Source organism: Pelophylax lessonae (assembly GCF_965119305.1).
Source record: "Pelophylax lessonae genome assembly, chromosome: 6".
Taxonomy (NCBI): domain Eukaryota; kingdom Metazoa; phylum Chordata; class Amphibia; order Anura; family Ranidae; genus Pelophylax; species Pelophylax lessonae.
The window spans coordinates 26679573-26751661 of record NC_138773.1 but is presented as its reverse complement, the minus strand read 5'-3'; the positions used below and the strand labels follow the sequence as shown (position 1 = coordinate 26751661).

At 46.3% G+C, this 72089-nt stretch overlaps 1 protein-coding gene across 1 annotated transcript; it reads left to right on the top strand.

The window, feature by feature from the left end:
- Positions 1-16199: 16199 nt before the first annotated feature.
- Positions 16200-61100, top strand: FBXL19 (F-box and leucine rich repeat protein 19). Its single transcript, XM_082260802.1, has 12 exons — positions 16200-16230; positions 18855-18998; positions 29124-29331; positions 30705-30848; positions 31025-31111; positions 31621-31788; positions 36120-36152; positions 38482-39110; positions 49986-50149; positions 50231-50395; positions 55595-55813; positions 60000-61100. Exons 3-12 carry the CDS (start codon positions 29164-29166, stop codon positions 60188-60190), a joined length of 1968 nt encoding a protein of 655 aa, XP_082116928.1. The 5' UTR covers positions 16200-16230; positions 18855-18998; positions 29124-29163; the 3' UTR covers positions 60191-61100.
- Positions 61101-72089: the final 10989 nt, after the last annotated feature.

Here is a 72089-nt window from a genome sequence, read left to right as displayed (position 1 = left end):
CTGTTTTATGAATTTAAAAAAAAAAAACAAAACACTAAAGTTAACCCAATTTTTTTGTTTATAATGTGAAAGATGAAGTTACGCTGAGTAAACGGATACCCAACATCTCACGCTTTAAAATTGCGCCAAACTTCGGTACTTAAAAATCGCTATAGGCAACGCTTTAGAAATGTTTACATGTTACCAGTTTAGAGTTACAGTGGAGGTCTTGTTGCTCTCGCTCTAACGTTCACGACGATATCTCACATGTATGGATTGAATGCCGTTTACATATGTGGCCGCGACGAACACATGCATTCGCTTCCACGTGCAAGCACGCAGGGAAGGGGGCACTTTAATTTTTTTTTTTTATTATTGTTTATTTATTTATTTGTTTTTTTTTATACTTTCCTTTTAAATTTTTTTTTTATAACTTTTATTCCTAATATAAGGAATGTAAACATCCCTTGTAATAGGAAAATAGTGAATGACAGGTCCTCTTTATGGAGAGATGTGGAGAACTCAGATCTCTCCTACAGGCTGAAAAGCCTAAAATCCCCCCAAAAAAAACGATCTCGGCCATTCACCTGAGATCAGTGCAGTATTGAAAACTGCCAGGCTGGGCGTGACGTCATCACGTCGTGCCCGGGCCTCCGAGAGTCATTTAGACTGGGGACCATCTGGTCCGATTCCTTCCCTGGCACGCCGATCGCAGGGACGAGACGGTAGAAGCACCAGAGGGTGGCGGGAGGAGGGCGGGGGGTGATGTCCCCCTCCCGCCGCCTGTAAGAACAATCAAGCGGCTGAACAGCCGCTATGATTGTTCTTATGGCGAAGGGAATCGCCAGCTGAAAAAATTGATATGTGAATGATGCCTGCAGCTGCACCCATCATCAGATATCCCCACTTAAAGCCCAGGAGGACGTCATATGACGTTCAGCGGTAAGGAAGTGGTGTTAAAGTGATACTAAAGTCTCTTTTTTTTTCCGTTAAAAATACCAAACATGTTATACTTACCTCCTCTGTGCAGTTAGTTTTACACAGAGCAGCCCAGATCCTCCTCTTCTCGGGTCTCTCTTCTGTGCTCCTGGCCCCTCTCTCCTGTTCTGTGCACCCACAGTAAGCAGCTTGCTATGGGGGCACCAGTGCTGTATCTTGGCCTAGGCCAACAAGGCCTAGGCCTAGGGCAGCACTTTGCAGGGGGCAGCAAAAAAGCTGCACCCCACATGGGAAAAAAAAACAGCCTCCTCCTGGCTCTCGCACGAAAATGGTCCCCACCGGCTTGCGCTACACTTTTAGTATAGTGCCAGTCCTATGGGGCAAATCAGTCTGGCACCCCCACTGCTACCTGTTGGTACTGATGGGCACTAATAGGCTTCACTGATGGCCTCTGATGAGGCTTCACTGATGGCTACTGATGAATCGGCACTGATAAGCTGTACTAATGGGCACTGATAGGCTGCACTGATGGCCACTGATGAGGCCGCACTGATATACTGCACTGATGAGGCTGAACTTATGGGAACTGAAAGACTGGTTGTGGTCTGTGGTTTACAGATGACAGGGCGGGTCATAAACAGAAAGGGGTGTGGCCTTTACAGGAAGAGATGGGTCATATTTAAATTGGGGGGTGCAGAAGCTTAGTCAGGCCTAGGGCAGCACCAAACCTAAATACACCACTGGGGGGCACCCATGATGAGTCACAACTCCCTGTGTCCATTCAGACACAGAGCTGCGGCCTGGCTCCCTCCCTTTCCCTTCTCATTTGCTCACTCACTTTGATTTACAGCAGCGATAGCCAATGACACTGTGCTGCTGTCTCAGCCAATGAGGAGGGAGAGCCCCGGACAGCTGAGTTTCCCGTGCAACAACGCTGGATCTAGATGGGGCTCAGGTAAGTATTAGGGGGGTTGCTGCACACAGAAGTTTTTTTAACTTTATGCATAGAATGTATTAACCACTTTAGGACCAGAAGGATTTGCCCCCTTAATGACCAGGCCCTATTTTGCGATTCGGCACTGCGTTATTTTAACTGACAATTGCGCGGTCGTGCGACGCTGTACCTACACAAAATTGACGTCCTTTTTTTCCCCACAAACAGAGTTTTCTTTTGGTGGTATTTGATCACCTGTGCGATTTTTTTATTTTTTGCGCTATAAACAAAAAAAAATCGACAATTTTGAAAAAATAACAATATTTTTCACATTTTTTTATATGAAATTCTCAAAAAAAATGTAAAAATCGAAATTATTTTACATTTTTAGGCCAATTTGTTTTCTGCTACATATTTTTGGTAAAAAAAAATGCAATAAGCGTATTTTGATTGGTTTGCGCAAAAGTTATCGCGTCGACTAACTACGGGAAAGGTTTATGTCATTTTTATTGTTTTTTTGCTAGTAATGGCGGCGATCTGCGATTTTTTTTTTTGCGGGACTGCCACATTGCGGCGGACAGATCGGACCCCTGACTGAATATTTTTGACACTTTTGGGGTTACCAGTGACATTACTACAGTAATCAGTGCTATAAATATGCACTGTTACTGTAAAAATGACACTGGCAGGGAAGGGGTTAACATTACTGGAGATCAGTGGGTTAAGTGTGTCCCTAGGGGCGTGATTCTAACTGTCAGGGGGCGTGGCTAGTGAAGTAATCACAGAGGCATACAATCCTATATAGCAAGATCACATAATCTCTGTGATCACTTCAGGGAGAATGACAGACGGTTGTGTTTACATCAGCCCTCTGTCTTTCTCCCTCAGATGCAGGAGATCGCGAGTGAGAGCCGCTGGTAACACGCACTAACTCCCCGGCTAACGAGTAGGGGCGGGAGCGCGCCGGCGGTGGTGCGCGCTCGCCCCCTACAGCCTCCTGAGCGAGCGATGTCACTTTGCCCAGGAGCGGCTGCCTGCCGCAGTAAAACTGCGGTGGGTGGGGTTAAAGTGGTTAAGGATGAAGTCAGGAAAAAGATACATTATGGAGACAGTTTCTGTGATGGACCCCCCCATAGAGCAATGTAGTTAGTGATACGGGTGTAACCAGGGGTATGCCGCCAATCAGGCCTAGTGTAGACAATTGTATCGGGCCACAATGTGTGCGTGTGTGGGGACGGGGGATGGGTGGGGGGCGCACTAAGACCAGGGTGTTCATACTTTCCTCACTGTGGCTCAATAACGCCGCCCTGTGTACACAGAGCATTACTGAGCTGGTTTCTAGGACAAGGTCCCACCTGCACCATAACAACCAATGATGCTGTGTGACCCAGCTGCCTGCATCCTAACAACCAATGATGCTGTGTGACCCAGCCGCCTGCATCCTAACAACCAATGACGTTGTGTGACGCAGCCGCCTGCATCCTAACAACCAATGACGCTGTGTGACCCAGCCGCCTGCATCCTAACAACCAATGATGCTGTGTGACCCAGCCGCCTGCATCCTAACAACCAATGACGCTGTGTGACCCAGCCGCCTGCATCCTAACAACCAATGATGCTGTGTGACCCAGCCGCCTGCATCCTAACAACCAATGATGCTGTGTGACCCAGCCGCCTGCATCCTAACAACCAATGACACTGTGTGACGCAGCCGCCTGCATCCTAACAACCAATGACGCTGTGTGACCCAGCCGCCTGCATCCTAACAACCAATGATGCTGTGTGACCCAGCCGCCTGCATCCTAACAACCAATGATGCTGTGTGACCCAGCCGCCTGCATCCTAACAACCAATGACGCTGTGTTACCCAGCCGCCTGCATCCTAACAACCAATGACGCTTTGTGACCCAGCCGCCTACATCCTAACAACCAATGACTCTGTGTGACCCAGCCGCCTGCATCCTAACAACCAATGACGCTTTGTGACCCAGCCGCCTGCATCCTAACAACCAATGATGCTGTGTGACCCAGCCGCCTGCATCCTAACAACCAATGACGCTGTGTGACCCAGCCGCCTGCATCCTAGCAACCAATGATGCTGTGTGACCCAGCCGCCTGCATCCTAACAACCAATGACGCTGTGTGACCCAGCCGTCTGCATCCTAACAACCAATGACGCTGTGTGACCCAGCCGTCTGCATCCTAACAACCAATGATGCTGTATGACCCAGCCACCTGCATCCTAACAACCAATGACGCTGTGTCACCCAGCCGCCTGCATCCTAACAACCAACAGACATGTGTAGTTTGCTTTGTTTACTGAATCAAAATTTGGACACATTTTTCATTTTTCGGACATTCAGATGTATCCAAATTCTCAAATTACAAATGTGATGAACTTAAACGAATCCGAAATAACGAAAAAAAATTCTGCCAAAATTCTATTCGAATTTGAAAACAAGAATAGAATCAAATGGAAAAGAAAAATAAAGGAATAGAAAAGAATAGAAAAGAACAGACTAGAAAAAAATAAAAGAAAAGAATAGAGTAAAACAGATTATAAACAAAAGAATAGAATAAAAAAGAATAGAATAGATTAGAACAAAAAATTTAATGATATAATGGAATAGAATAGAATAGTATGGAAAAGAATAGAATAGAAAAAACAATAGAATAGAAACAAATATATAGAGAATAACTGTCTTCCGAAATTCGAATTTCAAATAGAATAAAATTAAATAGAAATGAATAGAATAGAATATAATAGGAAAAACAATAGAATAGAATAAAAGAATAGAATAGAAAATAAAATAATAGAATAAGATTGAAAAAAATATAGAATAGAACAGAGTAGAAAGAATATAACCCGTCATCCGAAAATGGAATTTCAAATAGAATAAATTTGAATTTGAATAGAATAGAATGGAAACGAATAGCATAGAACAATAGAATAGAATAAAATATAAAGAGAATAACTGTCTTCCGAAATTCAAATTTCAAATAGAATAAAAATAAATAGAAATGAATAGAATATAATAGGAAAAACAATGGAATAGAATAGAATAAAAGAATAGAATAGAAAAGGAATTAATAGAATAAGATTGAAAAAATATAGAATAGAACAGAGTAGAAAGAATATAACCGTCGTCCGAAAATTGGAATTTCAAATAGAATAAATTTAAATTTGAATAGAATAGAATGGAAACGAATAGCATAGAAAAAAACAATAGAATAGAATAAAATATAAAGAGAATAACTGTCTTCCGAAATTAGAATTTCAAATAGAATAAAATTAAATAGAAATGAATAGAATAGAATATAATAGGAAAAACAATGGAATAGAATAGAAAAAAAGAATAGAATAGAAAAGAAAATAATAGAATAAATTTAAAAAAAATATAGAATAGAACAGAGTAGAAAGAATATAACCGTCGTCCGAAAATGGAATTTCAAATAGAATAAATTTGAATTTGAATAGAATAGAATGGAAACGAATAGCATAGAACAATAGAATAGAATAAAATAGAAAGAATATAACTGGCTTTCGAAATTCAAATTTCAAAAAGAATAAATTCAAATAGAAGTGAATAGAATAGAAAAAAACAATGGAAGAGAATAGAATAAAGTAGAAAGAATATAACCGTCTTCCGAAATTAAAATTTTGAACGCAGGTTTGAATTTTCCGAATTCATTTGTATTGAATTCAATTCGACTGAATTTGGAAACTTTCAATCAAAGTTGAGCGACTTTCCCGCTTTGGCATTGTGAACTGAGCCTAAAACCCGCACCCCCCACGCTGCATGTGACGGGGGAGGGGTTCATTATTGTAGTGTAACTGCAGCTTTTCTCGATCCCAGAACAACTGCATTTGTAAACGAGATCTATGTCCCCGGTTCACACTAAATGCGGCTTTGAAATTGTGCGACTTCACTTGAAATCACACAATTTCAAAGCCACGTGTCAGTGCGACTTCATGCGGGAATGCCTATGCAAGTCGCACCCGAAATCACCAAAAATAGTGCAAGGACTTCTTTTTTAAACTGGTGCGGCACCGCAAAGTCACAAAGAGTTTAACTGCTTTAAAACCGCCCGCCGCACATTTACTGCAGCAGGCTGTCTCTCCTGCGTGAACTTATCGCGCGCTTGGTGCTGGGTGGCGCCGCTGCACGGGGCAGGCGGCTCCGATTGCCGCCTGACACCCACGATCGCTCCCCACTGAGAGAGAAGGACAGTCGGCTGTTGGAAACACAGCCGACCGTTCTTCTCCCTGGAATGATCACAGAGTGCCTGTGATCCTTCTATAAAGGAACACAGGTCTCTATGGTCATTTCACAAGCCACACCCCCCCCCCCCACACAGTTAGAATCACTCCCCTAGGCTCACATTTAACCCTTTGATCGCCCACAGTGTTAACCCCTTCCCTGCCAGTGTCATTATTACAGTAACAGTGCATATTTTTAGCAGTGATTACTGTAGTATTGTCACTGGTCCCTCCAAAAGTGTCAAAAATATTAGTTAGGGGTCCAATCTGTCCGCCGCAATGTCGCAGTGCCGCTAAAAATCGCAGATCGCCGCCATTACTAGTAAAAAATTAATAAATAAAAAAAAAAAAATGACATCAAAATACGCTTATTGGAATTTTTTTTTAACCAAAAATATGTAGCAGAAAACAAATTGGGCTAAAATTATGAAAAAATTTGATTTTTTTATATTTTATTTGGAATGTTAAATAGCAGAAAGTGAAAAATAAATAAATAAAAATGACATAAATCTTTCCCCTAGTTTGTTGACGCAGTAACTTTTGCGAAAACCAATCAGAATACGCCTATTGCGATTTTTTTTTTATCAAAAATATGTAGCAGAAAACAAATTGGGCTAAAATTATGAAAAAAATTCGATTTTTACATTTTTTTATTGGGAATGTCATATAGCAGAAAGTGAAAAATATATATATTTTTTTTCAGAATTGTCGCTCTTTTTTTATTTATATCACGAAAAATAAAAATCGCACAGGTGATCAAATATCACCAAAAGAAAGCTCTAATTGTGCGGAAAAAAGGACGTAAATTTTATTTGGGTACAGCGTCGCACGACTGCGCAATTGTCTTTTAAAGTAACGCAGTGCCGAATCGCAAAAAACGGCCTCGTCATTAAGGGGGGAAATCCTTCCGGTGTAGAAGTGGTTAATTGCCGATAATAGGGTGCGATATTTATTGCGATTTGGACCTGTCAAATCAACCGACGCAACAAAACCCAGACCTCACCAAACGTTTCCTGCAACGCACTGCGATGTCTTCCTATGTCCTGGTGTGTCTTACGGTCTGTGTGTGTTCAAAGTTCACCTTTACCAAACAACTGCCTATGCAGATAAGGGGGGTCTGTAGATAAGGGGGGGTCTGTAGATAAGGGGGGTCTGTAGATAAGGGGGGTCTGTAGATAAGGGGGGGGTCTGTAGATAAGGGGGGTCTGTAGATAAGAACAATCTGTGCTGCTCTGACTACAGGTGAATAAAGTCCTTGCTATAGGTGGAGGTCATTCATGTACCTCCTGAAGCCTAACCTGAAAAACTCCCAGAGATTGCATGTCCCTATCCTGCCTTGTTGCTAGGACATTGCTAAGACGCACCCAGCTGTTACTGCTCACCCCACCACCATCACAGGAGTGCAATCTTTCTCCGATTGAAACCCCCCACATTTACTTTCTCTCCCCAGTGATGCGATAGTTCTAAACTCAGATTTTGAGAACTCGCTCCTGTGATGGTGGGGAGGGGGGGTGAGCAGTAAGAGCCGGGAGAGTCTTAGCAACGTCCTAGCAACAAGGCAGGACTGGATGATGCCATCTCTGGGTGGTTTCCAGGTAGTACATAAATGGTGCACACTTTTAAGGACATTATTCAACTTTGGGCAAAGCTTCCAAGTTTGTTTATGGGTTGGTTCACACCACAAAAACGCACTCCAGATCTCTTCCAGGTGCGTTTCTGCATGCATGTTTTTTTAATGCGTTTTTGACACGTTACGGTGCGTTTTTGATGTGTTTCCGGATGCATTCCAGATGTTTTTTCTTGTTTTTTTTTTTTACTTTTTACTGTACTGGGGTCCAGTGCGTTTTTGATGCATTCCAGTGCATTTTTGATGCATTCCTGTGCCTTTTTGATGCGTTTTACCCAGTTCCAGTATAGTCCAGTACAGTAAAAATGCAGCACATTCTACTTTTTTTTTATGGAACTGACCGCACTGGTATGAACTATGCCATTGGAAACCATCTAACCAACTTTCCATGCATTTTTGATGCAGAAAAAAAAAAAAACGCATGTGGTGTGAGCTGACCCTTAACTACTTGCCCCCCGCCCGCCTCAGATATACTGCGACAGGCTGGCTCAGCTGCGCGAACCGCCGTACCTGTATGGCTGAAGCACTCCTGGGAGGCGCGCGCCCGCCCCCATTTGGCAGCAGGTGGAGCTGATTCACAGGGCCGGCGGCCGCAATTGCCGCCAGGCACCCGCGATCGCTCCCCGCGGATAGCGATGTTGTAAGCACAGCAGACCGTTCTCTCTGGAATGAGCACAGAGTGCCTGTCTTCCTCCTATATAGGATCACAGGTCTCTGTATTGATTCCACAAGCCCCTCCCCCTCACAGTTAGAAAACTCCCCCTAGGCATACATTTAACCCCTTGATCACCCCTAGGGTTAACCCCTTTCCCTGCCAGTGTCATTATTACAGTAGCAGTGCATATTTTTAGCACTGATTACTGTAGTAATGTCACTGGTCCCCCCAAATGTGTCAAAAATGTCAGTTAGGGGTCCGATCTGTCTGCCGCAATGTCGCAGTCCCGCTAAAAATCGCAGATCGCCGCCATTACTCGTTAAAAAAAAAAATTTAAATAAAAATGACATAAATCTTTCCCCATAGTTAGTAGACATAATATCGTTTGCGCAAACCAATCAAAATACGCTTTTTGGGATTTTTTTTACCAAAAAAAATGTAACAGAATACAAATTGGCCTAAAATGATGAAAAAATTTGGTTTTTAGATTTTTTTTATTGGGAATATTTTATAGCAGAAAGTAAAAAATATTGTTTTTTATCAGAATTGTCGCTCTTTTTTTGTTTATAGCGCAAAAAATAAAAATCACAGAGGTGATCAAATACCACCAAAAGAAATCTCTGTTTATGGGGAAAAAAGGACATTGATTTTATCTGGGTACAGCGTCACACGACCGCGCAATTGTCCGTTAAAGTAACGCAGTGCCGAATCGCAAAAAATAGCCTGGTCATTAAGGGGGGCAAATCCTTCCATGGATGAAGTGGTTAATCTACAGACCCCCCCCCCCCCTTTACCTGCATAGACAGTATAGGGGTCAGTTCACACCACATGCAGTCCTATGCGTTTTTTTTTTCTGCATCAAAAACGTATAGAAAGTAGGTTATATGGTTTCCAATGGCATAGTTTACACAAGTGTTGTCAGTTCCAGTGTGTTCCAGTTCCAGAAAAAAAATGTAAAAAAAAAACTTGCTGCATTTTTCCTGCACTGGACTGTACTGGCATGCGGTAAAACGCATCAAAAACACACCGGAATGTACTGGAAAGCACCAAAAACACACCAGAATCTACTGGAAAGCACCAACACACCGGAATGTACTGGAAAGCACCAAAAACACACCGGAATGTACTGGAAAGCACCAAAAACACACCGGAATGTACTGGAAAGCACCAAAAACACACCGGAATCTACTGGAAAGCACCAAAAACCACACCGGAATATACTGGAAAGCACCAAAGCCACACCGGAATGTACTGGAAAGCACCAAAACCACACCGGAATGTACTGGAAAGCACCAAAGCCACACCGGAATATACTGGAAAGCACCAAAACCACACCGGAATGTACTGGAAAGCACCAAAAACACACCGGAATCTACTGGAAAGCACCAAAACCACACTGGAATGTACTGGAAAGCACCATAACCACACCGGAATATACTGGAAAGCACCAAAAATGCACCGGAATATACTGGAAAGCACCAAAAACGCACCGAACCCCAGTACAGGAAGAGAGAAGAAAAAAGCATCTGGAACATGTCAAAAACGCAATAAAAAAAACGTGCATGCAGAAACGCATCGGAAGCGGATCTGGAGTAGGTTTTTGTGTTGTGAACTGGCCCCTATGGTCAAGGTGAACTATGCTTTTAGGGCCGCACTGTGCATACCTGTGCAATTCACTTGTGATTCTGCTGCTGTTTCATTTCAGTCCATTTATTTAAAAAGACTGAAATGATGCCAGACCACACCAAAAGTAGCGCATGCATTACTTTTAAACACGCACAGCATCCGGATCGCATAGTACTGCTGTGCCATGCGATCCGGTGCAGGCAAACGCACTGTGCTTGGGATCTGCATTTGGGGTTTCGTTGACACCCGCTGCAGCGCATTCTGGGGTCAGCTGGTCCTTAGGGGCTGATTCACATCTGCGTACGGGGGGTGCGTTCACAATGTGTTGAAGTGCTATTTAACCACTTGCCGACCGCCAGCAGTACATATACTCTGTCCCGCGAAACAACGTAACTGTACTTCATTTCACGGGGACCGCTAGTGGAGGCGCGCCAATCAGCGGGTCCAGCGGCCGTGATGTCCGCCGGGCACCTGCGATTGCTCCCCAGGGAGACAGAATGGAGCTCTCCTGATGTAAACACGGCACACCCTTGTTCTGTCAGCAATGAACACTGGGATCCGGTGTTCCTCCTTTTTAGAAACACAGATCTCTGTGTTCATCCAGCAAGCCCATCCCCCACACAGTTAGAAAGCACTCCCTAGGGATACATCTAACCCTTTGATCGACCTTGTTGTTAACCCCAGTGTCATTAGTACAGTGACAGTGCATATTTTTAGCACTGATTACTGTAGTAATGTCACTGGTCCCCCCAAAAGTGTCAAAAATGTCAGTTAGGGGTCCGATCTGTCCTCCGCAATGTCGCAGTCCCGCTAAAAATCGCAGATCGCCTCCATTACTAGTAAATGAATAAATAAATATAAACAACATAAACCTTTCCCCTAGTTTGTAGACACGATCATTTTTGTGCAAACCAATCAAAATACACTTGTTGGGATTTATTTTACCAAAAATATGTAGCAGAATACAAATTGGCCTAAAATGATGAAGAAATTTGGTTTTTAGATTTTTTATTGCTAATGTTTTATAGCAGAAAGTAAAAAATATTGTTTTTTTCTTTCATCTACCTGGGGGTTGCTAGGACGTTGCTAAGAGAGGCCTAGCTGTTACTGCCCACCTTCACCGTCACAGCAGCGAGCTCTGAACCACTGAGCTTGAAGATACTGCATCCGAAAGAAAGAGCATGTGAGGGAGTCTGACCAGACAAAGAGCTCACCTCCTACAATGGTGAAGAGGAACATTAACCGCTAGACTTCTCTTAGAAATGTCCTAGGGAAATGACATCCTGGGGGTCGCTAGGACGTTGCTAAGAGAGGCCTAGCCATTACTGCCCACCGTCAGTCACAGCAGCAAGCTCTGAAGCACTGAGCTTGGAGATACTGTATAAGGGAAAAAAGAGCATGTGAGGGAGTCTGACCAGACAAAGAGCTCACCTCCTAAAATGGAGAATAGCAACGGTAACAGCTAGGCCTCTCTTAGAAACATACTAGAAACATCCTGGAGGTTGCTAGGACGTTGCTAAGAGAGGCCTAGCTGTTACTGCTCACCTTCACAGTCACAGCAACAAGCTCTGAACCACTGAGCTTGGAGATACTGTATCAGAGAAAAAAAAGCATGTGAGGGAGTCTGATCAGACAAAAAGCGCACACTCTATAATGGTGAAGGGGAACAGTAACCGCTAGGCCTCTCTTAGAAATGTCCTAGCAACATCCTGGGGGTTGCTAAGAGAGGCCTAGCCATTACTGCTCACCTTCACAGTCACAGCAGCAAGCTCTGAACTACTGAGCTTGGAGATACTGTATCAGGAAAAACAGAGCATGTGAGGGAGTCTGATCAGACAATGAGCTCACCCCTACAATGGAGAAGGGGAACAGTACCAGCTGGGTTTCTCTTAGCAACGTCCTAGCAACATCCTGGGGGTTGCTAGGACGTTGCTAAGAGACACCTATTTGTTACTGCTCACCTTCACTGTCACAGCAACAAGCTTTGGAACACTGAACTCAGAGCTATTGCATCAAGGGAGAGAAAACTCACATGAGGGGATCTGTTTAGATAAAGAGCTCACTCCTACAATGGTGAGGGGGAACAGTACCAGCTGGGTTTCTCTTAGCAACGTCCTGGCAACATCCCGGGGGTTGCTAGGACGTTGCTAAGAGATACCTATCTGTTACTGCTCACCTTCACCGTCACAGCAGCAAGCTCTGGAACACTGAGCTCAGAGCTATTGCATCAAGGGAGAGAAAACTCACATGAGGGGATCTGTTCAGATAAAGCACTCACTCCTACAATAGTGAAGAGGAACTGTAGCAGCTAGGTTTCTCTTAGCAACGTCCTGGCAACATCCCGGGGGTTGCTAGGACGTTGCTAAGAGATACCTATCTGTTACTGCTCACCTTCACCGTCACAGCACCAAGCTCTGGAACACTGAGCTCAGAGCTCCTGCATCAGGGAGAGAGAAAACTCATGTGAGGAGGTCTGATCACAGGTGGTGAAGGGGAACAGTAATAGCTGGGCCTCTCTTAGCAACGTCCTGGAAGTTTTTCAGTCAGGATTCATGAGGTACATACATGGCCTGCATCTATAGCAAGGGCATTATTCAATAAGGGCATTATTCAATAAGGGCATTATTCAAGGTCAAAACTGCCCAGCTTGTTTTTTACCTACGGATGCCCCTTAGGCAGTTTTTTTGGTAAAGGTGAACTAACCCTTTTAACCACTTCCTGACCGCCCGCCGCCTTTTTGTTGTGGCAGGGTGGCTCGGCTACGTCCAGTCACATAGTACTACGTGACTGGAGTGCATGTGGTTTCGGCGCCCCGTGCTCCCGCTGTGTTTAGACACAGCGGGAGGCGGGCTGCGGGAGAAGCAGCGGCGATTGCCGGTGCCCTCCTGCTATCGTCGGAGAAACCGAGAGAAGATCCGCCTGCTTATGTAAACAAAGCAGGCGGATCTTCTGTCACACAGGCAGGGAGAGATCAGACGTTTCAGCTAAGCTACAACCCCCGATCTCTCTGTGCCTGTCACAGAACCCTTCCCCCACACAGTCTGTAAGCACTTTAGGCATACATTTAACCCCTTTGATCATCCCCAGTATTAACCCCTTCCCTGCCAGTGTCATTTATACAGTAACAGTGCATATTATTTAGCACTGATCCCTGTATTAATGTCACTGGTCCCCAAAAAGTGTCAAAAATGTCAGTCAGGGGTCCGATCTGTCCGCCGCAATGTCGCAGTCCCGCTAAAAATCGCAGATCGCCGCCATTACTAATAAAAAAAAAAAAAAAAAAGTCCAAAAATCTATCCCGTAGTTTAACCACTTAAGCCCCGGAGGATTTGGCTGCTAAAGGACCAGGGGTTTTTTTGCGATTTTTTACTGCGTGACTTTAACGGACAATTGCGCGGTCGTGCGACACTGTACCTAAACGAATTTGACGTCCTTTTTTTCCCACAAACAGAGCTTTCTTTTGGTGGTATTTGATCACCTGTGCGATTTTTTGATCATGCGCTATAAACAAAAAAAGAGCGTAAATTTTGCAAAAATAACAATATTTTTCACATTTTTTTATATGAAATTCCCCCAAAAAAAAAGTAAAAATCAAAATTTTTTAACATTTTTCGGCCAATTTGTTTTATGCTACCTATGTTTGGTAAAAAAAATCGCAAAAAGCGTATTTTGATTGGTTTGCGCAAAAGTTATCGCGTTTACTAACAAAGAGAAAGATTTTTGTCATTTTTGGTGTTTTTTTTTTTAACGCGTAATGGCGGCGATCTGCGATTTTTTTTTCGGTACTGCGACATTGCGGCAGACAGATCGGACCCTTGACTGACATTTTTGACACTTTTGGGGTTACCAGTGACATTACTGCAGTAATCAGTGCTATACATATGCACTGTTACTGCAAAAATGACACTGGCAGGGAAGGGGTTAACTTTATTGGACAGGGAGGGGTTAAGTGTGTCCTAGGGGCGTGCTTTCTACTGTGTAGGGACATTCCTATTGGTGTAAAAGCAAAGATCAACCGTTCTACATAGTAGAACGGTCAGATCTTTACTTTTACACAGGGAGAACTGACAGGCAGCTTGTTTACACAAGCCGCTCTGTCTTTCTCCCTTCACAGGAGCGATCGCAGTGTGACTGGCGGACATCGAGTCCGCCGGTCACACGCACTGACTTGCCTGTGAACGAGCCGCTGGGGGCGCGCGCCCGCCCGCGATAGGCTCGCAAGTCAGTGACAGGCGAGTGACGTACCGATACGTCACTCTGCCTGGCCGGGGCTGACCGCCGCAGTATATAGTCGTGCGGCGGTCGGCAACCGGTTAAAAAACGCTATAACTTTTGCACAAATCAATTAAAATACGCTTTTTGGGATTTTTTTTTTTTAACCAAAAATATGTAGCAGAATACAAATTGGCCTAAACTGATAAAAAAAATTAGATTTTTAAAATTTTTTTATTGGGAATGTTTTATAGCAGAAAGTAAAAAAAATATAGCGTTTTTTTTTCAAAATTGTCGCTCTTTTTTTGTTTATAGCGCAAAATCTAAAAATTGCACAGGTGATCAAATACCACCAAAAGAAAGCCCTGTTTGTGGGGAAAAAAAGGCCATCAATTTTATTTGGGTACAGCGCCGCACGACCACGTATTGTCCATTAAAGTAACGCAGTGCTGAATCGCAAAAAAATGGCCTGGTCATCCAGGTCAGAAGCTGTTTAGCAGGGAATGAGGCGCCCGCACCGGAACTGACGTCGGGGCCGGTGCAGGCGCATTGATTCCTGGGAGCGATGACGTTCAGCTCCCAGGAATCAATGCAAGCAGGAAGTGACGGCGTGGGCCGCGGCCGCCGAGGGAGGAAGTGGAAGAAAGGTGAGTATATTTTCTTCAATAACTAGGTAAGTAAACAAAAAAAAAAATCGTAACTATCCATTTGTTTTTCAGGTTACCAAGAGCAAGCTCTGAGGAAGAGGCACTGCCTCGAAACGCGTTAGCCTTTCACCTTTACGAGACATTGGACTCTTATATCGATGGAATTGATATGCTGGTTTACATCGCATGTTTGTGAGTAACCACTTTTTAATATTTTACCAATAAAAGCCTACTGAAGATATTGCGCTAGGCTGGTGCGCCCTTCTTTTTGTTTATGTTTACAGTGTTTTGTCGACCACCCCGGTCATAGAGGGCAGCAAGGCTCAGCCATTAGTGGATGCCAAGCGAGAGTCCCGGGATAGAGGCAGCCTGAGAATCTGATTCTGAGCGCAGGAGTAGGGTGCCAAGCATCGCAATTTTCTTTCTGGAGTAACCAAGAGCAAGCGGATGGCCCAAAATCAATTTTGTGGCCAGAACTCCGCTTTAATGGAACCCCTAAACGCAGCCAGCAAATGCGCATTTTCACGTGCAGCAAAACACAAAACAAATGCGCTACAATGTGCGTTAAGAAACGTGCAAAGCTCTACACCCCAAAAAAAATGTACATGAGCTTTTTTGGTGCAAATGGGGGGCGGGGGGGGGGGGATTCAAACGCATTGGGCTGCCCTATGTGTATCATGCAACAAAAAAAAAAGGAACGCACGTTGGCGCGATGTGCAAATGTGAATGAGGCCTGAGGGCTAAATTGTGCGGAAACTGTTACCAATGACGATGTTGTGATTCAAGATGGAGTCACCTGTGCCACAATTTATTAGGGGGTCTCCTGGGCGGGACGTCTTTTTTTATGTTTCCGAGGCCTGGTGTATGTGAACAACCAGCAGAGGTCAGGCAGCATTCACACCACCACCATTGCAGGCCCATTGGAGTAATAGACCGGCCATTTGTTTCCAGCTTTATACATATTAATAATAGTTTGTGTGACAATGATTATTTTATTTCCAATAACAATGACATGATGGTGATTTCCAGGGCTGAGCCCTTATCTGTGACCTTTATTTTCACATGGCCTGAACGATGCTTTAACATTACAGGTGAAGGCAGTTAGAGAGCACATGGCAAGGCGCCTGTGTGGTGACTTCCCCAATGCCGGTGTGCCCTCTTAAGCCCCGCCCCTCATTGTGTCATCGCTCGTGAGGGGAAGCACTACATTTCCCGTCATGCCCCTGGCGCGCACAGGAAGCCGCAGACTTCCTGTTCCGCCCATCTCCCATGCCGCCCCGCGCCAGTCCCTCCCCCTTGTAGTCCGGCGCGCTTCCGCCTAGCTGGGCTTGGGCGCGCGAGGCTGGCCCGGTGAGGACTGCACTTCCCGGCGTGCCCTGCGGCGGGGGTGGGCGGGCTCGGGCGGCCATGTTGGATGTGGTATTGTTATGTGTGTGAGTGTGAGGGGCAGGCAGAGCAGGGACAGGAGGGGGGGCAGCTGGTTTGGGGCCCGGTGCTGGGGCTCAGGGGCCACATATTGATTCGGGAGAGGCGGGGGGTAAGAGAGGGAGGTCTGGGGGCCACACGGTACCCACTATTCGGCGGGAGGGAGGAAGCAAGGAGGGGGCAGGGGGACTCTGGGGGTGTCCTTGCCTCCACCCCTGTATTATCTCTAGGCTGCCCCTTTATACACCCCGATTTCTGCATCTACACCCCTCATCACCCCCTTCCTGGTATCTGCCCCCCTATAGGCCTCAATTACCCCTCTTCATCCCTGCCCCCACCCCATTGGAGCCTAATTACCCCCCCTTTCCCTTATATACCCTCTTCTTCCCCCCTTTACCCTGATCTGCCCCTTTAATTACACCTCCTCCCCCCTATAGGCCTTTATTACACCTCTTCCCTATATCTGACCTCTTATAGGCCCTAATTTCCCCCTCTACCCATAGATACCCCTTTAATTACACCCATTTCCCCATAACTGCCCTCCTTTAGGCCCTAATTGCCCCTTTTCCTCATATCAGCCCCTCGTATGCCTTAATTACACCTCTGTATCTCTGCCCACATCCTAATTGTCCCCTTTCCGGTTATTTACCCCCCTTAGTTACCCTTCTTCCTCATACCTGCCCACCTATAGGCCCACATTACCCTTCTTCCTCATACCTGCTCCCACCCTATAGGCCCTCATTTCTTCTCCCCATTCCTGCCTCCCTTATAGGCTCTCATTACCCCTCTTCCCCATACCTGCCCCCCTTATAGGCTCTCATTACCCCTCTTCCCCATACCTGCCCCCCTTATAGGGCCTCAGTACCCCTCTTCCCCATACCTGCCCCCTTATAGGCTCTCATTACCCCTCTTCCCCATACCTGCCCCCCTTATAGGCCCTCAGTACCCCTCTTCCCCATACCTGCCCCCTTATAGGGCCTCAGTACCCCTCTTCCCCATACCTGCCCCCTTATAGGCTCTCATTACCCCTCTTCCCCATACCTGCCCCCTTATAGGCTCTCATTACCCCTCTTCCCCATACCTGCCCCCCTTATAGGGCCTCAGTACCCCTCTTCCCCATACCTGCCCCCTTATAGGGCCTCAGTACCCCTCTTCCCCATAACTGCCCCCCTTATAGGCCCTCATTATAGAGGGCCTAGCTACCCCCCCCCCCCAACTATCCCCTTTCCCAATACTTATACCACCCTTCCCCCCCCTTATTACCCCTTTCATTTCTGTCTCCAACTAAATGGATCCTGACTACCCCCCCAACCTTTCGCCTTATACACCCATACCCCCTTTATAACCTTTCCCATCACTGAGCCCAGCTGATATTCTTTTTATTCCCCCCATCTACTTATTATTGCAGTTTTGCCATATTCTACCCCACCATCACCTGCCCCCTTTAGCATGAGACGGCTCCACCCTTCCTCCATCTGACAGGTCCTCTTTGTAGACTGATCCATATACTGCAAGGATTTATGGTAAATCATCGTCTAACTCCGACTATCCACAAGGAACCTCTCCTATGCCTATAGCCTGATTGCCTTTATAGAATATTGGGGGGGGGGTGTCTGTATTACATTGGGGTTTCTCTTCTTGGGCCCCCCGAGGGTTGATTCTTCTCTATAGGGCCCCCTATACACTCTATGTTATACTCTTCTTCTCCCACCACGTTCCTCTGTATCGCTCTGCTCCCGTTCCTCTGTATCGCTCTGCTCCCGTTCCTCTGTATCGCTCTGCTCCCGTTCCTCTGTATCGCTCTGCTCCCGTTCCTCTGTACCGCTCTGCTCCCGTTCCTCTGTACCGCTCTGCTCCCGTTCCTCTGTACCGCTCTGCTCCGGTTCCTCTGTACCGCTCTGCTCCGGTTCCTCTGTACCGCTCTGCTCCGGTTCCTCTGTACCGCTCTGCTCCGGTTCCTCTGTACCGCTCTGCTCCGGTTCCTCTGTACCGCTCTGCTCCGGTTCCTCTGTACCGCTCTGCTCCGGTTCCTCTGTATCGCTCTGCTCCGGTTCCTCTGTATCGCTCTGCTCCGGTTCCTCTGTATCGCTCTGCTCCGGTTCCTCTGTATCGCTCTGCTCGGGTTCCTCTGTATCGCTCTGCTCGGGTTCCTCTGTATCGCTCTGCTCGGGTTCCTCTGTATCGCTCTGCTCGGGTTCCTCTGTATCGCTCTGCTCGGGTTCCTCTGTATCGCTCTGCTCGGGTTCCTCTGTATCGCTCTGCTCGGGTTCCTCTGTATCGCTCTGCTCGGGTTCCTCTGTATCGCTCTGCTCGGGTTCCTCTGTATCGCTCTGCTCGGGTTCCTCTGTATCGCTCTGCTCGGGTTCCTCTGTATCGCTCTGCTCGGGTTCCTCTGTATCGCTCTGCTCGCGTTCCTCTGTATCGCTCTGCTCGCGTTCCTCTGTATCGCTCTGCTCGGGTTCCTCTGTATCGCTCTGCTCGCGTTCCTCTGTATCGCTCTGCTCGCGTTCCTCTGTATCGCTCTGCTCACGTTCCCGGTTCTGTTCCAGGATCCCCGATCCCTCTCTGCGAAGCTGGAACTGTAAGAGGACAGAGGTCCCCCCCGGAGGGGCTCATCGGAGTGTCGCAGAGGGGAGCCGCCTTCTGATCATGATCGCACTGAGACACAGACTGGTCGGATCAGTGGAGAGCAGGTTGGTATGGGTTGTGTATGTTTCTGCTGTGTGATTGTTACATTCCTTCGCATATCATTGGATTAAATACAAAGGGGGGGGGGGGGGATTACTAAAACTGGAGGTGCAAAATCCGGTGCAGCGCTACATACAAACCAATCAGCTGCCAGGTTTTATTGCCGAAGCTGATTGGCTACCGTGTACAGCCGCACCAGATTCAGAGTGCTCCAGTTTTACTAAATCAACGCCATACAGTCAGCAGCCAAGTAGAGAAAAAAAAAATGAATTCCTGTTGCTGGGAGACTTTTCAATATATTCTTCCCTCTCTTCATCTGTGTGATCGGTATGTCACATGACCTCATTGCTGGGGCAGCAGAGAAGCCTGCAATCAGTGATGTCATAGGCCACACCTCACACAGGCATTGTACTGTTACCTTCATTTTTTTTTTTTTTTTTTTTTTTTTTCTCCAAATGTGATTGAAATTTTGTATACTGCTTGCACTTCACGTCACACATTCGCCATACAAAATTACACAGATGTGTTTTTTTTTTTTTTTTGTTTGCTTGAGATCTCACAGTTAGGAATAAGATCTCCCTGAAGTCACTGGTGACGTTCCAGGGGGTATTTCTGAAGTCCAGGCTGTGCCACCATTGCCTCCAGGGAAACCAGGAAGTGAAAGTAAAAACAAAAAGTTTAAAGAAAGCAAATGTTAGATTTCTCGTTAAGCTGCATACTGGTGTTTTATTCAAAGGGGGGAATTCCACTTGAAGTCCTGCAGTGCAAATAGGGGACCCCAAAAGTTTTTTTTTTTTTTTGTTTTGTTTTTACCCAGTATTAAAATGGTTATAAAGACAAAAAAAAACAAAAAAAACAACTTTGTCTCTAAAACCACTTTAATTCTGGGTAAAAAAAAAACAAAAACAACTTTAACTTAATGCACATGTGTCAAACACAAGGTCCGGGGGGCGAATCTGGCCCTCCAGGCCATGTCATGTGGCCCTCGCACCTCTCCTGCAGCTTCAGCATCCCCTTCTTCTCCACCCCCACCTTGTCTTCGCAGTCGGCAGCATAAAGGAGGATAGAACTCCTCCACCAGATCCTGCATTTCTCCCTGCAGCCACAGAGAGGCTCATATTGGCCTCCTTCCTTTATCAGCAGTAATGAGCCTCCTTCCTTTATCAGCAGTAGAGAGGAAGGTAGAACTCCTCCTAAAGATCTGGCGCCTCTCTGTGCAGCTCCCAATCGTCTGTACCTCCCCTAATGTCAGCACTCAGCAGACTCCAGCAGCTGACTCCAGCCATCCTCTGGTCCTCCTCCAGACCCTCCACTTTCTGATTCCCAGGTTTACAGTAGCACAAGCTAAGGGGGGTGCACTGTGGTGTAAGAGATGATGGAGGACTCCTAACTTCTGATGATGGTGGGGGTTCTTGAAATCTAGTCCTACAGATACAACTGGCCCTTTGAGGGCAACCATAATGCTGATATGGCCCGTGATGAAATTGAGTTTGACACCCCTGTCTTAATGCATTAAGATAAAAAACCTTCTGTGTGTAGTAGCCCCCCTAATACTTACCCGAGCCCCATCTTTATCCAGCGATGTTGCGCGAGAGACTTTGCTGTCCAGGACTCTCCCTCTTGTGTGGCTGAGACACAGCACTGGGCTCAATGGGACCCGTGTCTTGTCAATCAATGTCAGTGAGCCAATGAGGAGAGGGGGGGGGGGGGCTGGGTTGCGGCTCCATGTCTGAATTAACACACAGAGCAGCAGCTTGGCTCAGGTACCCCCAAGCAGGCTGCTTGCTGTGGGGGCAGGAGGGAGGGTCTAGGAGTGCCGGTCAGGGACCGAGAAGGAAGACTGGGGCTGCTGTGGGCAAAACCATTGCACATAGCTGGCAAGTATAACATGTTTATCATTTAAAAAAAAAAAAAAAATACTTTGATATCGCTTTAAGCTTAACTGCTGGTTCACATCTACATGGCTTCAACAGCTGACTTCATTGCTGCTTGCGACTTCATTAATAGAAGTCAATGCAAGGTACAATGAATTCAACCAAAAGTAGTGCAGGAACCTTTTGCTAGGTCGCTGTGACTTGAGTCGCACTGATTAGACCAGTTCCATTGCCGTTAATGGGGTGCGACTTGTAACTTTGAACTCAAGTCGAATGACAAGTCGCGGCAGTGTGAACCGAAACTTAAGTGGTTCTAAAGCATAAACAATTTTTACCCTAAATCATTGCTTGCATTAAGGTACAAAATGTTTTGGCAGCAGCATCCCCCTTATATTTACCTGAGCCCTCATTTGATTGATCAAGCGCTACGCACCTCTGCAGCTCTTCTTTACCCTCACTTCTTGGTCTCATTGGCTTTGGTGGAGCACCGAGAGTCATTCACTCCTATTGCTGTCAATCAAAGTCAGTGATGGGGGCGGGGCCGAGTCCCGCTGTCTGTGTCAATGGACGCAGCAGAAGCGCTCAGGAGCGAGCACACACACAGGTGCCCCCATGGGAAGCGGCTTCCAGTGGGGGCACTGGACAGAGTGGAGGAGCCAGGAGGGCGGTCGGGGGACCTGAGAAGAGGAGGTTTGCAGCTGTTCTGTGCAATGGAATTACACAGAGCAGGTAAGTATATATGTTTTGTTTTTTTAAATTACCTTTAGCCCCAGTTCACACTAGGGCGACCTGTGAGGCGACCTGGTCGCCTCACAGGTCGCCGCAGGTCGCCTCCCATAGGGAAGCTACGGACCCGTTCTAATAGGAGCGACACAAGTCGCTCCGACCTAGAAAAAGGGTCCGGAGCTTCTTTGGGGCGACCAGGAGGCGACCGCCATAGACTTCAATGTTATGAAGTCTGTGGCGGCCGCTCCGAGGTCGCGGCGCGCTGCTCGCACCGCGATCTCGGAGGTCGCCCCTGAAAGTAGCGTCGCGCCAGTGTGAACCGGCGCTTACAATCTCTTTTAAGGCTTTTAAAATATCTGTTCAAAAAATAAACGAATAAAAGCATATATTTTTGCAGTTAAAAAAAATGTGCATTTTTTTTTTTTTTCTGGAGACTGCAGAGCATTGCACCCATGTTGTGTAATGTCAGGCTCCTGCACAATCTCAGTACGGCTGTCTGTCTGCATCTCCCGTATGGGCAGACAGTTACTGGAGAGCAGGAAGATCCATGAACTTTGAGATAGAGGAGCCTCAAATGCAGTCTCTCTGACTTTGTCAAGGGGCCACACATTTACTAAAAATATACAAAATTCTGTCTGAGACTGCAGACTGGTAACAGGAGATGGTTGGAGACTGGAGGCGCAATACACGAGAGTGCTGGAGATCACTTCTATTACAATCAAAGCTGTTTATCCTAACAACTCCATTATAAAAGATCAGGTGGCACAGAGGAAATAAGATGGCATGAAAGAACCACCAGACCATTAACCACTTCAGCTCCGGAAGGTTTTACCCCCTTAATGACGGGGCCATTTCTTTGCGATTCAGCATTGCGGTTGCTTTAACTGACAATTGCGCGGTCATGCAACGCTGTACCCAAATGAAAATGACTGATTTTTTTTTCCCACAAATAGAGCTTTCTTTTGGTGGTTTTGTGCGGTTTTTAGATTTTGCGCTATAAACAAAAAATGAACGACAATTCTGAAAAAAACGCCATATTTTTTACTTTCTGCTATAAAACATTCCCAATAAAAAAAATTTAAAAAATCTATTTTTTTTTTTATAATTTTAGGCCAATTTGTATTCTGCTGGCTACATATTTTTGGTAAAAAAAAAATCCCAAAGAGTGTATATTGATTTGCGCAAAACTTACAGCGTTTACAAACTACGGGATAGATTTATGGACTTTTTATTTATTCATTTTTTTTTTTATTAGTAATGGCGGTGATCAGCGATTTTTTTTTTTTTTTTTTTTTTTTTTTTTTTTTTTTTTTTTTTTTTCCGGGACTGCAAAATTGCGGCGGACAGATCGGACACCTAACTGACATTTTTTGGGGACCAGTGACATTACTACAGTAATCAGTGCTAAATAATATGCAGTTACTGTATAAATGACACTGGCAGGGAAGGGGTTAACACTGGGGGTGATCAAGGGGTTAAATGTGTTCCCTATTGTGCTTACTAACTGTGTGGGGGGATGGGTTGGACAGAGGCAGAGAGAGATCGGTGATTCAGCTTAGCTGAGGTGCCGCAGCTCTGTCTGAATGGATATGCAGAGCAGTGGCTCTGCTCGCAGGGGTGTCAAACTGGCGGCCCTTCGGCTGTTGTGGAGCTACAAATCCCATCATGCTTCTGCCTGTGGGAGTCATGCTTGTAACGGTCAGCCTTGCAATGCCTCATGGGACTTGTAGTTCCCGCAACGGCCATCAGCTTGACACCTGAGCCCGGGAATCTAGGGCAGTGATGGTGAATTTTGGCACCCCAGATGTTATGGAACTACATTTCCCATGATGTTCATGCACTCTGCAGTGTAGTTGAGCATCATAGGAAATGTAGTTCCAAAACATCTGGGGTGCCAAGGTTCTCCATCAGTGGTCTAGGGGCTCTTGGAAGGAGGGAGGGTCCAGGAACGCCGGTGAGGGACCGGAGAAGAGGAGGATCAGAGCTGCTCTGTGCAAATCCATTACAAAGAGCAGGTAAACATAACGTGTTTGTTACTTTTTTAAGAATAAAACCTTTCCTTTAATATCACTTTAACTTTTAGAAGCCAGTCTGAAGAATATTTTTTCCTTCAGTGGCTGGAGTAAAGCACCAGAACAGACCTCTGTCTGCAGGGTGCCCTGAGGGCTGCGTGGTAAGTGCCGTGGGGTTGTAGGTTACTGTAGGTGTTGGTGTCATAAATAGCTGCAACATATCTTTGCTGTGTTAAAAAAAAAAAAAGACCCCCCCCCTCCCCCCCGGCATGTTTTTTGTCCTTTTTGTTCATGTGCAGAAAAAAACAGGTAATGACCACAGCATGGTTTTAGGTAAGGATGGGGGATGGGAGAAGTAGTCAATTAGTTGTTATTGCTGGGTCCTTATTGGAGAGATTCACCCTCACTTCCTGCCCAGGTGACCACAAATCTTTACCCAAAACCAATAAAAAAAAAAAACTATGTCTGCACAGAAACCTGTGCTGAGAGATGAGGCTGCTATTGCTGACCACCTTGTGAAAGTGCTGGGTGCTTGGCAGCAATGCTGAACCCCTGGCTTTAGCACTTGCAGTATTAGAACCTGGTTCACACCGGTGCAGCTTTAAAATCTCGCTACCTCAGCACGATTTCAAAGATCAGTTCAATTTATAGCTCCACTTTCATTGCGACTTCATTTGAAGTCTATGCAAGTCGCAATGAAATCGGGGCGGGGGGGGGGGGGTGCGGGAACTTTTTGCAAAGTCATTGCAATTTGAACTGTTTCATTTCTGACTAAAGTCTCACTAAGGTCAGGATTTTTTTTCTGGGTCAGTGACTCTGTAGCAAGGCAAGATGTAGTTAGTAGACGCAATAATTTTTGCGCAAACCAATCAAAATACGTTTATTTAGATTTTTATTTATTTTTATTTTTTTACCAAAAATATGTAGCAGAAAACAAATTGGCCTAAAATATTAAAATGATTTTTTTACATTTTTTTTTTTTGAGAATTTCATATAAAAAAAAAAGTCAAAAAATTGTCGCTCTTTGTTTGTTTATAGCGCAAAAAATAAAAATCGCAGAGGTGATCAAATGCCACCAAAAGAAAGCTCTGTTTGTGGGAAAAAAAGGACATCAATTTTATTTGGGTACAGCGTCGCACGACCGCGCAATTGTCCGTTAAATTCATGCAGTGCCGAATCGCAAAATAGGGCCTGGTCATTGAGCAGCCAAATCCTCCGGGGCTAAAGTGGTTAACTGCCAGGATGACAGCCAGGCAGGCAGGCAGGATTTTCAGAGAGGGAGATCAGCAGTGGCGCGGTCTGTTGTCTCATGATGGATTTCAGTTTTCTCATGAATCACAGTCCAGTTGTTTTCATCTTCAGTGTAAAGCTTGTGGTTTTTCTGCAGGGGTTTTTTTTTTTTTTTTTTTTCATTACTATTTTTATGAACCGATTGGACTATTAATGTACTTTAGCAATAAAATATTTCTTTTTGTTTCAGTTGTAATTGTTTGTTAGGATTGCTCATCCTTCTCTGGTGTCTTGCCAGGCGTGGCGGCCATTGAACAATTCCATCTTAAATATAGATGTGAAATCTTACAAGCAGTAGAAGTAGGTCATCCTAGGAATTCCCCTGGTATAGGTTTTGTCCCAGTTAAAGTGAAACTATCCAGATTCATGATCAGCAAAAAAAATAAATAAATTACGAGTACTAAATGAACAATCTGCAAAGTTTTTTTGATCCCTTTTATTCTCTACTCACAGCTTAAAGCGTTATGAAACCATCCATGTACAAGAATTGAATAAATGTAACGGCATATGTTACATCATTGATTCCTTTCCCAGGACTTTGTTGCTTTGGAAGGTCTCCCTGGAGGCCCTGTGTAGCCACCCAGATATGCATGCTCTGGAGACTTGTGTGCTCTTGTGCCACGCCCCCTGGTGGGAGAGGCGCGTGCGCTCTTGTGCCACGCCCCCTGGTGGGAGAGGCGCGTGCGCTCTTGTGCCACGCCCCCTGGTGGGAGAGGCGCGTGCGCTCTTGTGCCACGCCCCCTGGTGGGAGAGGCGCGTGCGCTCTTGTGCCACGCCCCCTGGTGGGAGAGGCGCGTGCGCTCTTGTGCCACGCCCCCTGGTGGGAGAGGCGCGTGCGCTCTTGTGCCACGCCCCCTGGTGGGAGAGGCGCGTGCGCTCTTGTGCCACGCCCCCTGGTGGGAGAGGCGCATGTGCTCTTGTGCCACGCCCCCTGGTGGGAGAGGCGCATGTGCTCTTGTCCCGTGCCCCTCTGGCGCGAGAGGCGCGTGTGCTCTTGTGCCGTGCCCCCGGGTGGGAGAGGCGCGTGCGCTCTTGTGCCGTGCCCCCGGGTGGGGGAGGCGTGTGCGCTCTTGTGCCGTGCCCCCGGGTGGGGGAGGCGCGTGCGCTCTTGTGCCGCGCCCCCTGGAGGGAGAGGCGCGTGCGCTCTTGTGCTGCGCCCCCTGGTGGGAGAGGCGCGTGCGCTCTTGTGCTGCGCCCCCTGGTGGGAGAGGCGCGTGCGCTCTTGTGCTGCGCCCCCTGGTGGGAGAGGCGCGTGCGCTCTTGTGCTGCGCCCCCTGGTGGGAGAGGCGCGTGCGCTCTTGTGCCGTGCCCCCGGGTGGGAGAGGCGCGTGCGCTCTTGTGCCGTGCCCCCGGGTGGGAGAGGCGCGTGCGCTCTTGTGCCGTGCCCCTGGGTGGGAGAGGCGCGTGCGCTCTTGTGCCACGCCCCCTGGTGGGAGAGGCGCATGTGCTCTTGTCCCGTGCCCCTCTGGCGCAAGAGGCGCGTGTGCTCTTGTGCCGTGCCCCCGGGTGGGAGAGGCGCGTGCGCTCTTGTGCCGTGCCCCCGGGTGGGGGAGGCGTGTGCGCTCTTGTGCCATGCCCCCGGGTGGGGGAGGCGCGTGCGCTCTTGTGCCGTGCCCCTGGGTGGGAGAGGCGCGTGCGCTCTTGTGCCGTGCCCCTGGGTGGGAGAGGCGCGTGCGCTCTTGTGCTGTGCCCCCGGGTGGTTGAGGCGCGTGCGCTGTTGTGCCGTGCCCCCGGGTGGGAGAGGCGCGTGCGCTCTTGTGCCACGGGAGGAAGGGAGGATTTGTGAACTCTGGTGCTGTGCCCATGTGCGCTCAGCCTTAAAGTAAGACAAAGCAGTAAAAGTGGTCCTAAAGGCAACATTTTTTTACCTTATTGCATTCTCTGCATTAAGGTAAAAAAAACTTAATAGCAATTCCCCCCCCCCCCCTTAAACATTTACCTGAACCCGATCTCCATTCAACGCTGTCCTGTCTGCAGCAGCTCTTCTCTCTCCCCTCTCTGACTTGGTTGAGAGCAACGGGAGCCATTGGCTCCTGCTGCTGTCAGTCCAATCCTGTGAGTGGGGGCGGGGCCCGAGCTGCGCTATATGTGTCTAAAGACACACAAAGCCCAGCTCAGGATTGAGCCTGCACGTCCCCCCCCCCCCCCCCCCCCATAGCAAGCAGTTTGCTATTGGAGGAGCGGATAGCACTAGCGGTGGACTCGGGAAGAGGAGGATGGGGGACCGCAATGTGCAAAACCATTTCTCAGAGCAGGTAAGTATATGTATGGTATAAAAAAAAAAAAAAAAAAAAAAAAATGCTAACCTTTTTACAATCGCTTTAAAGTGGTAGCAACTTAGCAATCTTAAGTACTTTGAAATGCATTGAAAACAAGAACTCATCAAAAATGCACTGCGTTGCGTTTCTAATGCTTCTTTTGAATCGCATTACCAATTGCGACAAAATCGCAGTTTTTTTTTTTGGCTGCCATTATCGGCGTTTTTTTTTTTTCTTTCAGCACAAAGCTGAAAACCCTATTTACGGTCAATTTTCATTGGCTGAAATTTCGGTGCATCACTAATATTTAGGGTGTAACATAAAGCGTGGTCGCATACAGCTTCCCCTAACAACCGAACCGCCCCACCCTTACCTGAATTATGGGGGGCTTCCGCCTGGAACGTTTTATTTTTAAGTGAATTCAGTGCTCCGCCCACACAGCCGCATCTTCCTGTTTGGGGGGATCGAACCTTGTGAATGACTATATTCTCATCTTGAACCGCGGTAGAACAACTATGCAGATTGTGCTGATCCCCTTTTCCTCTTCACCGCTCTATGGCTCAAGACGTGTTTCTTCTAGTGCAGGGGTGTCCAACTCCATTTCATTGCAGGCCGCAGCAGCATTATGGTTGCCCTGAAAGGGCCGGTTGCATCTATAAGACTAGAAGTCCAGAGCACCCCATCCCCCTTACATCAGATGTCAGGAGCCCTCCACCATCAGAAATCAAGAGTCCTGACTCACCCTTACATCACAGTGCACCCACCCCCACCCCTTACCTTGTGCTGTTGCTGGAAAGAAGCCTGGGGCCGAGCTGGGAAACAAAGTTCAGGGTCTGGAGAAGGACCAGAGGAGACCTGGAGTCTGCTGAATGCTGAGACCAACGCTGTATCTTGGCCTAGGCCAACAAGGCCTAGGGCGGCACTTTCCAGGGGGGGCGTCACCAAAAAATGCTCCTGGGTCTTATAAGGGTGGACTGGGTCGGGAGTAAAATCTGTCTGGCGCCCCCAAAAAGCCTCATATCATACATGGGAGGTCAGTGTATATATAATATTTGGGGGTCATAGTATATAGAATACAATGGGGGTCAATGTGTATATATAATACAATGGGGGTCAGTGTATATATATAATATATTGGGTGATGGGGGGGATCAGTGCACATAGGGGTCAGTGTATATATAATATATGGGGGGTCAGTGTATATTTAATACATGGGGGGGATGGGGAGGCAGTAAATAATAAATGGGGGGTCAGGGGGCCGTCCACCAGTCTGCGTGCCTGCAAGCAGAACTGAGGGCTTCAAAAATAACAAATGAAGGGGTGTATCATAAACTGGAAGGGGTGGGACAAATTTAGATGGGGGCGCCCGATTTTAGTCTTGCCTAGGGCAGCACAAAACCAAAATACACCACTGGCTGAGACCAAGGGATGTTGCGGCTGCAAAGAGGCTCAGGATCTGTAGGAGGAGTTCTGTCCTCCCCTCTGTTGCTGACTGCTGAGACAGGAAGGCAGAGACAAGCCTCTCAACTAGTGGGGGGGGGGGGGGGGGGTACCGCAGCTGCAGGAGAGATGGGACACATAAAATGGTCTGGAGGGCCTGATTTGGCCCCCAGGCCTTGTGTTTGACACCTGTGTTATAGTATGTCCTGACCTCTGTACACACCTGAGGCTTGGGGCAGCCATTGCAAGAGCCTGTACATTACACGTAGGAAGCGCTGATCTAGGGTGTAATGCTCTGCAGACTTCATTACAAAAATTATCAATTTCACATTGATCACAAGATTTGTGTTGCTGCCTTTCTTCTTTGAAAAAAAGAAAAATCTTTAATAGAACGCAGGCACGAAAGGGTTAATCAAAATGGCTGAATCAGTAACCTTACGGGCATATGGGACGTGTGTCTGCTTTTGTTCTGTCTAGTTAAAGTGGCTCTAGCTGATTTTTATTATTTCCCCAATGCTTTCTCTTTCCAGGTGTGGGTGCAGCTGAGGCATCGCGAAGCCCCAGTGGGAGATGTCGGCAAAGGGCCTGGGAGCTGCGCGGCGCAGGAGGACGCGCTGCCGAAAGTGTGAAGCCTGTGTGCGCAGCGAATGCGGCGAGTGTCACTTCTGTAAAGACATGAAGAAGTTTGGGGGTCCTGGGCGCATGAAGCAGTCTTGTCTGAAGAGGCAGTGCACAGCGGTGAGTGGGGGGGGGGGGGGGGGGGGCTAATGGCAAGTTAAAGCCAACCTATGCTTAAAATATAAAGTTAGGCTGTCTAACAGGGATTCATTAGCAGTTTTAAAGTAGAATCCCATGGTTGTTGTCACTCTAAATAGTTTGCTTGGGCTCAATCTGTCCTAATCAAACTTGTGAGAGCTGTGGCTGCTGGGTCTGCTGTAATGGACTGTTGTAGGGGGGTTGGCTACATACAGGAAGCAGCACTGTGTTCCCACAGCAGTATGGGCAGGGCTGCTGTTAGAAATCACAGGGCCCCCATACAGCCTACCTGGCAGGGCCCCCAAGAATTTATCAAGACGATATTTTCACTAAAAATACACTAATTATTAACGAACACAAACATGAGAGAACCTGTGTGAATTAGCCCTTTTTTAATTGTTTTCTACCTTTTAAAAAAAAAAAAAAAAAATGTATAACTTTTTTTATGTTAAAACTTTGTACAATTTTGGGTTTATTTTGACAGGACATGTAAGCTAGCTGCGGTGGTGAGGGGTGGGCACACAGGAAGGGGGGGGGGGGTCAGAAGCAGGCAAAACAGGGAAGGGGGCCGGTGAAGCAATTACAGGAATGATGCCCTGTGTCTGTGTCTCTCCCTGCAGCTGCTGAAAGCTGGCTGGAGGCGGAGAAACTGGCTTTCAGCTGCTGCATAGAGCCGCACAGGGCTTCCTTCTGTAATTTCTCCTCTGCCCGACCGCACCTATTTCCTGTACTGTTGGGGCCCCCCCCCCCCCTGTGTGTCCAGGCCCCCTACAGAAGGACTGGGGTGGTGCCCCCCCCTAGTGGCCCTCAGTATGGACGACTTCTTTTCTGCTGTCAGATATAAAGTCTGCTTAGTGCTTCACCATTCAGGATAAGCCTTTAATTTCTACTAAGGAATGCAAGGCTTCCTCTCATTGGCTGAGGTGGACAGACAGGTGGAGGATGTCCCGATTTGCACCTTTTTAGCATATAATTTCTGACCAGGAGCAGCAGAGCACTTCCATATGTTTGACAGAGCCTAGGGTACACCCAGCCTCACAACAGCCTATTAGGGGTTCAATAGGCAGACCATGCCTACTGCTGCCTCTGATGACTGTATTATGTTGCTGGTGATGGGTTAGGGGTCTTGGGAGGGCTTCGGAGATGCCGTGTGGTGGAGGAAAAAAATGTGGGCCTAGGCAAAAATGCAGCTACAGACTACCCAATGGAAGGGCTTTGTCCACTGCTTGCAGGAGAAGGTCACCAGAATCTAGGTCCGCTTTAAGAAGTTGCTTCTATGAGGATGTCTGGTAATCAGATGTAGACAATAAGGGGAGTATTGGAAGCCATATAATAAGACCTCCTTTTCTCCACAGCCCGTACTCCCCCATACTGCGGTGTGTCTTCTGTGCGGAGATGCAGGGAAGGAAGACACCGCTCAAGATGAGGATCAGAAGTTTAATCTGTCGCTCATGGAATGTACCATTTGTAATGAGATCGTTCACCCTGGCTGTATCAAGGTAAGCCTCCCCCACTGAGTTAAGCAGGCTATATATATATATATATATATATATATATATATATATATATATATATAGCCTGCTTCTGGTTTCTCAACTTCTCTCTGTTCACTTTCTTTCTTGTATGGCTTCTAGCTTTAACGGTTTCCCATACCCCACCCCTTTTTTTTCTTCAGATGGGCAAAGCCGAAGCGGTTATTAACACTGAGATTCCAAACTGCTGGGAATGTCCGAGATGTAAGCGTGAAGGGAGGACATGCAAGGTGAAGTACCTGATTTGTTGTTCTAGGAAGGCAGGGGGCAGTAGAGTCAGCGGGTTGGATTTGCATTGATGTCGTCAGTCCAGAAAAAGCAGTGGGGCATATATTGCATCCTCAGTCTTTGGGGTAAGTGGGGCTTGCAGGTGCCATCATCAATCCATGGAAGGTGGGCTTCAGTTGGTAACTTATTTGTAAGCTCAATGCCAGCCTGGAACCATCGACCCTTTTGTCTTTGCAATCCCTAAATCAGGGATCCTCAAACTACGGCCCTCCAACTGTTGCAGAACTACACATCACATGAGGCCTTGTAAAACTCTGACATTCACAGACATGATGGGAATTGTAGTTCCTGAACAACTGGAGGGCCGTAGTTTGAAAACCCCTGTTCTAAATGATTGGCCAGAGGACTGGTACTGTACTGGAATGTCTGTTTTGGAGTGAATATACCTTTTTATAATACAGGCCTGCTGCTTGATATAAAGAAACGGGCTAACATGTCTTATTCATTCCAGGACCCCCTGGATGGCTCAGGGAAAAAACGTCCTGATAACGGTGAAGACGCTGTGCGATGGAAACTGACGGATGATCAGGCTCCGGGTAAAAAGAAAACAGATGAGAATCAGGGACATAAAAGGAAGAAGGAGAAGGAGCCGGTGCAGGATGCAGGAGTGAAGAAAAAGGTAACGTCATGTGAATACACCACTGCCTGCAGTTATTAAAGGGAGTCCAGGATTTATTTGTTTTAGGTTCCTCCCCCCCAAGTTATTAAAAAAAAAAAAAAAAAAATCTATATTACTAGCCTGTATTTACCCCCTCTACGCTAGCGCGGGGCAGCTGTGCAAATATGTGTCCAACAAATATTTAGGGCCTGCTTTTTTTATTTTATTTTTTTTCTGCGTCAAAAGACCATCTTTTTATTGTCTGGCTCAGGTCTACATTTACCACTCCACCTGGGCAGGCTCAGGCATGTGTTTGTGTGTTCGTGTGATATATATATATATATATATATATATATATATATATATATATATATATATATATATATAAATTTATTTTATTTTTATGCACACGCTCTCTCCAGCCACTTTATTAGGTACACTTTGCTAGTACCAAGTTGGACCCCCCTTTTGCCTTAAGAACTGCCTTCATTCTTCATGGCCTAGATTTAACACGCTGTTGGAAACCTTCCTCCAAGATTTTGGTTCATAGTGACATGATAGCATCAGGCAGTTGCTGCAGATTTATGATGCGAAACGTCCGTTCCAACACATCCCAAAGGTGGTGCTCTATTGGATGGGATGTGGTGAAGAAACCAGTGGTGAGATGATTGGAGCTTTTGTGACATGGTGCATTATCCTGCTGGAAGGAGCCATCAGAAGATGGGGACACTGATGTCATAAAGGGATGGACACGGTCAGCAACAATACTCAAGAGGATGTGGCATTTAAACAATGATCAGTTGGTACTAAGAGGCCTAAAATGTGCCAGGAAAATGTCCCCCACACCATTACACTACCACCACCAGCCTGATCCGGTGATACAAGACAGGATGGATCCATGCTTTTATGTTTACACCAAATTCTGATCCCACCATCTGAATGTCGCAGCTGAAATCAAGCCTCATCAGACCAGGCAGCATTTTTCCAATCTTCTATTGTCCAATTTTGGTGAGCCAATGCGAATTGTAGCCTCAGTTTCCTGTTAGCGGACAGGAGTTGTACCCGGTGTGGTCTTCTGCTGCTGTAGCCATCTGCTTCAAGGTTCGATGTGTGTTTAGAGATGGTAATCTGCATACCTTGGATGTAACCAGTGGTTATTTGAGTTACTGTTCCCTTTCTATCATCTGGAACCCATTTACCTCTGATGTCAACAAGGCATTTTCCTCCAGACAACTGCCGCTTACTGGATATTTACTCTTTTTCGGACCATTTTGTGTGAAAATCCCAGGAGATCAGCAGTTTTTTCTTTTTTTTGTAAATACCAGCCTGTCTGGCACCAGCAACCATGCCATGTTCAAAGTCACCTACATCCCCTTTCTTCCCTATTCTGATGCTCGGTTTGAACTTCAAGCTGTCACCACCTCTAAATGCATTGAGTTGCTGCCATGTGATTGGTTGATTAGTAATTTGTGTTACCAAACAATTGAACAGCTGTACTTAATAGTGGCCGGTGAGTGTGTGTGTATGTATGTATGTGTGTGTGTGTGTGTGTGTGTGTGTGTATATATATATATATATGTGTGTGTATGTGACTGAGCCTCTTCCGTGTTAGGCGCGTGCAGCACATTCGTCCTGTGACTGCTGTGGCCATTGGTAACCAGGTATCATGTCATCGCTATGGTAACAATGTAAACAACCTGTCATGAATGGCTTTCCATTTATGAACTGCTTACTGTTGTGATCTGTGAGTAGCCCAAAGCAGTTGCATGTTACCAGGCTACCTGTAGCATGTAATTCGCTTAGTCAATCACAGATCACCAAAAAACATTCATGTGAAATCCGTTGATGACAGCAAAAACGAATGCTCAGTGATAGTTATACAGTGATTATCACTGTATAAGCAATAAAAGTGTAAAAAAAAAAAAAAAAAAAAAAAAATCCCTGATCACCCCAGAGTAGTACAGGGTTTCTATAGAGACACTAAACCACTCTGATGAAAGCATGTATAAAAATAGAGGAAAAAAAATATTTAATTATTAAATACATATATTTAATTTTTCACATACTGTCAAAAGTCAGTATCCATTTTCACGACCGCACCAGTGATATGATGACTCTGTACTGCACTGGTAAAAGTATGTGAGGGGGGGGACTGATTAAAATGTCTTACTTTTCCTAAAAACTTTGCCAAATTACAACTTCAAAGAACTCGTGTGTGTGTGTGTGTGTGTGTGTGTGTGTGTGTGTGTGTGTGTGGTTGGTGAGTACCTATTTATTTATTTATTTTTTTATCATCCTTGCCTTGTTGAGAATGGTGCCATTTTCCTGGAGCATGTCCCAGGAGACTGCAGAACCATTTACAAAAGGCTTTGCTAGCTCAAGCATGCACAGTGGGGAGCTGGCTGTGGTTCCTTGGGGGGCTCCCGTATCCAAGATGGCGGCACCAGCGACCAACAGCGGTAAGAACTAGCTGCGGGAAGACCGTGCTGGACCCCAGGCACTGGTATATATCTGATTTTTAAACGTCAGCAGCGACAATATTTGTAGCTGCTGAAAATAAAACACAAAACAAAGCGCAGTTCCTCTGTAGGGTGGTTGTAAAGGCTGAAGGTTTTTTACCTTTATGCATAAAGGTAAAAAAAACTTGTGTGCAGAAGCCCCCCCTAAAACTTACCTGAGCCCCTTCACAATCCAGCAATGGGCATGAGAGGCTCTGCTCTCCGGGAACTCACTCGTCATTGGCTGAGACATCCGTGGAAGCCATTGGCTCCCACTGCTTTCAATCACAGCCAGGGAGCCAATGGAGAGAGGGGGGTGAGGCCAAGCCACGGCTCTGCTTGTGAATAGACATGCAGAGCAACAGCTGAGGGGCGAGCTTGCTTGGGTGTCCCCATAGCAATCTGCTTGGTCTGGGGGTAATTGGCAGGAGATGGGGGGGCCAGGAGCACTGGCGGGGGGGGGGGGGGACCCAAGAAGAGGAGGATCGGGGGCTGCTCTGTGCAAAACCTCTTTAAAGAGCAGGTAAGTATAACATGTGTTTTTTTTTTTTTTTTTTTAATTGCCTTTAATATCCCTTTAGGGTCCACAGATTTTCACATGGCAATAACATGCTTGCTGATGGTAACAGTGTGAAGTCCTAATATGCTCAACTATTAAACATAGGTGGGACTTTAAGTGAGACCCAAGCTGGTGTTGCCCGGCGTCTCCATCCCTATAACAAAACACAAAAAGAGGTTGAAGGATTGTAAGAGGTGCATGAAAGTCAGCCAGCCCCCAGTCTGATGTACTCAACTATTTAACAGCCCATATTGAATTTAACTTCCTATAGACTTCTGCATATGCAGCTACCTCTCACAGCAGTCCTTCTGTATATATTGATATATTGTATGATCGGATAAGAGGTTGCTTCCCTTGTTCTAATAGGAAAGGACATTGGTTATCCTTGTACAGTGCCTGTTTGTGTTGAAGATCTCCGTATTCTGGCTGGATCATCTGACAAGCACAGCTCCCATGTGACCAACTTCCCGGGGGAACATCGGCTTTGCCTCCAAACGCTTTTTTTTTTTTTTTTTTTAATATGGTTTCCGGCTTTGCATGGTGGCAAGTGCAAACAAAATAGTGCAGACTGCTAACTTTCCATAAAATAAATTAATTTGATTGCACATACAATATTTTAAAAAAACTTTGCAGCTGCCAAAGCCGGGCCTTAATTATGAGGAGCGTTTGCAAGCTCTTCATTTTTTCTCCCTGGAGAAGAGACGCCAGAGAGGGGACATGATGGCAATTTACAAATACCTCAATGGTGATCCCAGCATAGGAAAAAGCAATTTAGTCTAAGAGTGTTAGAGGACACATGGCCACACAATGAGATTAGAGGAGAGGCGATTTAACCTTAAGCTGTGTAAGGGGTTTTTCACTGTAAGGGCTGTGAGAATGTGGAACTCTCTTCCACAATTGGTGGTAGCAGCGGGGAGTATGGCTACTTTTCAAAGGCTCTTGGATGTGCATCTCACAGATCACAACATTCAGGGTTATGGGAAATGAATACATCACACACACACACCTGCACAGGTTGAACTGGATGGACTGTTGTCTTTATGCAACCTCAACTACTATGTAACTTGCACAATGTGAAATTCATATATGGATCAATCCCAAACCTGTTTTCATCATTACAGACTGCTTCAGGGGTATAGACAGGGTACTTACTTTATATACCGCTTAAATCATTCACTCCCTAATCATTACCTTTTAATTATTCAGTTGTATGTGTAGCAGTTGAGTGCCTTTGTAAAGTGAAAAGGGTTCAGGTTTATGTGAAAGTATTTTCTCACGGTTTCTCCTTCTTGCAGGTAAAGGCTGAGAAAGATAAGAAAATTAAGAAGGTAAGTCCCTCGAGCTTTCCGTTCCACATTAAAGTAGATGTAAACCCTCACATTTACCCAGTGAAGTGAACAGCCTCCGATAGTACACAAAGATGAAACCAATCCTGCTACATAAGTTTTACTTGTATATGTGCTGTCTTCTGCTTTCTAGACTGTTTACAAAGTGCGTGTCCTGTTAGAATTTTCTCTTCCTGATTCATCCGTGGGAGGGAAGTTTGGCCATACACTGTGAGACAGCTGATTGGAGGAAAGGCACACACCCCCTCTCCACTGTGCACGCCCTGTTAGAATTTTCTCTTCCTGATTCACTGTGGGAGGGAAGTTTGGCCATACACTGTGAGACAGCTGATTGGAGGAAAGGCACACACACCCCCTCTCCACTGTGCACGCCCTGTTAGAATTTTCTCTTCCTGATTCATCCGTGGGAGGGAAGTTTGGCCATACACTGTGAGACAGCTGATTGGAGGAAAGGCACACACACCCCCTCTCCACTGTGCACGCCCTGTTAGAATTTTCTCTTCCTGATTCACTGTGGGAGGGAAGTTTGGCCATACACTGTGAGACAGCTGATTGGAGGAAAGGCACACACACCCCCTCTCCACTGTGCACGCCCTGTTAGAATTTTCTCTTCCTGATTCATCCGTGGGAGGGAAGTTTGGCCATACACTGTGAGACAGCTGATTGGAGGAAAGGCACACACACCCCCTCTCCACTGTGCACGCCCTGTTAGAATTTTCTCTTCCTGATTCACTGTGGGAGGGAAGTTTGGCCATACACTGTGAGACAGCTGATTGGAGGAAAGGCACACACACCCTCTCCACTGTGAAAAGACCAGCTCTCTGCTAATCTATAGCACCCACCCGACCCAAAATTCAGCCTGCTTTTAACTCAGTTGACGGAGAACTTGTCAGAAGTAATGCTGATAACAGAAGAATGGAGGGACTTGGGGCCTTGAAGAGAGCTAGGTAAATACTACAGATGTGCCCAGGTAAAATTTCATGAATCGGGTTTACATCCACTTTACCTCCCGTCCGCCGTATAGACAAATGACAGCGGGCAGGACCCTCTCTAGTTGTGGGACAAGGTCATATGACATTGCCCCAGTCTCACTGTGCTTGCGCGCCCGCGGGGCATGTCCCTGGGATAAGGCGCGACCCCAATCTCGGTAAAGAGACGATGACATGGATCTTTACCCATGTGATTAGCTGTGTCCAATCACAGCTGATCACATGTAAACACGGAAGTGCCGTTTATTGTCTCTCCTCACCTCACACTGACAGTGTGTGGGGAGAGGAGAGCCAATCAGTGAAATTTCCTCCCAGGGGAGACCTGTACAAGTAGTCAGTGCAGCCCCAATCTGTGCCCATCAGTAATGTTAATACTGCCTTTCAGTGCACATCAGTGCTGCATATTACTGCCACCCCATCAGTGCAGCCTCATCGGCGCATGTCAGTGCTGCATATTACTGCCTCCTCATCCGTGCCCATTAGTGCAGCTTCATCAATGAAGGAGAAAAGTTACTTATTTACAAAATTTTCTAACTGAAACTAAGAAACAATTATTTCTTTATTTTTTTTCAAAATTTTTATTTTTATTTTTTTTTTAGCAGAAAATAAGCCCAGCGGTGGTTAAATATCACCAAAAAGCTCTAACTTTTTTTTTTTACTCCAAGATACAAATTTAATTTGTGTACAGTGTTGCGTGACCGCGCAATTGACACTCAAAAGTGTGACCGCGCTGAAAGCTAAAACTTGGCCTGGGCAGGAAGGGGGTAATAGTGCCCAGTGTTGAAGCAGCTAGTTGTTGTAAGCCCTTACATATACATAGTGAAGTGATTAGCCTCAGGTGATAAAGAGAGAGGAAACCAATCCTCCTACATAAATTGTACCTGTTTATCTGCAGCCCTCTCTCCTGTATAGTCTCCTGAAACACAAACATTTCTGCGCCTTTAGGAGGCAGGGGGTGGGGATCTGATATGACATACTGCAATAGAGCAGGGAGCTGAATGTAATCTGAGACCTGAGTGGGGAGAATGTACCCCCCCCCCCCTCTACTGTCTCATAGGGACACATGCACAGCTAAGGCTGTCCATCACCACCTGTATTCTGGAGGGGGCAGGGCTGTCGCCTGGGATACTTTTGGTGTTGGGATAATTTGTCAGAAGTGAGCAGATAGGAACCCCACTAGATGCTTTGGATTGAGGCTAGTGTACACTGCATTCATTTAATGGTGTACAACCACTTTAGGGAGAAGTGATTTCTGTTTTGGCATTCTTCTAATTGAATTTCATGGCATTGATTTATTTTTTTTCCCACATTTTATTGCGCAGGAACCTCAGACGCCAACTGAACCCACTCCAGTGCTGGACCGCTCTCACCAGCGAGAGAAGATTGAGCGCTTCAAGCAGATGTGTCAGATGTTGGAGAGGGCTCGCAGCACCACCTCTAGTTCAAGTTCAGATTCCGACTCTGATTCCGACTCCAAGGGCTCGCCGGGGAGCAGCGGCACAGGCGAAGGTGGGGAGGGCCGGACTTCGCGCGTCAGCTTCAGTACCAGCTCAGACGAGGAAGACGATAAAGGAAGCTCTACAGATGGACAAAACGGCACCAGGAATGGTAAACAGAAGTCGCCCAGATCAAATTGCCGGGAAAAGGAGAACCGGAGAAGCACGGGGGCTGCTGTTAAGAAGGGAACTTGTAGCAGAAATGCTGTTCAACCCTTGTCCAGGAGCCAACTTTTAAAAAGGCCGCTGGTCCCCTCTCCGCCAAAGCCCCCTCCCCTGCAGCTAGAGAGACACGTGGTACGACCCCCTCCACACAGCCCTGAACCAGACTCTCTTCCCCTGGACAGTGGAACGGACCATGTCATGCAGAGGGGGGTCTGGCTATCTGTGTTCAGGCACTTGGGACAGAAAGAGCTGTGTGTTTGTATGCGGGTGTGCCGAACCTGGAACCGGTGGTAAGAACCAAGTATTACAATACATGCTTTGTTTACCTTTGGGAAACTCTCAAACTTCACGGAAAAAGAAAAAGGGACCCCTTTACCTTGATTTCTTTTCATAAAGTATGCTGATTTATTGCTATTTAAAGCTGAACTCCGTGGAGAAAAAAAAATTACTTTTGCAGTGGGTCATTCTGCCCACTGCAAGGGTTACTTTATGCCTAGGGGATGATGAATGAAATGGGTGATATGCTTATCTTACTCCTCTCTCGCACTGCAGTCGGTGCTGTCCATTGCTTGGAATTGTGGACAGGTCCTCGGCATCCTCCTGTACAATGTAGGACTGTTGGTCCTGCCTTGTACGGGGATATCAGCTGGGGACTGGTCACACAAACAGGAGGAGGCCTGTAAAACTGAGGAATAAGGTAGAAACCTCACCTTTTTATTATGGGGAGCCAGACCCACTGCAAGTGTGTGTGTTTAAAGCCAAACACAAAAAGGGAATGTATCACAGCTTACCTATTAGTTGTAGCGGCTGCCTTCGTTTTTTTTTTTTTTTTTCTCCTTATTTTCACCTGGTGATCCTGCAAGTAAGTCTGTTTTTCAATTTCCTTTAACAGTCCAAGTTATCCAGCAAAAGTGTCCATAGGGTTGAAACCAACCATTTATCGCTGACTGGGGTGCACACAGCTTTTATTCATTAATGTAAATCCTTTATCCAAAAGGAGAAAAACTGTTGCTGTAACGGCCTAAAAAGTGTTATCTATAGTTCAGTTTCAAAAGGCAAGTTTGGGCTTTGTTCTTTAAATTTACTTCCCTAGGTGGATGCGGTATTGGTCCGATGCTGCATCTGTGTCCTGACGGCTCTAAGACTGAGAACTGAGCGATTAAAGACCACTGATTGCTCAGTTCTCAGTGCTCCATGAGCAGAGAGGTGGTGACTGTCGGTCACCACTGTCTGCTCTGCCCCCCCCGCCTCGCTCACTGGAGCGCTGGGCTGTGGAGGGGGTGGGAACGGCTGGCTCAAACTCTCAGTGGCTCAATAAGAGGCTGAGCCAGGTGTTGGGCCAGGCTTTTGAGTGGATACCCATCATATGGTCCTGTTCTTTTCCCAGCCTGGACCGGCTCAGTGGCGACAGCGGGGTTTAGCCCACTGTCTGCTGAAAACAGGTCACAGGAGTGCAGAAGAACTGCACTCGTGATCCACTGGAGAAGTACAGCCAACCAAGCTTTGGCTCTACATCTCCTTCTTCTTTTTTTTTTTTTTTTTTTTTTTTTTTATTGAAACCACTTTGTGTACCGAAAACAGCTCAATATATACATGAGTCAGTTCCACAGTCTACATCTCCTTTTTAATTGGTTAGTCAAGTCTATCTAACACTTCCCTCCCCCCATTCTGAAAATGTTGTGGTCCAAGGGTGCCTCCATCCAGAGTGCAGCCACCCTAAAACAGGACGTGTGTTACTGGCCGGGTCACCAGGTGAAAATAAAAATAGAAAATGAATGCAGTGCAGCTACCATATCTAAGGATTGGTTAGCTGCAGTATATTACATTTTTGTTTTTTGGTTCAATACTGCTTTAAAGCTGAGCTCTGTGGAAAGTCTAAAGTTACCCTTGCAGTAGAGCTTCAATTACACTGCAGGGGTTAAATGGGGTTAAATTTACTTATCTCTTGGTATACCAGCAGCCATTTCTCTCCTCTCTTGGTTGTGCGCCGGCCCCTGTCCTCCCCCCTTAATCAATGCAGGACTTCTGTTCCTGCATTGTACATGATGGTGTTGGCGTGCCAATGGCATAGTGGCGAAGAGAAGCGACTTTTGGGGACTGGTTGGATGGAGAGAAGGATAAGGCAAGTACAAATTAGAGTAGTAGAACAGGCAGGAGGGTGGAGGAGTGATAAAACGCAGAGCCAAGGAGAGCTGCAGAACTGGGGGGGGAGAGATAACGGGATACTGCAGAGATCCATGAGTACTCATCCATAGAGGAGAAGTGTGTTTGTGTCGTGTGTGTGTATGTGTGTGTGTGTGTGTGTGTGTGTGTGTGTATGTATGTATGTATGTGTGTAATATATATATATATATATATATATATATATATATATATATATATATATATATATATATATATATATATATATATATATATATATATATATATATATAAATCCAGGAAGTGAACAGGCAGCAGCTTCAGCTGCCCACATTTTAAAATGGCTGCAGTCAGACTTAGTGGAGGGAGACTTCTGCAGCATATTTGGCAAGTACAGAATCGGTGTATATACAATAATATTCAAAGTGGTCGGAGGAAAGCTTCAGAATGGTCAAGATGTTTTTATTACAACATATGTGAGCAGACTGCACTTCCTCTTTAACCCTCACAGTGCGAGGAGCAGCAGCACCGGAAGGGTTAATTTACATTTTCCCCAGAGTTCAACTTTACTTGCAGTAACCTAATTTGTTACTTGGTGATCCTGCCAGTGCATTCATTTGTGCTCTTCCTGTAATAGCAAAAGTGGTGGTTACTGGGAATGGGACTAACCATATAACACTGCCTGGGGTGCTTACAATGGTCCGCGTTTAACCACTTCCATACCGGCCATTTCTAGAACTCCGCTCATCAGTTTTTTGCTAGAAAGTAATTTTTTTTTTTTTTTTTAGCAGAGACCCTAGGGAATAAAATGGCCGTCATTGCAACTTTTTATGTCACACGGTATTTGCATAAACCTTTTTCAATTGCGTTTTTTTTTTTTTTTGGAAAAATTTTTTTAAAAATTAACAAAACAGTAAAGTTAGCCCAATTTTTTTTGTATAATATGAAAGATGATGTTACGCCGAGTAAATAGATACCTAACATATCACACTTTAAAATTGCGCACACTCGTGGAATGACGCCAAACTTCGGTACTTAAATATCTCTATAGGTGACATTTTAATTTTTTTTTTTTTTTTTTACGGGTTACCAGTTTAGAGTTAGTGGAGGTCTTGAGCTAGAATTGTTGCTCTTGCTCTAACGTTCGTGGTGATACCTCACATGTATGGATTGAACGCCGGTTACATATGTGGCTGCGACAAACGCATGGAACGGGAGCACTTTTAAATTTTTTCTTTTTTTTGTTTTTCATTCTTTTATTTTTACACTTACCCTTTTTACTTTTTTTTTTTTTTGGATGACTTTTATTCCTATTACAAGGAATGTACACATTGTGAATGACAGGTCCTCTTTATAGGGAAATCTGGGGTCAATAAGACCTCAGATCTCTCCTACAGGCTAGAAAGCCTGAAATAAAAAACAAAACAAAAAAACCCCATCTTGGCTATTCAGCTGAGATCAGTGCAGTATTGAAAACTGCCAGGTCGGGCGTGACGTCATCACGTCGCGCCCGGGCCTCTGAGAGTCAGTCTGCTGGAGACCATCTGGTCCTTGCAGTCTCTATGATGTACTTCTGCCGGCGGCCGATTCCCTCTCCGGCTCCCCGATTGCACAGGCGAGCCAGTAAAAGCACTGGAGGGCGGGGGATGTCCCCTCCCGCCACCTGTGAGAACGATCAAGCTGCTATGATTGTTCTTATGGTGAAGGGAATTGCTGGCTGAAAAAAAAATATCTGAATGAAGCCTGCAGCTGCACCCATCATTCAGATATCCCCACGTAAAGCCCAGGGAGACATATGAAGTGGTTAAGGCTCCATTCACTTGTGACTTGTCATGCGACTTTGGATATCAAAGTCACATGACCAGTCTCTGTCCATTCTTTTCAATGGCACCCTTTCAAATCGGTGTGACTTTGAAAAGGTGGTACCTGCACTACTTTCATGCGACTTTGAATCGGAGAGAGTAAAGTCGCATCAAAGTCACGCTATTGTGAATGGAGACTTACCTTTTTTTTTTTTTTTTTGCCAAATAAAAAGAACATGGCTTTTGGGGTGATGACCTGCAGTTCCCTATTGAGAAAAGTGGGGTCAAGACCGTCACTAAATCTAAAAACATATGGCCATTTATTTACAATCGCACATGCTACTGCATGCTCCTGAATTCACATATGGGACAGCAGTGTACCCGGGTTAGTGTCTCAGTGCGATATTCTGATCTCTTTGTTTCCTATGGGGCACATTTAGACTTTTTTCGACCTCAACACGCATTAAAGCGCCTACTGCTTAACATATATTTTTGATGCTTGAATCTGACTTTTTTGGAGTTTTAATGAAGCTTGGCAAATGGTGTGTGTGTGTGTGTGTGTGTGTGTGTGTGTGTGTGTGTGTGTGTGTGTGTGTGTGTGTGTTGTTCCAATATGTTTAAGCAATTCATGTCCAGGCGTATTTCTGCCATTTGTTGTTTTACAAGTTAAAATCAGTAATTTTTGCTAGAAAACTACTCAGGACCCCCTATATATATATATATATATATATATATATATATATATATATATATATATATATATATATATATATATATATATATATATATATAATATTTTAGCAGAGACCCTAGAGAATAAAATGGCGGTCCTTGCAATAATTTGTCACACTGTATTTGCGCAGCGGTCTTTTTTAAATGCAATTTTTCTTTATCATACATCACGGGACACAGAGCTGCCATAATAATTACTATCTGGGTTATACGCCACCTATAGATGAATGGACACTGGCAACCAAAGACAGGCCCCTCCCATACAGGAAGTACCTCATGGTTGGAGAAGCTCTCAATGTTTTTTTTTAAAGAAGAATAGAAAAAGATTATATTGCAATCCCAGTTAAGATCTCTGGATCCAAGGGGATTGGCAATTGGATCCATCCGAAAGTGGAGGACTAAAATTATGGTACCTGAGCCTCGGTAAAGGGAAACAAGGTATTGCCTGTAATGCGACCCTCTTGGGGGCTGGACCCTGGGATACGGACCCTTGGTAAGACTAACTCCAAAGGCGTTCCAGCAGAGTGCCCTACAGGTCCAAGGGAGTGGCCCCAAAAATTAGGGGGACCCGGTCCTTGAAGGTTGACAAGTGACAGAACCCGCTGTGATGGGTGAAGATTGGATTCTAGTTATTGGCGAGAATGTTTAGTTCACTTTTAATTATGATGCACTGTTACCTTCTAATTTAAGATACCGGGTGCCATGTTTTATCTCCACTAGAGGCAGTATACGTATTCAGCTGTGGCCTATGTACCTTGGATGCCTTTCTGCTCTCAACCCCCCCTGATGCTTGGCGGGCAGCTGGACTTTGTACATCCCGCCCATGTATCCGCTTACCCTCTGTGGCTCAGGTTTAGGGAGCACCTTCAGTGGCCATCCCTGCGGCGGGAGATCACATGTGTGCACAAGTTGAGCCTATTTACATGCACGTGGAGCTGGGAGGGGGCATGTCCATGATGTGTTGGCGTGCACGTGGCATGCGGTCGTGCACACTGCACATGCGCAGTAAGGGGCAGAGATGGCGCGCCATTTGAGGAGTGTTCTGGGCAGCGTAAGCTGCTGTCAGAAGCTGGATGGGACACAGAGCAGCTGTAGCTGGGTGCGTGAGTCACTGTGGGTAGATGTTTACAGGCACTGACAGGTTCTGTTACTTTGTAAGTAAGTACCTAAGTTTTCTTTTCTGGAGCAATGTCCTCCTGAAAAAGGAGTGGGGGGCACAGCAAGAGGGGGCACAAGTGTGCCCCTGTCAGAATTGGAAAATCCTAGTCGGGCATCCTCTGTGTTCACCTCCCCTGAGAGGCTGGGGGCGACTGACCAATTTGAGCCATTACAGTTGAGGCATAGTAGCTACTGCAGGTGCTTCTGTCTCAGCCTACGTCACTAAGGACGATTTGACATCAGCCTACCTGAAGGAAAAACTGCTGACATGATTTCTCCAGTGTCCATTTGACAGTTTGGCTATTGATGCCTGGATTTTGAGGGAGCAGGGTGTATCTGCAGTTTCTACTGTGATAACACTAGGAAACCAGTCTCCATAGGCATTTATTACAGAGTCTGGAAGTCTTACATTGCTTGGTGTGAGGCCAGGAAGTGGCATCCCCATAAATATATTATCAGGAGAATTCTAGCCTTCTTGCAAGTAGGGGTAGATATGAAGCTAGCCTTAGGCACGATTAACTGTCAAATTTCAGCCTTGCCAGTCTTTTTTCAAAGACCGATTGCTTGGATTGAGCCTTCATACAAGGGGTGCTACGTATGCTTCCACCAGTTAGGCCACCGTTGTATCCTTGGGATTTAATTTTTGGTCCTGGCGGTTCTACAGAAACAGCCTTTTAAGCCCATTCTGCATATTCCTCTGGTTCTAATGTCCAGAAAGTTAGTCTTTTTGTTTGCAGCAACTTCAGCTAGAAGAGTATCGGAGTTAGCGGCTCTTTCTTGTAAGGAGCCATTTTTGATCTTGCATGAAGATAGGGTGATTCTATGTCCACACCAAAGGTGGTATCCACTTTTCACCTGAATCAGGACATATTGCCTTCCTTCTTTCTAAATCCTCAAACGGCAGAGGAAAAGTTGTTACATTCTCTTGATGTAGTACGTGCGTTTAAGGTCTATTTGAAGATATCAGCTCAAATTCGGAAGACCGACCTTTTGTTTGTGCTCCCAGAAGGGCCCAGGAAAGGGCAGGCAGCATCTAAGTCCTAGAATTTCTCAGTGGATTCGCCAGGTCATTATCCCCGTGTATGGTTTAAAGGGGAAAGTTCTACCTTTTCCAGAAAAGGCACATTCTACTAGAAGAGTAGAAGCTTGATGGTGAACTGCCCAAGAAGCACCTATCGCTCAGATTTTGTAGGGCTGCCAGTTGGTCTTCAGTACGTACGTTCGCTAGATTCTATCAGGTGGATGTTAGGACCCAGGAGGATTCTGCATTTGGCCGCATTGTGCTGCAGGCAGCTATGTAGACCTTTTTGGTCTGATTGCGTTTTTTTTCGTCTTTAGTGTCCGTCTCCCCCCCCCCCCCCCCCCCTCAAATGCATTACTTTGGGATGTCCCAGATAGTAATGATTATGGCTGCTCTGTGTCCCGTGATGTACGATAAAGAAATATGGATTTTTACTACAGCTTACCTGTAAAATCCTTTTCTTGGAGTACATCACGGGACACAGACATCCCCTCCCCTCTTGTCTGGGATATTTATTGCTTGCTACAAAACTGAAGTACTTCCTGTATGGGAGGGGTTATATAGAGGGGTACTTCCTGTCTCTTTGGTTGCCAGTGTCCATTCACCTATAGGTGGCGTATAACCCAGATAGTCATTATTATGGCTGCTCTGTGTCCCGTGATTTAATCCAAGAAAAGGATTTTACAGGTAAGCAGTAGGAAAATCAAATTGTTTTGGAAAAAAATACATTTAAAAAAACGTAAAGTTACCTGCATTTTTTTTTTGTATGATGTGAAAGATGTTACGCCAAGTAAATAGATACCTAACATGTCGTGCTTTAAAATTGCGCAGGCTGGTTGAATGGCAACAAACTACGGTACTTAAAAAAAAAAAAAAAATGTTAAGGTGTCTATGGAACTTTTTAACGGTTACCTGTTTAGAGTTACAGAGGAGGAGTTGCATACCTCACACGTGTGATTCGAACACTGTTTACATTTGCCAACGTGACTTAACAACGTGAGATTCTTTGGCGCGTGAGCACAGTGGGATAGGGCGCTTTAAAAAAAAAATTTATATTTCTTTTTACACTGTCCCTTCAGAAATTTATTTTTTTTTTTTTTAGAACACTTATTGCTGTCACAAGGAATCTAAAGATCCCCTGTGACAGTAATAGGCAGTAACAGGTACTCCTTTATAGAGGAATCTGGGATCTAAAAGACCCCAAACCCTCCACTGCACATAATATATTTAAAATGCCAAGATCGGCATTTTGGAATACTGTCATGTGTGTTTTTTTTTTTTTTTTTTTTTTTTTTTTTTTTTTTATAAATCAGTGTTGTTGGCTGCCGAGTAAACCGGAAGTGACGTCCCTTCTAGTGTGTGGTGTGTGTTTTTTTTTTTTTCAACTTTACATCGGAGAGCCAATCAAAGCTGACTCCGGCCAGAAGTCAGACGTGTCAGGTGTGCAGAGCAGCAGGAGGGAGTGGATGTCCCCTCTCACGCCATGTAATAACAGCCGAGTGGCTGCTTAGCCGCATCGGTTGTTGCTAGAAAGCTGACCGTCAGCTCTAAGAAAAACCGTACATTACAGGCATTACCCCGGTACAACCACTTCAGCAAAAAAATTACGTCCTGGTACATGATTTTGCAGGAAGTGGTTAAAAAGAGTCCAGTAGAACCACTGTTCAGCAGATCCTCAGCTCATTGATACCCTCATTTAGCAGATCCTGAGATTATTAGAACCCTCATTCAGCAGATTCTCTGCTCAGTCCCCTCTCTGGTCCTCGCTCACCTTCTGCTATAGCGTTAGCATTCCCATGTTGCACACCACGTGTTCCGTCTGCTACCGGTAGTTGCTCCGCTTTAGTTCGGACCCCTCTCACCTTCCTGCTGCTCCATGCTGCACAACAGATGTGACGTCTCAACCCGACACATGAACCGGTGTAACGTTAAAAAAACCCTACCCGTGAAAATTCCCTACCCTCGTCACTTCCGGTGCACATACGTCATGGAACAGCTGAGCAGATTACCACTGCGCATGCTCATAGCTCCGGAGGGTAGGGAATTCTCACGGGGTAGTGTTTTCTAACATTACACCGCATCAGCTGTTGCCGCGGGTACGTTAAATCATCCCCGCTGCAACATTAAATCATCTCCGCTCCTACCTGTCACTTCCCTGATCTCGGCTACTAAATGTAAAAGCGGCGGGTGTATGAAAATATAAATCACGGAGATCTGGGCTCCGTGATTTATATTTTCATACACCCGCCGCCGCTTTTACATTTAGTAGCCGAGATCAGGGAAGTGACGGGTAGGAGCGGAGATGATTTAATGTTGCAGCGGGGATGATTTAACGTACCCGCGGCAACAGCTGATGCGGTGTAATGTTAGAAAACACTACCCCGTGAGAATTCCCTACCCTCCGGAGCTATGAGCATGCGCAGTGGTAATCTGCTCAGCTGTTCCATGACGTATGTGCACCGGAAGTGACGAGGGTAGGGAATTTTCACGGGTAGGGTTTTTTAACGGAACACCGGAAGTGACTGCTGATGACATCTTTATGGGTCGCTTGTTGGTCTATCAGTGCATCCTGGAATATCTCATACCTGCAATACCTCCAAAACAAAACAAAGCCAACTCTGAATAAAAGCCCATCAAAAACTGCAGGTGCTATGAGCGAGTGTTGTCATAGACTTCTGTGGAGGCTTTGAAGCACCAAGAAAGCCACATGAGGTATAATTTTTGAAGCAAATGCAAAGTGTGAACAGGACTGTAAGCTTACCATTTTATTTAGTGAAAGGCGATTGGTTGGCATTCAAAGCGTTTTTAAATAAGCGTGTCTAATGCCACATTTTGAAGTAAGTGTAAATCGGCCCTTAATGTGCTGGGTGGTGTCATTGACCAACAGGGAAATAGATGGAAGAGGCCTGGGCCTGGATCTACTTCCTTTTATGGGTTCTGTCATTGGATCTGTCTGAGTGGCGGTGTCATTGACCAACAGGGAAATGAATGTAGGGGGGTTGGGCCCTTTTTCCTTCTGCCTTAGAGTGATGGATGGCTTTGTTAACCAACAGAGAAATAGTTGTATAAAAGTTAGGCCTTGTTCCTCCTCCTCTTAAATGTAATGAGTCGGCGTCATTGACCAACATTGAAATAGAAGTAGGAGGATTGGGTGTGGTTCCTTCTCCATTAATGATTAATTCTGGAAGTAGATGGAGGAGGGTTAGGCCTGGTTCCTCCTCCTCCTTTAACTAGTTTAGGACGGCCCGCGGCACATTTACTGTGGCAGGCTGCCTCTCCTGCGCGAACCGACGTATCCTTACATCGTCCACGTGCCTTGTGCTGGGGGGTGAGCGTTGCGCTCCTGCCCCCTCTAGGCAGCGAGGATGCCGATGCACAGGGCCGGTGGCCGCGATTGCCACCGGGCACACGCTATCTCTCCCCGCTGAGAGAGAAGAATGGTCGGCTGTTGTAAACACATCTGACCGTTCTCTCTGAAATGATCACCGAGCGCCTGTGATCCTTCTATGTAGGATCACATGTCTCTATGATTATTTCACAAGTCCACCCCCCACAGTTAGTAAACACTCAGCTAGGCTCACACTCAACCCTTTGTTCACTCCTAGGTGAACCCTTTCCCTGCCAGTGTCAGTACAGCAACTGCATATTTTTAGCACTGATTACTGTAGTAATGTCACTGGTCCCCCCAAAAGGGTCAATGTCAGTCAGGGGTCCGATCTGTCTGCCGCAATGTCGCAGTCTCGCTAAAAAGCGCAGATCGCCGCCATTACTAGGAAAAAAAATAAAATGACATAAATCTTTCCCGTAGTTTGTAGACATAACTTTTGTGCACAATCAAAATACGCTTATTGGGATTTTTTTTTACCAAATTATTTTGGGGGTAGTTAAATCGCAGAATGTAAAAAAAAAATTTTTTTTATTTATAGCGCAAAAAATAAAAATCGCACAGGTGATCAAATAAAAGAAAGCTCTGTTTGTGGGGAAAAAATTAAAGCAATTTTATTTGGGTACGGCGTCGCACAACCGCGCAATTTTTAGTTAAAGTAACGCGGTGCCTGAATGGCAAAATATTGTCTGGTCATTAAGGGGGCAAATCCTTCTGGTCCAGAAGTGGTTTATTATGATGGTTGGGGGTCATTGATCCAATGAGTTGTAAGTGGCTTGGTCCTGGTCCCCTCCCCACCCCCTCAATAATGTAATGAGTGGTTCATTTACCAGCAGGGAAACCAATGTAGGAGGGTTGGGCCTGGTCTTCTCTTTCCCGCCTGTAGTGACCCCTGACTAATGGTACGCTTTCTGTGTCACGGCAGGTGCTGCGATCGACGCCTCTGGACTTCCATCGACTTGAGCAGGCGGAAATCAATCACCCCTCCAATGCTAAGTGGTATAGTCCGACGACAGCCGGTCAGACTAGACCTGAGCTGGACCAACATATCTGAGAAACAGCTGACCTGGCTGATACACAGACTGCAGGGTGAGCTATGGGGGGTGGAAAGGAAATGGAATGAAGAGGGCGATGACTTTTCTGTGCTCATTCTTCTAATTCTCCCTCCAGGATTAAAGGAGCTTCTATTGGCTGGATGTACATGGAGTGCAGTGTCCTCTCTCTGCACAGCCTCCTTTCCCTGCCTGTCTCTGCTGGACCTCGGCTGGGTACAAGGCATGAAAACCTCCCACCTCCGAGAGCTGCTTTCACCTCCCTCCACTGACTGCAAGACAGGTGAGTGTCCCTCAAGTCCCTCCCACTTTCCATTGATTGGCCATTTCACTGCTTTCATGGGAAACTCTGCTTAAAGTGTATGTAAACCCGAATAATAATCTTCTCCTATTTGATCCTTTTTGGTCTGTTAATTATACCATTGAAAGTGTTTGACAAGTGCAAAAAAAAACTGTTGATCCTGCCAGAAATACAGTGTTGTCCTAAGTTTTTTGCAGTGTTTCTCAAACATCAGCCCTGGCCAGTTATTCTTTATAGCCTACAGAACACCTCCCCCCATTTTGTTGAAAGGGGGAGGGGTTTTGAAGCCCTAAGGCTCCATGTACACGGGACGCTGGAAATGGACGTTTAGGAGCAGTTGGGCGTTTTTTTCAGAAGTCCCTGAACGCAGCTCCATGTTATCTTATCTGTCCATGTACACATGGTAGTTTACAGTCATTTGCAGGCAGTTGCGTTCAGGTTCTTTTTTTAGAACGCAATTATATTGCGTTCGAACGTGTGTTTCCCGACGTTTCAAACGCAGAAACGCGGCCGAACGTGACTAAACGTGACTGAACGTGATGAACCTACGTTCAGCCACGTTATACGTTTTTTTTCTTCCATTCAAAATCAATGGTTCCCTATGGGAGCCTATTGATTTGAATGGAAGTCGCACCGCAAGTCGGATCCGACTTGCGGCGCGACCTGCACTGTGAGAATCTTGAGGGGGAACTCCACGCCAAAAATGGGAAAAAAACTGCGTGGGGTTCCCCCCCAGGTTCCAAACCAGGCCCTTCGGGTCCGGCATGGAATTTGAGGGTAGCCCCACGCCGAAAAAACGGCGTGGGGTCCCCCCCAAAATCCATACCAGACCCTTATCCGAGCATGCAGCCCGGCAGGCCAGGAAAGGGGAGGGGACGAGCGAGCGGCCCCACCCCCCCTGGACCACACCAGGCCACATGCCCTCAACATGGGGGGGTGTTGGTGCTTTGGGGCAGGGGGAGCTCTGCACCCCGCACCTCAAAGCACCCTGCCCCCATGTTGATGAGGACAAGGGCCTCATCCCCACAACCCTGGCCGGTGGTTGTGGGGGTCTGCGGGCAGGGGGCTGATCGGAATCTGGAAGCCCCCTTTAACAAGGGGGCCCCCCAGATCCCGGACCCCCTCCCTGTGTGAATGGGTATTGGGGTACACTGTACCCCTACCCATTCACCCCATAAAAGATAGTGTATGTAAATAATGACAGGAGACGTTTTGGAAAGTTTATTAAAAATCTTCATCCGGCTCTTCGGGGTCTTCTCCTCTCCGGGGGTCTTCTGCTCTTTTGCTGTCCGCCCTTCTGCTGTCCTCTCTTCTTGTCTTCTCCTCTCCGGGGGTCTTCTGCTGTCTTCTCTCCGTGGGGTCTTCTGCTCTTTTGCTGTCCGCCCTTCTGATGTCCTCTCTTCTTGTCTTCTCCTCTCCGGTCTTCTGCTCTTGTGCTGTCGGCTGTCGGCTCTCCTTCTTCCTCCGGTCCTCCTCCGACGACGTCTCCAGCGATTATGCCGGCCTCTGGTCTCTGCAGCTTATTATATAGCCATTAGGGGCGTGGCCGCCAGATGACGTCATCGGGAGACCACGCCCCTTGTGTCACACGTGACGTCACATGTGACACAAGGGGCGTGGTCTCCCGATGACGTCATCTGGCGGCCACGCCCCTAATGGCTATATAATAAGCTGCAGAGACCAGAGGCCGGCATAATCGCTGGAGACGTCGTCGGAGGAGGACCGGAGGAAGAAGGAGAGCCGACAGCCGACAGCCGACAGCACAAGAGCAGAAGACCGGAGAGGAGAAGACAAGAAGAGAGGACATCAGAAGGGCGGACAGCAAAAGAGCAGAAGACCCCACGGAGAGAAGACAGCAGAAGACCCCCGGAGAGGAGAGGAGAGGACAGCAGAAGGGCGGACAGCAAAAGAGCAGAAGACCCCACGGAGAGAAGACAGCAGAAGACCCCCGGAGAGGAGAAGACAAGAAGAGAGGACAGCAGAAGGGCGGACAGCAAAAGAGCAGAAGACCCCCGGAGAGGAGAAGACCCCGAAGAGCCGGATGAAGATTTTTAATAAACTTTCCAAAACGTCTCCTGTCATTATTTACATACACTATCTTTTATGGGGTGAATGGGTAGGGGTACAGTGTACCCCAATACCCATTCACACAGGGAGGGGGTCCGGGATCTGGGGGGCCCCGTTGTTAAAGGGGGCTTCCAGATTCCGATCAGCCCCCTGCCCGCAGACCCCCACAACCACCGGCCAGGGTTGTGGGGATGAGGCCCTTGTCCTCATCAACATGGGGGCAGGGTGCTTTGAGGTGGGGGGTGCAGAGCTCCCCCTGCCCCAAAGCACCAACACCCCCCCCATGTTGAGGGCATGTGGCCTGGTGTGGTCCAGGGGGGGTGGGGCCGCTCGCTCGTCCCCTCCCCTTTCCTGGCCTTCCGGGCTGCATGCTCGGATAAGGGTCTGGTATGGATTTTGGGGGGGACCCCACGCCGTTTTTTCGGCGTGGGGCTACCCTCAAATTCCATGCCGGACCCGAAGGGCCTGGTTTGGAACCTGGGGGGGAACCCCACGCAATTTTTTTCCCATTTTTAGGTGGAGTTCCCCCTCAAGATTCTCACAGTGCAGGTCGCGCCGCAAGTCGGATCATCCTGATCTGACTTGCGGTGCGCCTTCCATTCAAATCAATAGGCTCCCATAGGGAACCATTGATTTTGAATGGAGGCAGAAAAACGCTGCTAAAAGCAACGTGGCCAAACGTGCAATAACGCAAATGGAAAAAGCTACTGAAAGCACGTTTAACAGCTGCTTTTTCCCGGCGTCAGAAATAGCTTTGCAGGACGTTTTTTCTAACGTCCCGTGTACATGGAGCCTAAAAAACTTCCTGCTCCTAGGGTCTTCCACAGATAGTGAGCGTTGTCCCTCAGGACAGGCAATGTATTACTGGGAGGATCACCAGCTGAAGATTAGGCTCCATTCTCATTAGCGTGTCTTTGGAGCGACTTTGGTGAGGACTTTGATTCTCCCTTACGTTCTCCGGACCAAAGTAGTGCAGGCACCTTTTCAAAGGCGCAACTTTTAAGTCGCACTAATTTGAATGGGTGCCAATGAAAAGAATAGACTGTGAATTGTCATGTGACTTTGAGGTCTGATTATGATGGGCCCTCACCATCCCTGGGTCTGTACACCTGCTGTGCCCATTATGAGGGCTCCCACCATCCCTGTGCTGAGTTCCTGGGTCTGTACACCTGCTGTTGCCATTATGAGGGGTTCCCACCATCCCTGTGCTGAGTTCACGGGTCTGTACACCTGCTGTTGCCATTATGAGGAGTTCCCACCATCCCTGTGCCGAGTTCCTGGGTCTGTACACCTGTTGTGCCCATTATGAGGAGTTCCCACCATCCCCGTGCTGAGTTCCCAGGTCTGTACACCTGCGGTGCCCATTATGAAGGGTTCCCACCATCCCTGTGCTGAGTTCCCGGGTCTGTACACCTGCTGTGCCCATTATGAGGAGTTCCCACTATCCTGATCCCTGATCATTTTTTAAATAATTAATTTTATGGAGATGCATTATGGTGGACCAGAACATAGCTAGGATCTCTGGCTGGGGAGATCTCATTGCTTGATTCCTTAATACAATGATGGAGAACCTTGGCATCCCAGATGTTTTGGAACTACATTTCCCATGATGCTCATCTATACTGCAGAGTGCATGAGCAGTTAAAGCGGAGTTCCGGGCACAGAAGTCATTTTTTAACAAACATACCCCAGGGACAGTCAGGGCTAGCACATTCCACAATGGCTAGCCTCTGATCTCTCCCGGTTCGCACTTACCTTTTAGAAGAAATACTTACTTATAAAATTTCTTCCACAGCGTTTCCATCTCTCTTGTGGGCAGCTGAAGCCGGCGCGGTCCTCTTCCGCGTCTTCTTGTCCCAGAATGCGCCTGCACCGGCCCCTCTCGTCACTTCCGGTGCGGCGCCGCATTCCTAAACAGCTTCTGGGCATGCCCAGAAGCTGTTTAGCAGGGGAATGCGGCGTCGCCCGGAAGTGACGAGCGGGGCCGGTGCCGTCGCATTGATTCCTGGGAGCGATGACGTTCAGCTCCCAGGAATCATAGCGAGACAGGAAGTGACGGTGTGAGCCGCGGCTCCGAGGGAGGAAGTACTCTGAGGTGAGTATTTACGATCTTCAATTAAAAGGTGAGTAAACGAAAAAAAAAAACTATCCAATTCCTTTTCAGGTAATGTCAAACTAGCTGAGGGGCACAAAAAAAAATATCGTTTTTGTGCCCGGAACTCCGCTTTAAGTTCCAAAACATCTGGGGTGTCAATGTTCACCATTACTGCCCTAATAGATATTAGAAGCCAGCAGCAGGACCCCTCCCCAGAGTCCTTCAGTAACTGCTGGACAGTCCTAATAAATTCTGCAGTTTGTAGGTTGCACAGCAGGTGGCACCCTTGTACTTTGTATCCATACTGCAGAGCATAATAAATGCTTAGAACTGGAAGCGTTTACAATAATTTTTTCATGAAGGGAGCACTCCTCTTTTGGTATGAGAATTGAATACATACGCGCAGTCCCCTTGTAGGTTTGTGCTGTGAGAAAGATGTTCTACTGCAGCCTGCAGGAGTCGTGTGCATACATGAATGTCAAATTCATACATTGTCATTTACCAAGTCCATGTTTACAGGAACTGAGCTGTGGAAGTTGTGCCCAAGGACAGGCAGAGGGCAAAGAACTGATCATCAGTATTGCAGTGGTCTCCCTGCAGCTTATCTTTTCCTCATTACTGTCTTACCATGCCTTGTTTTGCTCTGTGTGGAGGCGGCCATCTTGGTAAAGGCAGGGCTTTGCTTCCTTATGTCGGAGCCTCCAGCAAGGAGAACAGTGATCAGCACAGTAGTGGCATCACCAGATCTCCCTCTGTGTGGTGGGATTGGTGGTCAGAGACAGCAGAGTCTTAGGGCTCACACTATATCTGCTGTAACATGTACATCTATCTGATGCTAGGTCCACTTTAGGTCACCTAAAAATGCATTTGAAGTGCAGATCGCTCTGAAATACTTAGCAGTGATGAACAGTTTGGGAAAGTTCATTCCATAGCACATTCCCAGTCATAGATTTACCATGCAGGGGCCCCTGTGCTCTCACCAGGCTTGTATTTCTAATCCTTTCTGTTTTCTCTTACAGTTGTGTCGGACCCCCGGGGCCGGTTGCCCTCCCTTTCCGAGCTGCGCCTGTGTGGTTTAGATATGGGGGATGCCGCCCTGCGTTTGCTGCTTCGCCACACTCCTCGTCTCAACCGCCTGGATCTTAGTCACTGCGTCCAGATCAGTGACCACGGGATCCACATACTGACCGCAGTCACCTCTCCGCTGAGGGACAGCCTCACTCACCTCAACCTCACAGGTAATGACTCCTCTCCCTATTTGGATATGACTACATGGAGGCTTTAAATCTTTATATAGTAATGGAAAACCTGCAACCTCATACAATGTTGGCATTGCATTTTCATTATTTTTAAGTCCCCCTGGTCTTTCCCCATAAACTGTATCCTGCTGCTGTGTGGATCTTCCCTTCTTTTTTTTTTTTTTTTCGGCTTTTAAAGCTGAATTGCAGCATGTTCTACATGTCCGTTTATTCTACCTGTGCAAGGCAGTTTCCATATAGCACAACCGGTGCTGGCGGTTTTCTCCCTAAGGATCCCCTGTTGCTTCCCCCCCCCCCCCCCCCCATAGTCACATTACCACCTTCCCTCCTAGCCTACAGTACAATAATGGCCGGCTGGAAGGATGTCATATGATGTCCCCCCAGAACCCGCATGTCCCAGCGGCACAATCTGTCACCGGCTGTGTTCTCTGGACACAGCCGATAACGTATCACTGTCCCGGCTGGTTGCCAGTGTCGTGGGATCACTATGACCAATCACAGAAGATCACATGACAATTGTAAATCATGGATGGCTTCCTTTCTTGCCATCCATTGTTTACCATGTGATCACGGTGACCAGTCACAGCTAGCAACACAATTGTAGACACAGAACCAATCACAGCTCATCTGTACCATGTGATTAGCTTTGTCCAATCACAGCCAATCGCAACAAGACACAATGAACCAGTTTCATTCAATAATAGTGGTTGCTTAGAACAATGAAATTCACTGGTATAAACAATCAATGTGTAAAAATTAAAAAAATCACTTCCCCAGAGTATTAGACCCCGTTCACACTGGGGCGACCTGTCAGGCGACCTGGTCGCCTGACAGGTCGCCGTAGGTCGCCTTCCACAGAGAAGCTGCGGACCCGTTCTAATAGGAGCGACACAAATCGCTCCTACTTAGAAAAAGGGTCCGGAGCTTCTTTGGGGTGACCTGCATAGACTTCAATTATATGAAGTCCGTGCCGGCTGCTCCGAGGTCGCGGTGCGAGCAGCGCACCGCGACTTCACAGGTCGCCCCGGGAAGTAGCGTCGCCCCAGTGTGAATGGGGTCTTACAGTGTGGCTCTCGTCAGTGTGTTGGGAAAGAGAGAAAAATCAGGCAAAAAAGAAAACAAAAAAAAAAAATAGTAAAACATTTTTGTGTCCTTGAATACCGCCACACCAGTTAAATAACGCTGTACTGCACTGGTGACCATATGGAACAAAAAAAAAAAAAAAATTGTGAGAATTTATTTTTATTTTTTTTTTTCATTTTTCAAATAACTGACAAAAAAAAAATAAATTAAAAAAACTCACCATGCCTCTTACTAAGTACCTTGGATTGTCTATTTTCCAAAGAGGGGTTATTCAGGGATATTTGTACTGTCCTGGCATTTTCAGGCCTCAAATGACAGTACATCAGGATTTATTTTACAGCTAGCTATCTATACCATAACTTTCCTACAGACTAAATAATAAACACTGATTTGGCATATTTTCGCCAAAGAAATGTAGCAGAATACATTTTGACCTAAATTTGTTGGAGAGGTTATATGCAAAATTTTATAACCGAAAAAAAAAAGATATATAATATATGTGTTTTATATATATTATAAATGTGTTTATATATATTATATATATATATATATATATATATATAATATATATAAACACATTTTTTTTTTTTCTCAAAATGTTCAGTCTTTTTTCATTTATAGGTACGGTGTAGCATGACTGTGCAATTGTCATTCAAAGTGCGACTGTACTGAATGCTGAAAAGTGGCCAGGGCAGGAATGGGGGGGGGGGGGTTAAAGTGCCCGGTGGATAAGGGAGAGGTGACTTGTTTACATCCTGCATCCTTCAGTGGGCCGTAATTCAGGGTTCTGATAAAGATCTAATAGTACTTTTAATCTTCGTAGCCATGAAGAGATATTGGGAGAGTGGCTGAAAGGGGACTCTCCATGGATGTACAAAGGCATGTGGATCGCTATATTTTGGAGTTTTTTTTTTTTGATCCCATGAATGTGAAGTTTAAAGTGGTCTAAAGCACAATAAAAAGATATTTAAAAAAAAAAGTGGTTCCAAAGCCTAAACAATTTGACCTTAATGTTTTCTTTGCATTAAAGTAAAAATTTGTTCGCTGAATGCACCCCCCCCCCCCCTTATACTCATCTGAGTCCCCACTTCAGCGCTGTGCCATTCTCTTTAGCAGCTCTGTCCTCTCATCCCTCTCTCACAGGCTTTGCTGAGCGCAGCGGGAGCCATTGGCTTCTGCTGCGCTCTGTCAAATCCTGTGCCCAAGGGCTGAGTCGCACTGTGTTTATAGACTCATGCCGTGTGGCTCAGGGGCGAGCCTGCGGGTGTGCCCCCATAACAAAGCTAGCTATGGTGGCACACCAAGAAGAGAGCCAGAATCGCTATCGGGGGACCCCGAGAAGAGGAGGTTTGGGGCTGCTCTGTGCAGCTTTATTTCACAGAGCAGGTGGGTCGAGTAATCATTCAAATATGGTGTGAATATTTGCAGTAATTTTGTCTTCACCAAATCCTAAAATAAATTCTTTGATTTCTTTACTTGGCGCAGTGTTTTTTTATGAATAAATTGTGTATTATTTATATTTAAAAAAATAAATAAGCTCAGCCCAGAAATGTAGGGAGTGCCATTTGCAGACCTGATTTTGGAGTTGCAGACTCTGGAGCTGTCATCCTGATCCTGAAGTCACCACATAATGAGTCCGATACGTACAAGCAGCGCATTGCATATCACGTGTTCCTCTTCCCTGGCTGTATAAATGCTCCAGGTAAAGGACCTGCAGGGTATTGAAGCAAAGATTGAAAAAAAAAGGGGGGAAATCCATGCTGGGATAAATGTGACTGGCTGCAGCCTACCTCCCTATATATAATCCGAATGGATATATAATAGAAATGGGATTAAAGGGGAGGTGAGTGGCGTCAGACAACTGAATACTAAATAGGAATTGCCCAAATAAAGGTGTGCACCTATAGCACAGCGCAGTAGAAACCACTATTATATCATAAAAAATTCATAAGTAAGGTGACCGACCAAGTGCATAAGAAAGGATTCATTACCTCTCTATTAAAATGGTAAACTGGTCACCATACAATTAGTGGATAATGCAAGTGAAAGCAATATATAAAGTGACTTTAGTATAAAGTGACTGGTGCATAATTGAAAAAATCCAGAAAAAAAAGGCACATAAAGTGACCCAGTGCTATTATAAAAAAAAAAAATATATATATATATATATATATATATATATATATATAGGTGTACATCCACAAAGCATAAAAAATAGAAATAAAACGAATTCAGTGCAAAATCCAAAAAACCAATCACTCCCAGGACTGCACTCACCAGCTCTACTAACCCCCATGGGGTTAAGGGCCATACACACTATAAGATTTTCTGAAGACTTTTTCCTTCAGATTTATCTTTTCTATGTAGTGCAAGGGCCTGCCAGATTGCATACAAATTGAAAGTGTTTAGGTTTGACCTCATTATATGGTTTTGGTAAGTCTGAAGGAAAAAGTCTTCAGAAAATCTTATAGTGTGTATGGCCCTTTAGTAGGCTTTTTGTAGTTAGAGGCCGTGGCTCATATAAACCTCTACTGATGGATCACAAATCCTATAGATAGCCCATACACAGATGAATTACAGGCAATCAGGTAAAACAGTATCTCCGTATTGCAGATAGAGACAGCGTGCTTCCGGAACACGATGATGCGTTCCAAGTAACCGGAAGTGCGTTCCACAAGGGTGGAAATGACGCTCCACGCGTTTCGTCTAATTGACGTCGTCAGGAGCAGCCAGTCAAAAGTTTACCATTTTAATAGAGAGGTAATGAGTCCTTTCTTATGCACTTGGTCACCTTACTTATGATTTTTTTATGATACAAAAGTGGTTTCTACTATTACTTATTACTTACCAGGTTGAGTTTATATGCTATAGGTGAACACCTTTATTTGGGTAATTCCTATTTATTATTCAGTTGTCTGACACATTCGGCTGCACCACTCACCTCCCCCTTATTCCCAAGCAAAGATGACAGCCCTGGTTTCTTCCACCTTCAATACCAAGTCGGCAAATGCAAGTCCTGTCTTGATAGGTCACCTATTAAATGTTCTGTTTTACAGTAACCTTTTTAACTCCTCCTTTTCAGGGTGTCACCGTCTGACTGACCAATCTCTGGCCTTCTTTAAGCGCTGCCCCCACCTGCAGCTGGTGGACCTGCGTTCCTGCCGCCTCCTCACAAGCGAGGGCTTTCAGCGGTTGCTTCAGGATCCTCCCTCCGAGCCCAACGTGAAACCCTTCCAATGCGCCGAGGAGCAAGTCTTGAGCCGGGAGACCTAGCGGTGCAAGGAAAGGCCTCTTCGACACAGCACTCCTGCCCCAGAAAGGGGCTATTCTACTGTATCTGCCTCTTCTACCTGCCCAGATACTGCTTCTGGGCCTGGAAAGTGAGGTTGCACTGAACTCCTTAACTTGACGCTGCAAATGTGCCAGCCAGCGGTAGCCGGAAGCTGTCGCTGCGTCTGGGATTGAAGCGGTTCTTCGTTGGGGGAAGGAACTTTTTACCTGGACTTGACCGTTGGGGTCTGGACACCTCGAATATAATAAAGTGTGGGGGGGGGGACACAGATGGGCTCAATACCTCTTTGCAGCCTATCGTGGGCTTGTTAAATCCATGGTCGCCCTTTCTCTACCCCTGCTGCGTTCTCCTGACATGGCGCAATGCATGCACAGCAGCGCTAGCGCATGCCAAGGAGAGGGGCGACGATTTACTGTTATTAAAGGGTCTGGGTAGTGTTTTTTTTTTCCGGGGGTGGGTTAAACTCTGCAGGATGGATTTAAGGGGTTTGGGATGTACTTGATGCCACATAGTTTTTTGGGGGGGAACAGCGGGCCGCTGGGAAATTTTGGGGTACAAAACTGCAGGGTTCTAAGGGTTCAGCTTATTAGCTCACTGAATCCCGTCCTGCTAAAGGCGCTTAGGAGGGTTCGAGAGGCAGAAGCGCCTCTAGCCTTATTCTCAGGGTAAGGGCGATCTGTGCCTGGCGTGTCACGGCGCCGGGCACATCGATACCGAGTAACTTCTTATCTCACTGGTGTTATTAAAGTTTTACTCCACCCATTTCGTATTTGTTTTGAAGACAGGACAGTGAAATCTTCAACTTCCTAAACAGTGTGAAAAGTCTACCTAGGTCCGCAATGCCTTTGTCCAATGAAACCAAGGTTGGCCTAACCATGGGAAAGCTGTATACACAGCAATGTCCACAGTGAGGGAATGTTCTTATGAACACATCATTCCATTTTTCTACAGTTTCCAAGACGACCAGAGTAAAAAGAAGAAAAAAAAAAAAAAAGACATTCTCCTTTTAAATGTCATAACCTGCTTAACGCTTATGTTTCAGATCCATGTGGTTGCTGGTTAAGTTGGCTTCTTATTTCTCTGGGGTAACCAGGGATGAGATCACCAACAGAGTTCACAGTAGTTCTTGTGGCAGTTACAAAGCCAAGTGTTGACGTCAGGCTCCTCTGATGGAGTAAGAAAATAATTCTGGAGACCAGCAGTGACACCTTCATTAATGGGAGAGGAGTAAGGCATGAGCTGCTGAAGCAATCCAGATAACTGGAGCTGGGTCCTTCTGGGGAAACCAGGAGTAAGATCGCCACCAGAGTGCCCAGTTCTTTTGAATGCCATTACAAAGCCAAGTGATTGCGTCAGACATCTGATGGAGTAAGCAAATAATTTGGGAGGCCAGTGGTGACCCCATTGTTAGTGGTAGGAGCAAGATATGATCTGCTGAGGCAATCTAGGTAACTGGAGCTGTTTTATATTTCTGGGGAAACTGGGGACAAGATCTTCTCCACCAGAGTTCACAGTTCTGCTCAAGGCCATTACAAAACCCACGTGATTGAGTCAGACTCCTCTGATGGACTAAGGAAATAATTTGGGAGTCCAGCAGTGACACCATCGTTATTGGGAGGAGCAAGATATCATCTGCTGAAGCAATCTAGGTAACTGGAGCCGTATCCTTCTGGGGAAACCAGGAACAAAATCTCCTCCACCAGAATTCACAGTTCTTCTCAAGGCCATTACAAAGCCACGTGATTAAGTTATGCTCCTCTGATGAAGTAAGCAAATAATTTGGGAGTCCAGTGGTGACACCATCCATTAATGGGATAAGTGAGGCGTGATCTGCTGAAGCAATCAAGGTAACTGGAGCCCTATTTCTGGGGGAAACCAGAGACGAGATCTCCTCCATCAGAGTTCACAGTTCTTCTCATGGCCGTTACAAAGCAAAGTGATGTTGTCACGTTCCTCTGATGTAAGCAAATAATTTGGTAGTCCAGCAATGACATCATCGTTATGGGGAGGGGTGAGGGCATGACCTACTGAATCCAGGCAATTGGAGCCTCCTTAAGGTAGTAAAGTGCAAGTTTCCTCTGTTTTGGTTGTACAGACTCCTGAAGTATCCATGAAAATGCTCACACCTCGCTCTTAATCACAGTCCTTATAATGGACCAAAATCTGATCATTCGTCGGTAATAGGGCACCAAGTAAGAAGACCAGCCTGTTTTTAGAGGTTTTTGATGGAAGTTGCCATTCTCTGTCTTTGGACTGCATTGTAGTTTTAGGCCAGTGATTTCACTTTAGAGTTGTGTTGAAACCGTTCAGTTTTACTACCTTGAATTGTGAGGTCAGAGAAGGGCAGCTTCCTTCGGAGACTTTTTGAGATGGGCGTTTTTAGTTGGCGATTATGCTATTTATTATTATTTTTTTTTCCGAGAACATTCAAACATCTCTTCAATCATGCATCAGGAAGTTGTTCAGAGCTTTACAGCCCTCAAGGCTGTGTGATGTCTGAGCCCTCACCCTAATGGGACTACCCTTTTAGGAGTAACTACAAGCCGCTTGGAGAACTGAAAATCTGTCTGTGGTCTTCAGAGCCAAGTCCAACTTTTGCACAGGCCTCTGTTCTCTTGTGGAAGTTAAGGAGCTGATGACTGGAAATTAATAAGCTGAGGTGCCCCAAGAATGTGTTCCTTTTTTTTTTTGGATACTTCAAAAACCTGTACAAGCATAAGTAAAAAAAATAAATATATATATATATCTCTGATGATTTCACTGTCATGCCTGATGTTTGCAGAACAGTGGATTTGGGAATCTACAGACAACGTGCTTCTGTCTCATTCTGGATTTATTTGTTGTTGGCATGTTGGCCCCTCCCTTTGGAGGGCTTAATAATATAAACGAGGGCCTTTGAATGTGTGACGGGGGTTAGGCTTGACAAGCATCTCTGTGCAGCTATTTCTTGGGGGATAGGTGGGGGTGGGGGGGTCGGAGAGAAGCGCAGTATTGCAGGTGCCGGACTCTAGTGTCGCATGTTACAGGCACATGATGGAAATGTCTCTCCATCCCCCCCCTTCCTTGTTCTTGCCGCCGGTTATTGCGGTTTCTAATGTTCTTCTGTTATTTTGTTTTTTTTTTTTTTTTATTTTATATAAAGTGTTTTTTTTGTATAGATGTGTCTGGTTTTTATTATGAACAGATATGCGGTTGAGTGACGGTCTTTTTCTAGAGTCTTTGGTTGTTCCCTACAGATCTGTTAAGGTTTTCTGGAATCAAACTGAGCCAGTGCTTTGCACGTTTAGGACTAAAGCCATACATTATACAATTCCCTTGTACAATTTTCCTATAGATTTACCAAATTCGAATGAGGTCGAACCTAAACACTGTCCAGTTGTATGAAAGCAGGCAGGCCCTTGTACTATATAGTGTAAGGTAAATCCAAAGGAAATTGAAAAAGAAAATTGTATCCTGTATAGCTCAGCCAAAAACTAACTAAATCTACTGGCAGCCACATTCTAAGACTAATCTATGTAACCCTGTAAAGCCAAAATTGCTATACGTAATTTTTCTGCAGCCAATCCGGTCCCACGCTGAGCTGTTAGCGGCTGCTTCTCTGTGTGGGCAAGTGCAGGAGAGGCAGCCGACAACAGAAGCCCCATAGTAAGTCTGTGAGTGATGTCACTTCCCTGACATTTCCCAGCCATTGTCGGCGGTTTCTTCTACACAGCATCCACCGCTGAAGACCAGTGTTCTGCGAAAAAAACCTACCCGTGAGAATTGCATACCCTCGTCACTTCCGGTGCACCTACGTCACCACTACGTCATTGAACAGCTGAGATGCTGACTAGTGCGCATGCACGGAGGGTATGAAATGATCACGGCAGTGTGTGTAACGCGGCGGTTACATTAAAACAGCTCGGCTGAAATATGAGTCATCTCCGCTCCTATCACTCTCACTTCCCTGATCTGGGCTAGTAAATATAAAAGCGGCGGCGGGTGTATGAAATGTAAATCATGGAGCCGAGATCGCCGTCATTTGGATTTCATACACCCGCCGCCGCTTTTATATTTACTAGCCAAGATCAGGGAAGTGCCAGGGACAGGAGCGGAGATGACTCCTATTGCAGCACAGCTGTTTTAATGTAACCGCCGCGTTACACACACTGCCGTGATCATTTCATACCCTCCGTGCATGCGCACTAGTCAGCTCCTCAGCTGTTCCATTACGTATCCGGGGCTGTGAGCATGCGCACTGCTGCACTGCTCAGCTGTTCCTGACAGGAAGTGACGAGGGTAGGCATTTCTCACGGGGTAGGTTATTCTCACAGAACACCGGACCAGCAGAAGAAAAGGTGTGTATATATAGCAATTTATATAGGTTAGTCTTTAGAATGTGGCTGCAAGTAGGTTTAGAGTTAGTCTTTGGCTGAGCTTCCACTTTAAACACACATTCACTTTAATCCTCACTGACCCCCAAGCAACATGTACTTGTTTTTGTTTTCTCCAATGGCTCCCTATCGTGTGACCCTTACATTAGCTATGGCATAGGGATGACATGCAGGCTAAAGGCTGACAAAATAAACCTTCACGTTGCAGCCTGAAGGTGGCAGTGTGCCTCTGTTTTAATATTGTAATTGTTGGATACAATTACAGCATTTAAAAAAATATATATTTTTACATACCCAAGAAACAAAATGGAATATTGCATGTCATTCGATGTTGTGGCTGCCTTCGTTCTTCTTTTTTTTTTTTTTTCAGAATAAGAACATTTTCAGCAGGTACAGAAAATAGCTGTTGAAAAGCAGTGTCCTTCCACCTTTATGGTGTGCTGATCTGGAAGCACAAACCATCTTACTGCCCTATAATGCTATCTGTAATCTACAAATCCTCTCCCCATCATTTAATGGAGATAAGTTAGAGGATGACTTTTTTGCAATCCAAATCAGGAGTACCGCTGGAGTGATAACCATGGCTCCCTCCTTAGATACAGTGGAGGTATAAGCATCGTCACCTTAGAACAGGAAGCATTTATGGCAGGATCTCCAGGTGAAAACAAAGGGAAAAAAGAACGATTCAGCCAACCCACCTAAGGAATGGTAAGCTGCAATGTATTACATTTTGTGTTTAAATATGCTTTAAAACAGTGTAATAAATAAAAGGTTGTCCATAAGAAGTATGCAAATTAGTCAAACCGTTCTTGTCAAGTTAACTGACTCCTGGTTGGGCAGGGCAATAACTGCACAGCATGAAGCAGATATCCTACAGAATGACCTGGACAAAATACCAGAGTGGGCAATGACATGGCAAATGAGGTTTAACGTGGAGAAGTGTAAGGTTTTGCACTTGGGGACTAAAAACATAAAAGCACAATACACTTTAGGGGGGGATCCCTTGGGGAATCAAAAATAGAGAAAGATCTGGGAGTCTTGGTTGATGATAGACTAGCCACTTGCCGACCGCCGCACGACTATCTACGTCGGCGGTCAGCCCCTCACAGGCAAACTAACGTAGGGCTACGTTGCTTGCTTGTGAGGGTCTAGGGAGCGAGCGCGCGCCCCCGGAGGCGCGCTCCCGCGTGGTCACGGACCCCCCCCGCGCGTGTGACCAGCGGACCCGATGTCCGCCGGCCACTCGGCGATCGGCGGGGGAGAGGGAGAATTTCAGGCAGCTTGTGTAAACAAACTGCCTGTCATTCTCCTCGCTGCAAAGACACTGATAAAACGGATCTGGTATGTAGATCCGTTGATCAGTGTCCTTACAGCTAGAGCCACAGCCAATCACAGTAGAAACCACGCCCCTAGGGACACACACAGCCCCTCCCTTCCAAATAAAGTTAACCCCTTCACTACCAGTGTATTTTTACAGTAACAGTGCATATGTATAGCACTGATTACTGTAGAAATGTCACTGGTAACCCCAAAAGTGTCAAAAATGTCAGTCAAGGGTCCGATCTGTCCGGCGCAATGTCGCAGTACCGCAAAAAAAATCGCAGATCGCCGCCATTACGCGTTAAAAAAAAAACAACAAAAATGACAAAAATCTTTCCCTTTGTTAGTAAACGCGATAACTTTTGCGCAAACCAATCAAAATACGCTTTTTGCGATTTTTTTTTTTTTACCAAACATAGGTAGCATAAAACAAATTGGCCGAAAATTTTTAAAAATTTAGATTTTTACATTTTTTGGGGGGGAATTTCATATAAAAAAATGTGAAAAATATTGCTATTTTTGCAAAATTGACGCTCTTTTTTTGTTTATAGCGCGTGATCAAAAAATCGCACAGGTGATCAAATACCACCAAAAGAAAGCTCTGTTTGTGGGAAAAAAAGGACGTCAAATTCGTTTAGGTACAGCGTCGCACGACCGCGCAATTGTGCGTTAAATTCACGCAGTGCCGAATCGCAAAATACCCCCTGGTCGGAATGGGGGTAAAATCTTCCGGGGCTTAAGTGGCTAGGCAATAGCATGCAATGTCAAACGGCAGCTGCCAAAGCCAGCAGAAGAGTAGCATGCATAAAGAAAGGGATGTATTCCAGAGTTAAGACTATAATCCTTCCACTTTATAAAACTCTGGTCCGACCACATCTGGAGTATTCTGTCCAGTTCTGGTCGCCAGTCCTCAGGAGGGATGTGTTGGAGCTGGAGAGAGTCCAGAGAAGGGCAACTAAACTAATTAGGGGATTGGAGGACCTTAATTATGAAGAGCGTCTGCAATCGCATGATTTATTCTCCCTGGAGAAGAGACGCCTGACAGGGGACATGATAGCAATTTATAAATATCTCAATGGTGATCTCGGCATAGAAAAACAGCTATTCAGTCGAAGGGATTGCATGAGGACTCGAGGGCATACAATGCGATTAGAGGAGAAGCGTTTTAACCTCAGGCAACGTGGCGGGTTCTTTATTGTTAGGGCTACAAGATTGTGGAATTCTCTACCACAAGAGGTGGTTTCTGTGGGAAGTATGGTGGCTTTCAAAAGACTCTTAAGCCTCGTACACACGCAACAAATTTCCGCCGACTGGTCGTCCGTCTTTTGTCCAGAGTGGTGTTTGTTGGTTGGAATGTGCTCTAGACTGCACACGAATTTTCCCGCACGACAGAATTCTACTTCAGAAGTGATGTCATGTGTTGGATTGCTTTCTTTGTGTTCTTTCATCTCTGAGCATGCCCAGTCTTGCTCATAAGATTTTTCCCCATCGAAATCTGTACTAATGAGACAAAAATCGGACGTGTTTTGACGGTTGACAAAAATTATATAGCCTGCACACCAGGATTTTTTCCAGCCGAAAAGTCGGAGTCGGTTGTCGGAAGCGCCATACTAACAAGCCGAAAATCGACAGATCGGTCGTCGGATGAAATTTCCCGGCCGAATTTCTACTCGTGTGTACGGGGCTTTAGACGTACATCTCAAGGATCAGAACATTCAGGGGTATGTGAGATGATTACGGCCACACACACCTGCACAGGTTGAACTGGATGGACTATTGTCTTTATTCAACCTCACCTACTATGTAACTATGTAATATGGTTACATGGCTTAATTTGGCCTTAGTATCTAGGCATGCATGATATTAAACATGAAAGGGTTAAAGAGGATCTACAAAATACATTGATGGGTTTGTAGGCCTTGTTACGGATCTACTACAGCGTACGCCCATCGAGGGCCTTGTTTACCTGCACTTGGATGCACAGGTATTCCATGCATCTGTAATTCATGTCATTTGGAATGCAACGACTACACAGGTTCTGCTCCCAATGTGACCGAACACAAACTGTGTTCATGGATGTCAAATTCAGAGCAGCAGAATCCCAATTCACTTGAATGGGACTGCCTGCACTGGTATGCATGGAGCACCCGGGAATCCCTGTGTGGGTTAACATGGCCCTTGCGCAGGTATTTTCTGTAGTATGCCTCTGTGAACAAGGCCTTAAGAGGAATCTGTAGGGACAGGACTAGAAGACCTACTGGCTTAGGGGCTGTCATCTCAGCTGACTCATTTGACAGTGAAGCAAGTAAGCTGCCATGTTCTAAGTCAGGGACTGGACCAGCCCATGGAGGAACCCTTGAAAAAGTTTTCAGGCCTTGGGGGAACCTTTGCAGCAAATGATTATATCTACAGCTCATGGTACATTAGCAGCACATTGATGGTCATTGAGAGAAGGACTCTTTCCACTGGGTGGTCAGTGTAGTGCCCCTGCTACTTTGGGGACAGTGAATAGACTGCTCCCCTTACAGCCAGTGAACATGATCTACGATGCCAGTGGTAAATTACCTGAGAAACCAGTAGCTCTACTGGTCCATGTTGCTGGCACTACAGAGTGGCATTGGCGATGCATATCATTAAGCATGAGGTCAATGCTCAGGGAACCCGTATCAACCTCTGGAGGAACCTTGGTTGAGAAAGGCAGGAATAGATGGTGAAGCCAGGATGAGCATGACAGGCCTGGTGCCTGCAACTTTGAGAAAAATGTCAGAATTGGTGCACTCTTCCAGGAGTTGTTCCTTGGGATGCCCCTGAATTAACACAACTTATGTATGAACCCCCACCTGCAATGTCTCCCAACACCTTAAAAGTCAGCGGCCACTAAACCCACATCAGCCAATAGCGTAGCTCCTTGGTTATTTCAGTCCTTTGTACCCGCAGTTTCAGTGTGGTGTCACTTTTATGGCGAGTTCCTCTCCTGACCCAATCCAGCCAGTATCGCTTTGATGAGGCGCCCTGTGTTTGGCCCAGCCATTGGACACCTCTGTGTGTTACTAGGAAACACCGCACAGAGAGCAATATGTTACCAGTCATTGCTGACTTTCTGTTAAAGATTCTGCCTGGCTGATCATTTCTTTCTGAGTCTGACTTGGAACAAGCAGATTGGGAGTCAATGTCACCATCTGCCTGCTTGTTTCAGTGGGTTAGTTCTATTTATCTAGATCAGGTATCTCCCAACTTTCCAAATCTTCCAGAGAAGTGGATAAAGCCTGTACTGGAAACCACTGGAAGTAAGAGAAAATCTCTCCATAGTGAGGAGAATTGCCTCAAAAGAGGTGTCCCTATTGGGAAATTTGGGGTTTTCCTTCACTCCTGGTCTTGGTGAAAATAGTTAAAGAGAATTTGGTAGGTGCGGAAGAGGGCAGTAAAAACCTGACATGGGGTCTAAAGGCCCGTACACACGAGTGGAAATTCGGCCGGGAATTTTCGTCCCGACGACCGATCTACTGATTTTCGGATTGTTAGTATGATGCTTCCCGACAACGACTCCGACTTTTCGGACGCAAAAAATCCTGGTGTGCAGGCTATAAAATTTTTGAGTTTTGGATATTACTTGTGTAACTAGAGACAATATGGCCGAAGCATCGCCAATTCAGCAGATGTACTTTCCTTCTTCTGAATGATCAAAGTGTGCGGCAATTAGCTTCCCATTATTAAATTGTTTCCCAGCTGTGTCATGGTGATGCTACCCTAGTGGCGGTGGGACTGGGCAGAGCGGCGGGTGCGCTCGGCCCTTAGGCGTTGTGCTTGGCAGCGAGTTTCTGTCTGGATTCCTCTGAGCTGACAGAGCGAGGTTTCCCCCTGACACTGCCGCCAAACCACACGACCTGCTTTGTGTCACTATGCAGACAATGGGGACACTGTGACAGGGGCACACCCCACGGGGCGAAACTAGCGCTGTCATTCTCTGGGAGGGGGGCATTCTCTGCCGCAGCAAGGATGACCTCATTCCTGTTATCCAAATGTGTGCTCCCTGTCTGAATGTCACTGTTATGCAAATTATTTACTTATTTTAAATAATCGATCCTAATTTAGGTCATGTGCGCTTAGCCTTTGTGCCCAAAGAGCCATGGCTGTACTAAAGGTTACACATCAAATCTCAGCAGCTGAGAATCATGCAAGCGTAATCATAAAAATGTGATCAAACTGTAGCACTGCTCCCTAGAGGACTGGTGAATTGTTCACTTTGGGATCCCCCTGTGTTACCGATAGCAACTGCAGCATGCTCATTTTAACTCTTTACTCTCTGGCTCAGTCAATGAACAGTCTAGGGCAAGGGTTGGAAACCTTTTTTCCTGAGAGCCATGAACACCACATTTTCAAATGTAATTCCATGAGAGCCATACACTATATTTCAGCGGTCGGGAAACGTTATTTAATCATATTCATGGGCTGCAGCTATACAGTGAGTAGATGGAGCCATGTGAAAGTGCCTGGAGTCCAGTCGGGGAGAGAGCAGAGCAGGCAGGAATGCCATGAGGCCGGAGTGGTGAAGCGCCTGCAGGCCTGCAAGTGATGGAGGGGATTATCAGCCCTGAGAAAATGGCGGCCTGCCGCTAAAGGCCTCAGAACTGGATGTGAGAGGCAGCTCCCGCGGGTCCCAGGGTGTCGGAGGGGAAGGAGATTGTGTCTGTCGGGGCACAGGGATCGGATGGCAGGTCTCCTTACCGGGCGGTGATTGCCAAGGCCCTCAGATGCACACGAGCCGGCGGTGGTACCGCGAGTAGGCCGCGGGGTCCGTAGCGCGGCAATACGGTCACCCAGGGACGAACTGAGGGTAGCGGTGGGTAGCCCACAAAGTGTACCGTCGATGAGTGCAGAAATCTCCTTGGCATCGGGCACAGCTACGCGGATGACACTGGATTGAGCGGTAGAAGTGGCGGAGCTCTGGGACTACACGTCCAGCGCGGCTCACGTCTGGACACGCCCCCCTTCATTAAAGATTTGTCTGCGCGCCAGATGCAGCCATCAAAAGTCACGTCTGGCTCACGAGCCATAGGTTCCCTACCCCTGGTCTAGGGGATGTAGTTGTTGTTTTTGTGGTTTTATTTAAATTAGGGATGGGAGAAGGGGAAGAGTGGGATACTCCAACTTGAACTAGTCACAATAGATGACGACTCCTGTCTGAAGATGCAGCCAGACTGCTGATTTACCTTGCCACTTATTTAGGATTAAGCCTCTATGTAGATGACTTGTAGGGATGAATTATCCTTGGGATACACATCTAGTACCCCCTTTCACTCCACCTGCTGACACCCGTCCTCTGACTATCCTACACCAGGGTGGTGGCCCCCCTCAGGTCAAGCCCCTAGACACGATCCCCTGTACTCAATGATCCTGTTTCTTTGAGAGTCTCCAGTGTCTCTCCCCCTTCAGTCAGCTCTCATGGACCTCTGGGTTCAGCTCCTTCCTTCTTGTCCCCAGGCCGACTGCCTGTAACTACGTGCCACTGCTACAGAGGAGGAGGCAGCCACCACCCTCCCTCTGGGACTCTGCTCACTAGCCAAAGACCCTGCAGCACATGTGCTCCTAGCTTTTATACCACACCCCACAATTCACCGAGACAACCAGTCTGTGCCAATCACTAGGGCTGTATTAAAGCCTGTGTACCCATTGGTCAGATTTCCTACACTGTCCAATGTGCCTCCCTATTGGACCAGTGCAAAACACTCCCTAGACCAGATGAATCACACACTGAGCACCGTGAGCAGACCTAACTCACAGATTCTGCTCTCTGGTAGGCAGAAAGCAATATCGATTTCCCTGCTGCTCTTCTGATTGGCAGAAAGAGCCAAAAACGATACTCTCTAACTAGCACCTACCTAGGAGGGTGATGCAACACTATAAGATGAAGGCAATGGCTAGCAATTTTGTAAAAATGTTCTTCGATATAGTCAGGACTTAGAAAGATAAAACAAAGTGCTTGTTCTCACGGGTGGCCAGGGGCCAGTAAAAGCAGGAGGTTGAACCGCGAGTTAATTGCCTACCTAAAGGAGGACATGCAACTGCTTAGGGCTGCACACATGCTGAGGCTGTGATGATTTGCTTCGTGGCGGTAGCAAAAAGTAACCGCTTGTGGACTGCCCACGTACTTTTACTGTAGCATGATGGCCGGCATGCACTGGAGCAC

Coding starts and splice junctions, on each gene's coding strand:
- FBXL19 (XM_082260802.1), top strand. CDS start 29,164: ATGTCGGCAAAGGGCCTGGGAGCTGCGCGGCGCAGGAGGACGCGCTGC. Junction 31,112..31,620: donor GTGAAGGGAGGACATGCAAG/GTGAAGTACCTG, acceptor TATTCATTCCAG/GACCCCCTGGATGGCTCAGG. Junction 31,789..36,119: donor ATGCAGGAGTGAAGAAAAAG/GTAACGTCATGT, acceptor TCCTTCTTGCAG/GTAAAGGCTGAGAAAGATAA.